The sequence below is a fragment of the Lineus longissimus genome, chromosome 12 (assembly GCF_910592395.1).
Source record: "Lineus longissimus chromosome 12, tnLinLong1.2, whole genome shotgun sequence".
Taxonomy (NCBI): domain Eukaryota; kingdom Metazoa; phylum Nemertea; class Pilidiophora; order Heteronemertea; family Lineidae; genus Lineus; species Lineus longissimus.
This window is the reverse complement of record NC_088319.1, coordinates 1,984,958-2,047,536: the sequence shown is the minus strand read 5'-3', so window position 1 is coordinate 2,047,536 and position 62,579 is coordinate 1,984,958. Positions and strand designations below refer to the sequence as shown.

The following is a 62,579-nucleotide window of genomic DNA, read 5'->3' as shown; positions in this document are numbered from 1 at the left end:
GAACATTCTCATTCCTGTAATGAAGGTTTGCGATCTCAATTGACATGCAAGAAGGGTTTGCACATGCTTTTTTTTGGCTTTCCACATGCTTTTTGGGAATTAGGCTTCCTTGAAGTTTAGGCCTAGATTAGGTCCACAACCATTGCAAGGAAATTCAAGGTATGTTTTTGCCCTCCTCTTCAAGGACAGGCAGTGTCTGTTTGGCGACACTTCCGGTCGGGGATTGTAAATTTTCTTCCCAATTCATAATGGGGAGTAGATTTGGCTGTATTTATTATGTTCCAAAAACTGTTCCGCAACGTCTTTCCCCCTTGTCCGTCATTAAAGGCATTCAGGTGTGTTGGTCAACCATGACTACCTCCTTTGTCCCTCCACCATAAGGTCTAGTTTCCCCTTATGACATCACTATTTCGGACACTCAACGCCCCATTTCTGGAAAGGTGTATAGGATTTTTCCAGAAACGATAATTTCTTTTAGTTTTTAGTACGGTATCATCAAAATTACAGACAGTTTCATAGCTGAGAAGCATCATACTTTAGTTCAGAATATTTACAATCAATGATATTACATAGAAAATTCTATATACCCCGGTATAATTGATTTAATTGGGCACTACGTTCGTGTTCGCTCATGAATACTAAAAAATTGATCGCGCAAAGATCCTGGTCACGTGAACGATGGCTCTTCCATTCATTGCCGCTACTTAACTTTGCAACAATTAACTTTGCAAAACAAAAAACAATTTAGCAACACTTTGATATTTTATCATGTAGAACATGTGACATTTCATGCGTTTACCTAAAGGAACATGAGGAAGTGATGACAAAAGCTACAACAGCGCTGAATGCCACGTGGATTTGTTTACAATCAGTACGGGCAAGTTTTGAGATCTAAAATGCAGCAAAAGCATCGAAGAGGTTTAGAAATTTTTAATGAATTTACAACTCAGACCTAGATATACCTATGATAGACATGTGAGCGAAGCGAGGAGTCATGGTATTTAGTAGTTAGGCCAATACCGTCAATACAAAAGTCAAAATAGGTCAAACACAACAGCGTCGTCTGACGGTGGCCAGTGGTACCAGGCTATTAGGCCAATCTCGCGTCCCAATTGAAAAATTTGTGAGAATAATGATAATAATCTTTCCTATAGTGAAATCAGTACGTCCAGCACCCAAGGGTGCTGGACGTAATAAATACTAGAACAGAATGTAACATAACATTGACGGGTCGTGTTCAAAACATGCAAAAGTTATTATTAGAGATAAGCCGGAGGATGTTACAGGTGGTGGCACATAGTGGCGAGTGAGCGCACCATCCTCCTGGCCACCTATATCCAGTGCCCAAGTTGTCCCTTTAAAATGGACTCGTCCCGTCTTCTGGTTGTGACTTTGTCCTCATAAGACTGATTTGAGATGAATCGATAGTCGAACACCATGGGTTTCTCCCAGCTACTCTGCCCGATGTGGAGGAGAAAATGATCGAAGCAAACTATGCTGATCTTGGTTTGGATGGTTTTACAGTGCTTTCCAAGATCAAATATCAAATTCATGTTAACTGGGACATTTAGCTCCATAAATAATATTGGACGATTTGTAATGATGTGGGAGGAATCCAGATACCTTGGAGGAAATCCACGCTGTCCCCGAGTGTCGCACTCTGTTGTTTAAAGATGTGAACCAGCGGGGAGTCTGACCCACGACCTCCGAGGTGACGGGCATTGATGTAACTCTCAATCATTGGCCTTCAGACAACTCTGCCAGCCTGGACGGCGTGTTGAGAACAGGGAAATCATTGATATGCTTCATGGCGCATTGAATCGGGCTGTGAAATCAGGGAAATGAAGCAATGTCTCGGCTCTCCCACGCCCACAGGGACTGCCCTGGTTGTTGGCAGACATCCAGATCCTTAACCAGTATGTACATGTAGATTGAAATTAAACTGCTTTTCACGAGGATTCCGAGGGTGACGTCACATCATCGCTATGGCCAATTAGGTTCTGCACATACCCAAAGTGTCTCCAGGCTTGTGTATGATCTTCACATTTAAGTGTTGGGGTGTGAAAATGTAATGGCGCGAAGATACATACACGGCTCTAAAGCAATCCGGATACTAGGGCGGGGAGGGAGGGGAAAGCCAATCCACTGCAGTGGCTCCAGAGCCTGCCATCGTACACAGGGTTTACATTAACCTGTACACGCCAAACAGTCTTCCTTCTGGGTGTCCATGCGAGACGAAATACAGTTCGCTCAATCACCGCCAGGATACACTTTGGATCTGCACATACCCAAAGTGTCTCCAGGCTTGTGTATGATCTTCACATTTAAGTGTTGGGGTGTGAAAATGTACAGGCGCGCACGCCCGGGCTCTCAACCATCCCGGAGAAACATGCCCTACTTCATAACTCCTTTCCCAATACTTAAACAAAATTAACTAATTAATCCGCCATAATTAATTATTAATTAGGGACTAATTAGTCCGGAATTCGAAAATAAGGTAACGAGAAATTGTAACTTAAATTCTAACATTGCTTTATTATAAGAACTCAACACTGTATTTTAAATTCCACAGAAGATTACACGGTATGGTTTTAGTATGATGATGCATGTAGCGAAAAGGCGAGGCCACACTCTAACCAACACAATCATGCAATAATTACAATACGAAAATGCATAAAAATGTACATCGAAATCTGCTCAAGGGAACGCTGCTGGGAAATTATCAACATCGCCAAACTTACTGTAAAGTGTTTTAACCGCTTCTGGCCGACGAGAACTGTCAGCCAGGGCTTCGGACACATTAGCCGCTTTTACCAAAATATCTGACCGACTGTAGTACTCTGCTGATGCCTCTGTGAACCAACCAACATGAGACATTACTTCCGCCGGGCTTGAAGCTGCCCCCGACAGAAGCAAAGTAATGGAGCAGCCGGCTCTTAAGCCGTGAGGGGTCTCACCCTGGTTGATCCCCAATGTATTTAGATAAATCTTTAATCTATCGTAAATTGCACTGTACGAAATAGGCGCATCCAACACTACACCGGCTTCTGAGACTGGACGGAATAAATATCCGACCGTAAGATCCACCCCCCAGGTTTGTGCCTTGGAGATATACTGCTGAACTCCCTTTACCGGGCAAATAAGATGATTTGGACATTCTTTAACAATGAAGGTATTCACTTTGTTTACCGAAAACGATTTCCCATGGGAATGAGAGATTACAAGACCTGATCCATCGGGTAAGCGTTTAACTTCCTGTGTTTTTAAAATTCCCAAATCACTCGCCCTATCCCCGGCAAAGAGCTGCATCTTGAGAAAAGCTTGGTCTCTGGACAAAACGAATTGCTCCCTAAGGGATAGATCTGGTCTTTTAATCTGGTTATCGATATATTTTGAAATAGCTTGAAGCTTATCCATGAACAAGGGTTTTGCTTGCTTGGCAACTACGTGCGAGAAACCTTGCTCTCGTTTGACACACTTCAAATACGATTTCACAGGAGTAAATCAGCCGGATTCCCAACCCCGGAGAAAATATCCCACGTGCTGCCCCTGTCGGTTTCTTCAGAAATAATAGATTTCAGGGACCGGACTAATCCTTCTAACGTACCGAAGGCAAGACGGGTAGGACACCCACAGTGGAATTTACCATGATGCCCGAGGAATATACAGGAAGCATTATGGATCTGTGTCCTACCGGCTTTGTCTTTCCATACTAAAAATCGTGTTAGATCATTTGGAGAAACCCGTTCCAGGGTTGGCCTCTTAGGCAGTTGTGCCAAAAATTGCAACAGCTCGTTTTTTAGGGATTGCCTTTTCTTCATAAGGGGGGTTGCGGAAGCCGCCTTATCCAACTCCTGGAGCCGCTTGTCAATTGCCCCCATGTCAACGCTGATTTTCTGAAATAATCAAGATTAAAGCGTCATCCACAGAGTATATTCGAAGGATATCGCACATTATGATGTGCAGCTAATTCGAAAAGCCATTAATGTTCATCTCAAACCGACGTTATCTCTGATGAACCCCTGCTTGGAGGGATAATATACTACGCCCTTTTCTCCTTTAACCCCAAGGCAAACCTGTGAAATTATCCTGGGCTTTAATAGTGGCCACCATATTGGCGCGGGTGACGTCATGGGTAGCACAAGCGTGCAAACTGGGATTTCCTGCTGGATCAAAAACTGAATAAGGGGTAGAATGACAGCGATAGGTGGGAAAACGTAAGGATTTAGCTCCTTAGCTATTTCCTGGGCGAAAACATTTTGACCCGCTGACAGAGGTGAAGGGTGCAGGGTAAAATGTCTCAAAACATCGCCCTGTATTGAACGCATTGCATTTGAGTCACATGCCATGAGGTCTACTCCGTGCGGGCCATAGAGTAACTCCAATTGGAACCATTTTTCACTTGCCAACATAGTGTCCTGAGCTGAAATCGCCCTAGAAGGAGCATCTGCTGGGTTTTCTGCCGAAGAAATGTACTGCAAACGTAAATCAATATTTAATTGCTGAGTAAGATGAAACAATTTTATGAGCATTTCATTTAAGGCGTTGTCCTTGCAACCCTTGTTATTCCACGACGAAACTAGGCTTGTGTTATCGACTTTAACGTCTACCCGGTGGTCTTTTATATTTGTACTCAATGCTAAGAGGGAAGAATAGAGGGCGTCGGCCTCTTTGACATGAATCGGCCTTATATCATCTGCAGCCCAATAATCACCAAAAGTATGACCAACCTGTGGCCCTGATAGAGTGACCGCGCCATAGCGATATCCCGAAGCATCAGTAGCCAGAGCGTAATGTAAATGTTTTTCTGGTCTCCAAGAAAAATGCCCATGCCAATCATCCAAAAATGCCCAGAATTGTATCTCGTCCCGTAGGGGGCCAGAGATTGGGATGGTTTTACTGTTTTTCGAAGCTTTGGCTATTGCGCTAAACAACTCTCTCGTAAATATTTTTGCGGCCGGAAAAACCAACATCATAGATATGCATTTACCAGCGAATCTTTGTAGCGTTTTAAGGCTGACGAAGGGCTGACGAAGAATTTCCTCGCGCAAAACCTTAAACTTCTGTTTCTTATCAGATGGCAGAAGAAACGCCTGCCTGCTAGAATCTACTAGAAACCCTAAGGACTTGAGCGCCATCATAGGTTGTAAAACACATTTTGGCAAGGAGAACGTGTAACTTAGTTCTGTAAGGATATATAATACCAAAAAGACCCAAAGCAAAGGAATGCTTGACGCGTCAATATTCTTAGGGACCACGTAGAATCTGTCGTCAATATACTGGATGGTTGGGATCCCCAAATGTCTTAAGAAGGTTGTAGCTGCATAGCCTACAGTTTGATAAACATAAGCCGATGATTTCCATCCGAACGGAAGCGTCGTACAAACTAGGTACCAACCTGCCCATTCCATGCCAAAATACGTTTGCGAAGTTAGCGATAATTTAATATGGTCATACCACGATTTCTCATCAGTGGCAAACATGAGAGCATCTTTGTGTACCAATCGCGGTACTTCTTTCAATGTATCTAATGTGAAGGGAGAATCCTTAATCCACAGGTTAAGGAATCTCTGGTCATTGCATAATCTTGGCTTTGAAGGTTCAACTACCAAGGGCATGACTACTTTAGGGGGCGGACACTCCCCAACTTTACCCCAAACTCTGACTGAACCTGCTTTGATTCTATCATTCAAGGTTTCGGAAATAAAAGCAGCTTGTTTCTGACAATGGACAGAGTTAGGAAAAAAACTAACTGGGGGTTCGTTTAAATTGTATTTCTGACCCTTGAATTCACCCTTAAATGGCCTAAAGAAAGAATGCACATCAACCCCTTTTTCCAACCAAGTGTGAACCATCTCGCTCTCTGGGAAATCGTTCATTATGGAACTCCAAAGTTCAATATTTTGATGCAATTGTCCAGCGACAAAGTGTTCAGGGTCCCTTAAAGGCAAAGTGTCCAAAGGCACCGTAGTTTTTTGTAGAAGTAATACATCATTTACAACCTGATTGAGTTTGAATTGTTGAGCTGTGAAGTCAGGAGAAGTTTCCCCAATGGTAGTCCAAGACGCCTGTAACCTCTTGACCTTTTCGGCAGCAATTGGATTAAATTTCACCGCATATTCCCATTCTGGAATCTCTGGCTTAAAGTGCCCCAGTGAGATAGTAGGGGGGGATTCCTGCAAGAACCAAAATAAAATGTAGAAACATCTCATTACAGGCGTATCAGACTATCAAAGGGAGAACTTCTCCTAACTCACAGCTCGCGCGAACTAGGTCCGCAAGGGGTAAGATCCCTTGAGCTGAGAGAGAGGAAGATGTTCAAAATCAAAATTGCTTTACTTATTAACGGTTTTCTAAACAATACACTTATACCACTTAGCGTACCGGACTATTTTACCTTAGACCTATTTCTTGTTGTCAAATTGGGCCTTTGCCAACTTCATCTTTTCACATTCTTTGTACCAATGCCCAACCTCACCGCAAAAAATTACATGGGCCCGGGTTATTTCTAGCATAACCATAACCGCCATAACCCCTGCCGCGACCTCTACCTCTGCCGTACCCATAACCCCCGCCATATCCCTGACCGTAAGCGGCACCATAGCCACCAAAGCCAAACTGATGCTGGGGAGGTGGGGGAGGCTGCGCGTAAACATGCTGAAGGGGGAAAGAGGATACGGCAGAAGAGGTAACCGGTGGAGACTGTGACCTGGAACGAAGCGGCTTTTTTACCAACTTTTTGGCCTTTTTGCACTTGGCTAAAGCTTTCATTATTACGTCAGACTGGCCTCCACCCAATGCGGAAAGACAAAAAGTGGGGATATCAACAGTATCTTTGAAACGTTCAGCTTGTTTGCCGAGCTCGTAAAAGAGGTGCAAATCTTTGTGATCTTGGTCCTTGGCGCACGCCACTAGTTCGTCTAAAGTGGCTAGGATGAGGGTAACGTTGGGCTTTACTTGTAAGGATAAATTCCTCACCTTCCTCAGGACTGCCTCCACCGGTTCTGCCTTTCGGTTCTTTTCTCTCTTTTCTAGTTCTAGAATTCGTTCCCGTAAACGCGGCGCGGTTTCCTCATCCTGTTCTTGACGGTCGAGGCGAGGGGCTTTGGCTACTGGTGCTTCGTCTTCATGCAATTGTTGTCCAACGGGCTGTCCATACTCGTTCGCAACCACAATGGCCGAATGTAGCATCAGGCGGAAGTTGCCTACCGAATCTTCTCGACCTGACATTCTGAAAAAATCTACCGCATCTTCACCCGTGAGTTCCTGAAAGGCTACTGCTATGTCGGGGACGTCCAATTGTTCGGTAGGGCGGTTGAGGCGTATACGAGCAAGTGGGTCCGGGAGGTCGTCGTCCTTGAAACGGGCGAGAAGCTTCAAAATGGGCAGCAAATCTCTGCCCACTAATGAGTGCCTTTTCCGCAATAATATGTTATTGGAAGCCATGACAGAAAACTTCTAGGAGCGAAGCAATCTAGCCACGGCCTAGAAGGGAGTGAAACAAGATTGCCACCAGCCCTGAATTTAAACTCACGCCCAGAGATTATGAATGGGATTATAAAACCAGTTGAAAGGTGTAAAAGCCAGTTAACAAAGGATCTCCGGCGTGCACAAAAGGGCGTGTCACGTAACACGAATCACGCGGCGAGCTTGACGGGAAAGCGACTGTGCGCACCCAACCCTCGATATGTTACATAATGTAAAACCTAATGTTTTGCTGCCCTAGCAGACCTATTTCCATAATGCATTTACCTATGCATTTCCTATACCTCTGTATACATGACCAAACCGAAATGGCCGCCATACCAAATAACCAAACTGCCAAGTAACCTAAAACTTGGAACCTTCACTATAGCTTTATAATAGCCCTTACCGAACTCTAAATTTGGCAAAAGGACGAGCACAAACTTAGAAACGGGATAGCTGTATAGAAAATCTAAAATAGCGAGAAATAGGCAAAAAACGGAGATAATTACCTGAGAGCGCACAAAAAAGCCGACCGTAAGGTGAACATGCGAGACGAAATACAGTTCGCTCAATCACCGCCAGGATACACTTTGGATCAGTCTACTGACAGCACCAGCACTGAACACATCTCCACGTCCCACTGTCTGGTGCGCTCCTGTACACAAAAACACCAATAGACATGAAATATTGCAATACCTAGTATGAATTCTTCCTGTGTAAAATAAAATTTACATAGCAGATTATTAAAATTCCACGAATAAAAAAGATGTTTGGCGTGGCCAAGTGCGGAAATAATGTCTCCGCTAAAATACACTACGAAATACACTAGGCAATGGCAAGGGTAGAGATGCAGTTGAGTTTGTTATTGTTTTGACTTAGAAGACCGCCCATATCATAAAATATTCATGTATTCATGAAGTATGAACTCATTTCTGTCCCATACAACACTAAGAACAGTCAATTTCTCCTTAAATCATCACCGAAACCGCGATATCCGCAGGAATATATTTCGTTCTAGAGTCCGAAAATGCATGATCTTACAGGGGCGCTAACTCGACAAAGGAGATCTATGGGGATCTATGGGGATCTATGCGAGTTTTAGGTTCCACAGGTCTCGAACTTGTAAAATCTGTAACCACGCCTCCAAATGCCATTATGGTAATGAAGAGATTGCCCCATATTTGGGAGACTGTTTTGAAACCATCGCTAATTTTGGAAGATCGGTGCCCGGCTATTTGGTTTAAAAAACCCTATTTTTCCCCATCAAAACAGCACTTTCCATTATTCAAATGATAACTTATTGTCTGAAGACTTATTTCATAGCAGAAAAGTACTAATAACTTTGATTTGATGCGAAATATCTAACTTTATTTGATGACTTGATTTTCCCTTGGCCGTGGATCGGGTTTGTTTACAATCTGCAGCGCCATCTTGGAAAAACCGTGACGTCACCGCGGAATCCTTGGTGTGCATTGAAGTTACACGGCAAGATTGTTACAGTAAGTTGCCAATAGGGGTCTCTAGCATCTCGCACCGTTACGCTTCACAAAGATATTTAGGGCTGGATCTAGCATGACCCAGTCATTACTGTGTATATTAGTCACATGAAGATGGCCAATTTAACCCCCTGCTCCATGATGATGAACAAATTGCTCTGATGACGACTGACGCAAGGGAAAGGCATTGTATTGCTCGGACGGAATTCACTTTAAAGGGGGACTATAGGCAGGAGCAGAGAAGCTAATTTGGCCATCTTCAGGTGACTAATATACACAATAAGGGCCTTGGGTTATGTCAGATTCAGCACTTAATATATTCCCCGTACAAGAATGAATCATTTCAACGTACTGTGAGATGTGAGAGACCCCAATTGGCGACTTTGTGTAACTTTATCCTCTCTGCCTAGCTGCTGCCTATATTGTCCCTTTAAGGTCCTGCGGTAAGAAAAGAAAAAAGTCGACAAATATCTTTATATTGTTTTTATTACATATATATGTTTCATATAAACACAAGAGCTGGTATAAACTTATCAACCATAAATGCGGTTTGTCATACAAAACATACAAATTGATATGAAATCATGGATCATCTCAGATGATTTTGATAAAAGGGTTTTGAAAATGAACCAAAATAAAGAAAATGCCAATTCTCGAGTGGTTTTACCTTTAATCACAACAGAAATGCTGAAAATAGTTCAGAAATTTTTGAGAGAAATTTTAGTTTTTCAATTTAATTTTTTTCAGGTTATTTGATATAACCCTCTCACCTGCAAGAACTGGTATTCCCCTTTAATCTTTTTGAAGACAAAACCCCAAAAAGTTCCGACCAGCTGCTGCAGCGTCGATGCCGGCAGCTTTTCCTTCAAACACCTATGATTTAGTAGTGACATCTGATGTGAAAGTGCTGAACCAAAACATCATTCTACTTGAGCCAATGTTCGGAGCCAAACATCTGCTCAGTCATTGAGTTATCCATCACTACAAATTTCATGTTGAAATTGCTCATTTTTTGCTTAGAGTAACCGGACTTAAGTCTTGTTACTCAAAGTTTTTAGGCAATTTTCTGGAGGAACGGAGGAAAAAAAATCAAAACACTAGAGTGCTAACGGGTTAAGGAGAGTTAATATGTCCACACCTTAGTTCGTGTTTCACAATGCAAATCTCATGCCAAAGTTGTCCCTTTAACACCAGTCGCATAATGAAAAAGCATGTTAGTTGTCAGAAGACATCGTTATCAAAATAAGCCCAGCAGAGTGTCACAGGGTTCACTTTGGTACCTGCACCATACTCCGTCTTTCCCGCACTGATTACTGATGAGAAAACACCTTTTAGAAACCGTTTTCAAGGCAACCATCACCCGGCGAGCCAAACCCGCAAACACACTATATGTCGCCACCTATGGGGACACATGCGCAACCCAGTTTTCCCACCAAATCTGACGCCAAATTGCGTCATCGAAGGGAACGTCTCTCCACGAAGGGCGACGCCACGGGTCAACCCACGGATGACGCAGCGACTTTAGGATAATGCAACGGTATTGACACTGATTGACGCAAGTTCAATCACAACGGTCTAATCCGCGTACGGGACAAGTCAGCCCTCTTTACGTTTCACACAATGGAGATGTCACACTTGGGACATATAAAATAGGCCAAACATCACAATAAAGGCTTGGTGTGACAACCGATAGCAACAGTGCAGAGGTTCCTGGGTATCAATTTCTATTACAAAATATCTCAGAAATAACCATGTGATTTTTACTGCTTTTTGACCACTTCAATATTTTTTCGCTAACCGGAGCACTTATCATGGTTATGGTTACCATAACCGCTGCCACAAAAAGGAGGCACATTGCTTTATACTATTAATTATACTCTGTAAACAATGTTATGCAGCAACCAAGATAATTTTGTGTATAAAACTGAAGCTCTAATCAAGGGGGTAGGTTATAAAACGAAAGTATGAAATATTGGCTTTTCATTATTCTTGGTCACAATCATGTATGTACGGACAATCATTTTAGAACTGTGAACGGGTTTTGCGTGCTCTTCGGTCAGTGGATAATACTGTTATGACTGACGTCTCCGCCTTGTAGGAGAGACGCCGAAAGTCCCTTGTGATGTTACCCGCGGTTGTGGAGACGGGCCCTTTGTTGACATTGTTTGGTTGTCAAGTAGGAATATGGGCAGGGGTGGTTTTGGCGCTAAAATGACACTGGCGCGTCAATAAGGGTCAGGATATTGTTTTGCCGGGTTTTACGCTACCAAATGAAACGGTTTCGGTGTAGCGGTGACCTCATCAGTGATGCTATTTGACTAGAACTGAGTGTAGTAGGACGGTGTGCCTGCTGGGCCCTTTAAGACTCACTTCTGGGTGAGTCCAGTTTCCTCTTTGTGGTGAGAGGGAGCTGTAGTGCGTCTGTGAGACCGGACTAAGAGGGGGTTGTAGCTGTTTGGCTTAATTACAGAAGCGCTGATCAGAGCCTTCATGAACTAAGAACACACCAATTTCCTGTAATCCATCACTCTGTAAATAATAATTATGACCATTTATTAAACTCCAGGGGGACACCCACCCCGAAAGTGAACACTGAGTATGTTATCAATTTGTCCAACATAACTCTTACCGCAGCTCAGACCTCTCTTCTGAGCAAGGTCTGAATTTTTGCACCACACCAGGCGAACCCGATTTCGAAGAACTTTTCAAGGACTTGGATAAATTCCATGTCAGTCTCAGACGCATGCAGGACATTTTTTATGAAAGTGACGCTGACTCAGACCCGGGGCAAACCCCCACCAGGCCCAACGATCTTGAACGCAAATTAAAATTGCCCTCAAAATGGAACCCCCTGGTCCCCCAGATCTTGAGGCTTTTATCAGGACGAATGAATACCACTTCGATCGCATCCCTCTATACTCACCTGCCTCGCACAACCTCACCGGGGCAGAAAGAGAAGCATTGATCCAACTCAAGGACATGCCTCAGGTCGTTATAAAACCCGCAGACAAAGGATCTGCCGTAGTAATCATGAACAGAAGTGATTACATCAAGGAAGCGGAACGTCAACTGTCAAATCGGACACACTACCGTCCGACCCTCGATAGCATGACCCAAATCCACGCGGACAATATCACATCCTTTCTTAAGGACATGCTGCAAACGGGTGAAATCACTCAAAAAAATGTATGATGATCTCGCCCAAACGGAACCCAAAACTCCGGAGTTCTATTTACAGCCAAAAATAAATAAAGGGACACTGCCACCACCAGGTAGGCCCATTATGTCTGCTGATGATTGCCCCACAGAACGCATCTCCCAATTAGCGGACCATTTTCTACAACCATTGGTTCAGAACACACGTTCATACATCAAGGACACAACCCATTTTCAACAGTCCATGACAGCCCTGGGACAAATCCCACCTGGCATCCTGCTGGTCACTTTAGATGTCACATCCCTCTATACCAACATACCCATATGGGAGGGTAAAAGAGCTGTGGCACGCCATCTAAGAAACAGGGGCGCCCAAATAGGCCCTACTAACCAGTCCATCATCAAACTTTTGGACTTAGTTTTATCACAAAATAACTTCCAGTTCAACAACCAGAACTACATGCAAGTTTCAGACACAGCCATGGGGACCAAAGTGGCACCCTCATTCGCAAATCTCTTCATGGCCGATTTTGAAGAGCGGCATGTATAAACTAACCCCACGAATCCACTCTTTTGGGGCAGATTCATTGACGACATCTTCGCGATCGCTCTCTTCCCACAAACCAGAGAGGAGGTTGAACAATTTGTGACGTCACTAAACTCGGTACATCCAACCATCAAATTCACCGCCGAAATATCAGAGACCAGCGTCACGTTCCTTGACACTCAGATTCACGTCACTACTGACGGTTAGATACACACAGATCTGAACACCAAACCCACCGATGCTCACAACTACCTGTTGTACTCATCAGCCCATATAATGTCATGCAAAAATTGCATACCCTATGGACAATTCCTACGGACCTTGGTTCCCAAGGAATGGGGGCCCTACGGGCTCCCATTCCTTTGGAACGGTTGTCCTAACCGGACTTCCCTTCCTGGGCTACGATTCCTATACATTTGTATATATAAAAGGAAGGTAGGAGTTTGATTACTGGGGGCTTAGATTTCTTTTTATGTCCTAGGACTCCAGCTCCTAGCCGTCCAGTAGTAGTACTTAGATTCCCAGGAGTTAGAGTCCGGCGGACTCCAGCTAGGTAGGTCGTGGGTTACTTTTACACCGGCACTGACAAAACCAGCCGTAAACCTTAAAGAAAACAGGGACATCCTAGCTAGACACAAAACTAATGTTCACCTGTATGAGACACCAATCATACATGGCTTCAGAAGATCAAAAAACCTCAGAGACGACCTAGTCCGAGCCAGATTAGGCCAACTTCGCGCAGTTACCAACACCACTACTGCCTCCAAACCTCGGTGGAATTGTCTTTCCCCTAGGACATGCAGATACTGCCCCCTTCTGGACACGTCTGGTCAAATCAGCAGCCATACCACAGGCAAATCATACAACACAAAGACAAAAATATGTTGTAAAAGCAATAATGTGATTTATTGCATCGAATGCCGTCAATGTCACATACAATACGTCGGCGAAACCAAACGATCTTTACTAGAACGTTTTCAAAATCACTTCTACAGTTTTACCAAAAACATTGCAACGGATGTCATAGGACATCATTTCAACCTCCCAGATCATCATGGCCTCCAGGACTTCTCAATCTATGTCCTAGAATTTATGCACATCGCCCCAGATGGTACAGTCGCCAAGGCCTAAAGACTATCCAGAGAGTCTTCCTGGATCCATCGTCTGCGCACCATGTCGCCGCTGGGACTTAACATTATGGACAACACGTCCTGGTAACCTCCCTCATACTCCTCTGACGTTTCCATCATTGGTACAGAGAGACAACAGTACGGTGTCCAATTCAATTCTGTCACACTTACCAACAATTAAGCAGCTTGTCCGTACAAAACTCTTCGAGCTTGGCTCCATTCCATCGAATCCAATGCAATTTGATCGAAAAATCACCGAACGCCAAGAACAACCGAAGTGATGTGGTTCGTACTTTTGACCAACCACGATAAAAAGAGTCGCATGTCGCTCCGAGCTTGACAGGTTGAGATGGACTGGTTGTTCATTTCACTGTTGTCCGCCTTTTGTAAAATCTAACGACATCAATTTCTTCTGTTATTTCCTGGTGTCATTTTAGGCTCATCTTCTGTGCGACATGCGACTCATTTTGTCGTGGTGTGTCACCTTTTCTCTGCTGTGGTCGAGGTGATTAGAATGGCTCCTGAAACGCCCATGAAGCCTCAGTGCGTATGGCTGCGTCATCACTGTTAGCACCAGCTAAAACCCTGAGGGAAGTTCTGTTAGTCATGCCCTGCTTTTCACGTTTAGTTTAAGTGCAGATGGTAGGTTTGCTCCGGTAGCTGTGACTATTTCATGATTTGATAGCAGGTGCTGATTCGTGTCTATTTTTTCGTAAATCGTACCAACCTTCTTCGCTTCAGATAAATGGTCAACAGACGGTTGGTGAAAATATAGCCGACAACGGAGGGTTAAAGGCTGCTTATAGTGTAAGTATCAGGTAGGAGGGGCTGCGGTATTGGCACAGGTCTCTGACCACAGCGGTCATTAGGACCCTGGTTTGATGTGAGGGGCTGCAGTATTGGCACAGGTCTCTGACCACAGCGGTCATTAGGACCCTGGTTTGATGTGAGGGGCTGCAGTATTGGCACAGGTCTCTGACCACAGCGGTCATTAGGACCCTGGTTTGATGTGAGGGGCTGCAGTATTGGCACAGGTCTCTGACCACAGCGGTCATTAGGACCCTGGTTTGATGTGAGGGGCTGCAGTATTGGCACAGGTCTCTGACCACAGCGGTCATTGGGACCCTGGTTTGATGCGAGGGGCTGCGGTATTGGCACAGGTCTCTGACCACAGCGGTCATTAGGACCCTGGTTTGATGTGAGGGGCTGCGGTATTGGCACAGGTCTCTGACCACAGCGGTCATTGGGACCCTGGTTTGATGCGAGGGGCTGCGGTATTGGCACAGGTCTCTGACCACAGCGGTCATTAGGACCCTGGTTTGATGTGAGGGGCTGTAGTATTGGCACAGGTCTCTGACCACAGCGGTCATTAGGACCCTGGTTTGATGTGAGGGGCCGCGGTATTGGTACAGGTCTCTGACCACAGCGGTCATTAGGACCCTGGTTTGATGTGAGGGGCCGCGGTATTGGCACAGGTCTCTGACCACAGTGGTCATTAGGACCCTGGTTTGATGTGAGGGGCTGCGGTATTGGCACAGGTCTCTGACCACAGCGGTCATTAGGACCCTGGTTTGATGCGAGGGGCCGCGGTATTGGCACAGGTCTCTGACCACAGCGGTCATTAGGACCCTGGTCCGATGGGTATAAATGGTTACTGGCGGTAGCCTGTCTGGCAAAGATCCCTGTGTTGCCAGTTGTAGCCAATTTGGGGAGTTGTTGCTGCTCCACCGAGGGGTACAAATGGTCAATGATTGGAAGTGCTCGGGTTGTAGCCTGTCTGGCAAAGATCCCTGTTTTGCCAGTTGTAGCCAATTTGGGGAGTTGTTGCTGCTCCACCGAGGGGTAGAAATAGTCATTGATTGGAAGTGCTCGGGTTGTAGCCTGTCTGGCAAAGATCCCACGCCAAACATGAGGCCATAAAGGCCTTCCTCCGTGGCTGGCTTGTCAAGCCGTGCCACAGTACACTCCTGAGGAGAAGATGAAAAGGGGCTGAAAATTCACGTAAAAATCTCTAATGAAGGGGGACCAGGAAGATCTGTAAAATATGTAAATAAGGTTCAGGTAGAGAATTCAATTTATTATTGATCTACAACATCCAAGTTAAAGTCAAAGTCTTACAACAAGTAGAAGATGATGAAATACAAATATTTAGATAACATACACAAGTTTTATCATGGTTTACTATACTATTCAGAAGTAAATGTTCGCGTCCTTTTGATCCGCTGTGCAAAAGATACTGGACCGATTTCTTCAGAATTCAGTTTTTCTTAAATCAAATTTTATTGCCCAACATTACCGTAAACCCAGAAGTATTTGTCAACCTTTTATTTCGCAATTTCGTGAAATTGCAATTTTGCATATTTATGAAATAGCATAATAACACCCAATACCAGTAGTGGACCTCCCTAAGCAGACACCACTCTATTTAATACAACTTCTCTCTTAAGGACACTAGTTTTAGACCCAAATTGATTGTTTCCATTCAATTTGAGCTCTCTTATCAGGACACCTCTCTATTAAGGACAACACTTGTCACACCGAATGGTGTCCTTAATAGAGAGGTTCTACTAAACAACGAAGACAACAGATTTATGAATGGACTATACACAATCCCACCCACCAAGACCAGAACGTGGTAATACCAAATTACCGGTCTTACAACGACTCTGAGTTACCATGGTAATTTAGACTCAGTAATTAGATTTTCGTTTTTGCAGCCAAAACTCTTTCTACATAAAAGGCATTCAAATATTTCTGCCTTGATAGTGTCTTCAACTTATCAAGGAGCCTTATACATATACGAAGAATACTCGGTAGAAAGAGGACGAATTTTCTGTACGTTTTTATCCATACTCGATCCGTGATAAGTCCCAGATCTCAACCTCCCTAATATGAACTGTGTACAACTTGTCCAACATATCGCCCTATCTCAGGTTTGTAGCTACGAGGGGGGAGGTGCAAAAAGCCTCATGAAGTCACCAAAATGTGTTTTTGACCATGATTTTGGCCCATAAATTTCAAGCAGTGTCATATTTCACACCCAAAAACACTTCTGCTCCCCCCCCGCCAAACCAAAATGCTAGCTCCGCCCCTGAATACTCAAACAATAGAACTGAAGTTGAAACATACTCAACATGAAATAGAAAATATACTAAGTTTGGCGGACAAGTACATGAGAATATGGTCCCAGTTTGAGAAGTTCTTTTTTACAAGTTAAATGGTTTAGGAATTTATACCAATGGTGTCTCACCTAAATTATTGGCCAAAACCAATTTGGCAGATGAGATTTTGGGCAAAATCGCTTCTCCACGAGCAGTGTTTGGTGAGAGACAACCATTTCTATCAGTGAGGTATCCATTTCTATTATAAAACACACCAATTTACGCAAAAAAATGAGATTTTGACTGCTTTTCACCGCTTCCATATTTTGCACCAACGCAGGCCGTGGTTGCCTGATCATAACTGCTGCCGTCAAAATGAGGCACTGAGTGCGTTATACACTGTAAACTGTGGTTCATTGTAACCAAGGTGTTTTAGAATTATCATTGATCAACATCCCAGTGCTTCAAACCTAAAGCATTTAACGAATATATAAAGAGAATCCTGAATTCATTTTGACCAATAAGAAATAGTATTATACAACCTAGGTCAAGCCCATACAACCTAGGTCAAGCCGAAAACCTAGGTCAAGCCTATACAACCTAGGTCAAGCCCATACAACCTAGGTCAAGCCGAAAACCTAGGTCAAGCCTATACAACCTAGGTCAAGCCGAAAACCTAGATTAACCTATATGTAGATGTGTAATAATCAAAAATCCGAAAAAATACTTATTGGTTTGAAAAACTGGAAGCTATTTCATAATCCACTAAACTAAAAACCATGAAAGTTTTTATCTCTTTCATGAATTTTCGCCAATCATGAAAAAAGAGACGTGAATAGTAGGGGTAATTGACCCCTGAAGCCTTTTCTATGCCTCAACATGCTTAATTCTGTTCCTTAATGACATAAATTAATGCTTGATACTATACACCCAAATGTGTCATTTTCATGTGGCGACAAAAAATAAGAGACATACTTCAAATGCCCACTGAATTTTTGACTAATTTCGATGGCTTGCCACAACAAAATGTCCCCAAAGGCTTAATAGTGAAAAAAACATGTCCCCAAAAAAGGTTAAAAAATTACAAGGTGTAAGGGTGTCAATGTAATTGAAAGGCCTGGGAGAGAGATCAAGCGTGTTCATTTTCTCAGCCTCGTGATATTTGACATGCGCCCTAACTCTGAAATGTCTTGTTTTTCAGGCTTATCAGGACTGGCGTAAAGTTCACGGGTCAGAGCACCCCCTGCCTGGGATAAATATGACCGACTATCAGTTATTTTATCTTGGGTTTGCTCAGGTATGTTCCATTTTGTTCTTCTACAGTACAATTGATGTGCGATACCGAGATAAGATATGTTTGATATTAAGATAACCTCCTATGAAATTCAAATTTTGTACACATAATCCCCTCGGTCAGATGACCTTTGACACTTAATTTCAGTTCAATCTGACCCTTAATTTAGCCACCAGAGGGCCAAAACTTAAAACATAAAAAGTGCAGCAAATCTTCAATTTATGACAGTATTATCATCATATCCACCTCTCATACATGAATTGTTACACAAGTTTTTCCATTTGACCTACTGTTCGAGGTCACAGAGATTAAATGGCATAAGTTTGCCATTTGGCTTCAAAAACTTCATAAATTCAATATGCATTCATCATCACAGAGAGGAAAACTAATTATGATTGTTCCCAGTCTGGAGTCCAAAATCTGAATTTAGATAATAACATTAGATTCACAAAGAAATCTAGTACATGTAACTACTACATTTGTATTACAACACAAATTCACCTGGGGACAGAAATTCAAAAATAGCCCAACACAAACATGTTTTTGAGTGGCTGATCCAAAATCTCAATAACACATGAAACAAGCTCATTAAAACAAATTATAAAAAATTGTTTAAATGTTATTCTTAACTAAGCTGTGCTAAATGATTGTTGGAAGCTAATTAAGTAACATTGTGAAACGAGAATGATCAAGATACATCAAAATACATAAAAAAATAGATAGTTGCGCGAACTATCAAAAATGTCTGATTTCCATAACTGCTCTTATAGTCCCAGTGTTTGAGCTATGGTCATCCGATTTTCTCTGTAATATGTACAAAGGATATAGTAAATATAGTATAAATGTGTCTGCAATATTTAATAGGTACCAGCTCTGATACTATTTGCACAATTCCATATTTACATGTAGCTGTGGGCTCATTTTCATTGGCCCACCCCCAATCTGTCAGCTGAGCACCTTAGATTTGACCAAATATTCAAGGTCACAACAGTCAAATGATATTTGGCAAATCAGCCAGTATAAACTATGATAAAATAATCACGTTGAGTTCTTATATCGCGCTTTTCAATGTTTCCCTGTTCAAAGCACTTTTGGGGTACCATATGATTACCTGGTCTCCACAGAAATCAATCACGGATTTCAAGGAGCAACCAGAAGACTCTCACTTGAACTCGACCAGTAGGGGAACCAAACAGTGACTTAGCTGGGAGTCAAACCCACAACCTCTCGATCCAGAGACCGACTCTCTTCCACTGTGCTGCTTCTGCCCCATACCCATATATAGTATGTTTCTTTAGCAGAATGGTTATAACTTGTCTGCGAAAGATTGATCCGATGCTCACACACGGCCGTAGCCATTTCATTTGAGTTACTTACACATGAGCTAAATAAACTCAATCAGTCAATGAGAACCGAATTCATAACAGTTATCATTGATGACGAAGCCTGTGGTTGTTAACCATTGGTTACATTAGGAACCTCAGCTTTGATTCCGTCCCCAAGGCGCTACCAGAGACCTACAATGCTTGAATAGACACAATATATTGCAGAACCACGCATTTGAGGAGACATAAGAACTTTTTGCTGTAAGCATATAGACTTAAGTGCATTTATCATTTATTCAGCTTTGAAAGGTTCATGGTTATGTCTCCAGAAGAAAGGGTTGAACTACACCGAGAAAGAAACTGGTGTGATGTAACTGAATGTCACTACCTGGGAAGCTTTGGAAACAGGACTGGATTCAGTGTTGGTTTCCTGCACAGATCAATCCAAGATCCATCCCTCTTAGTCTTAGTCCATTCATCCAGTTCCTGCTCGTACTCTGCTCTTAGTCTCATTAGTCCCTGAGCCTCTTCTCTTGGGTCTCTCTCCCGTTGTTCAGCTGAGACATCCCTCTCGTACAGACGCCTGACAAACCTTGCCATGATCCTGGTCACCTGGAGGCTGTCTTCTGTACTCAGCTTGGACCCAGCCAACACATTGACATTATTATTCATGGGCATTGGTAGATTATCTCTCTCGAGACACTTTTCTAAATGTTCATACACCATCAGGACCATTTTCCCGAGGGACATGTCTGACTTCAGAAACAGTTCAACCAGATGCAAGAATACAGATTTCAATCTGTAGCTGGTTACTAACTCACTGACCGACTTAATATTGACATTGTTGTTTTTAATTTTGTAGCCACATACCATATCACCCTTGTTGATTTTAATTTTGAAGCCACACACCTCTGCCTTTCTCACACATTTTGCTGTGATGAAGACAGCCTTCACCCGTTTATCCAAAGCTTTGAGGTAATCCACCTCAATTGTTGGGTAGGAGTCCCGCCCAAGCTGATTAAGTTTGTCAGGTTTAATGTTTTGTGCTACCGTGCTGGTCCTGTATGGAATTTTAGGAACTATGTACTTTTTTGATTGTTTGCAGTCTATTCTCTTAAAAATCATCAATGCTGAACTCATTTTAGAATTATTCATGTCAACCTCAATGGCAGGCACCAAGTCTATTGATATTGGCAAGTCGGTAAACATTTCATCACTGTACAGCCAGATCCATGTCGTGCAGGTTTTACGATCAGGATGTCTCTGTGGTGGCGATAACACACAGAAGCTGCGATCACCATCACTTCGTGTGGCCTTTTTGTTTGATACGCAATCACTCCAATATTCCATGAGTCTGCTCCACACCCACATCCCATATGACCCAATGACCTTAGGTTCCTGAGAATTATCTATGAAAAAAAAATTCTTCATATTTTGATATCCTTCATGTTTATCATAATTTTCATAATCATGATAAATATGTCCCAACTTCACCAAAAAATCAAATTCATCAGGCATGCCATGCTTTGATGCCTCAAATGAACTTCCAACCCCAATAACCTTCACTTCCGTGATCTGTGGTAGTACCTCTTTTATAACTTGTTGCACCTTTTCTTTAACATATTTGACAAATTTTACATTATCGTGTCCTGTGATTGCCATTACAGACCCAATGTATGGTTGTTCTGAAATTTTGCACAAGTCAGGAATATTTGTAATATCAGAGCATTCTCCGGCAGTATGATCATCACTTTCGGTGTTACCAAGCTCAATTGCAGTAACTCCTGATGTCCAGCCTCGAAGGTATTTTGATGTCAAACTGCCTTCTTCACACTGATGCAAGTAGTCAGTCGGTGTCTTGTTTCGATAGTCCCTTGCATCCTTCCTAGGATCACTGTATTTCTCCATCAACAGGGCCACTACGTCCTCATTTCGATAGATCACAGCATAATGGAGACAGTTCCTGTCATCAACATCAGCCTGATATGGATCTAACCTATATTTTTCAATGAAAAATCCTATAAGATTGCAGTGTCCATTTATTGCAGCATGGTGCAAAACTGACTTCTGCGCTAAGTCTAATTCATGAACATCACAACCAGCTTCTAGAAGTTCATGTATTGTCTCTTCATTCCCAATCTCTACGGCGTAGTGGAGTGAACTCTTTCCAAAGTGATCTTTGTGATTAACCTCGACTCCATCACATGTTGTTAAATGTTGAATGTGTTCATGGCAGCCGAGTTGTCCGGCAACATGGAGTAAGGTCCTCCCGTATTTGCCACAAGCACGGTGGACTGATGAATTGCGGCACATAATCTTCAGCATACCAATATCGGTTTCCAGTAATAAAGAGTGTAATATCGAGAGTGCACCAGGGTCAGCTAAATCAGTTTTGTTCATTAGTTCATTTATGATTTGTATGTATCTACCTTCTACTGCCAGATGAATAGGTATCGCACCAAGGTTGTTCTTAAGATTCACATTAGCCCCCTTTAGTATGAGTCCCACAACTACTTGTAAATCCCCTCTTCTAGTTGCTTGATGCAAGGGTGTGACATTGTTAGTGTCTTTGGCATCAACATCAGCCCCAGCATCTATCAATATCTTGACAGTATCAGAATGACCTCCCCGTGCTGATGCAAGCAAGGGTGTGACATTGTAAGTGTTCTTGGCATCAACATCAGCCCCAGCATCTATCAATATCTTTACAGTATCAGAATCACCTCCCCGTGCTGATGCAAGCAAGGGTGTGACATTGTTAGTGTCCTTGGCATCAACATCAGCCCCAGCATCTATCAATATCTTTACAGTATCAGAATGACCTCCCCGTGCTGATATAAGCAAGGGTGTGTCATTGTCAGTGTCCTTTGCATTAACATCAGCCCCAGCATCTATCAATATCTTGACAGTATCAGAATGACCTCCCAGTGCTGATGCAAGCAAGGGTGTGACATTCTTAGTGTTCTTGGCATCAACATCAGCCCCAGCATCTATCAATATCTTGACAGTATCAGAATGACCTCCAGATGCTGATGCAAACAAGGGTGTGACATTCTTAGTGTTCTTGGCATTAACATCAGCCCCAGCATCTATCAATATCTTGACAGTATCAGAATGACCTCCAGATGCTGATGCAAGCAAGGGTGTGACATTCTTAGTGTTCTTGGCATTAACATCAGCCCCAGCATCTATCAATATCTTGACAGTATCAGAATGACCTCCAGATGCTGATGCAAACAAGGGTGTGACATTCTTAGTGTCCTTGGCATCAACATCAGCCCCAGCATCTATCAATATCTTGACAGTATCAGAATGACCTCCCCATGCTGATTTATGCAAGGGTGTGTCATTGTTAGTGGTCTTGGCATTAACATCAGCCCCAGCATCTATCAATATCTTGACAGTATCAGAATGACCTCCCAATGCTGATGCAAACAAGGGTGTCACATTGTTAGTGCCCTTTGCATCAACATCAGCCCCAGCATCTATCAATATCTTGCCAGTATCAGAATGACCTACCGATGCTGAATAATACAAGGGTGTGTCATTCTTAGTGGTCTTGGCATTAACATCTGCCCCAGCATCTATCAATATCTTGACAGTATCAGAATGACCTCCAGATGCTGATGCAAACAAGGGTGTGACATTGTTAATGTCCTTGGCATCAACATCAGCCCCAGCATCTATCAATATCTTGACAGTATCAGAATGACCTCCCCATGCTGATTTATGCAAGGGTGTGTCATTGTTAGTGGTCTTGGCATTAACATCAGCCCCAGCATCTATCAATATCTTGACAGTATCAGAATGACCTCCCAATGCTGATGCAAACAAGGGTGTCACATTGTTAGTGCCCTTTGCATCAACATCAGCCCCAGCATCTATCAATATCTTGCCAGTATCAGAATGACCTCCCCGTGCTGATACCAACAAGGGTGTGTCATTGTCAGTGTTCTTGGCATTAACATCAGCCCCAGCATCTATCAATATCTTGACAGTATCAGAATGACCTCCCCGTGCTGATGCAAACAAGGGTGTGTCATTGTCAGTGTTCTTGGCATTAACATCAGCCCCAGCATCTATCAATATCTTGACAGTATCAGAATGACCTACCGATGCTGAATAATGCAAGGGTGTGTCATTCTTAGTGGTCTTGGCATTAACATCTGCCCCAGCATCTATCAATATCTTGACAGTATCAGAATGACCTCCCAATGCTGATGCAAGCAAGGGTGTGACATTGTTAATGTCCTTGGCATCAACATCAGCCCCAGCATCTATCAATATCTTTACAGTATCAGAATGACCTTGAGATGCTGATGCAAGCAAGAGTATATCATTGTTAATGTCCTTGGCATTAACATCAGCCCCAGCATCTATCAATATCTTGACAGTATCTGGACGACCTTTCTCTGCTAATTCAAGAAAGGCTCTATTAACAGTCTCCAAATCAATTTTAACTCCATCTCCAGTTACCACAGCTTTATGTTTCCTGTGACCCTGTCCTGTTCCAGTTCCATCGACTTTGGCGTCATGACCCTCCTGCTTGTCTGCTCCAAGTCCACTCTGTCCTCGTTGATTTTTTTCCATGTTCGAAGCAAGCTTGTCGTTTCTATTCTCAAGTTTGCGCTTTCTGGAACCAGCTTCACTGTCTCCTGGGCTTTTCTTTTCATCTGCATGCCGTTTTAACCTGCAAGATGATGATATACTGCAAAGTTCCCAGGCGAAGATTGATGAAAGATTTGGCAATAAATGACCACTGGGGGGGGGGGGTAAAACTATGAAAAGAATAAGAGGGTCATTTATTCAAGGTTTCGGTTCAAAACTCTCAATATATCTGTAGGTTGTATTGGCAGTTTTCTCCTGTGCACAAATTATAACTGACATTATGAACTATATTCATTTGCTGGCGAAATCGATTATCTTAACCGGTTTGATCTTAATTCAAGTGCAGAAAGTTTCTCTGAACAAAATAAATCAATGAAATTGTTGAAATGCGACATAAGAAACAAAGACACTGCACACTCCTCAGTGTTCTTCCCCAGCATTAATAATTTCATAATTTTTAATAATTTCACTTTTGAAGCAAAAGGAATTCCCAAACTTTTACATCAACATGGGAAAATCTACTTAAGGATAGCAGTTTCAAGAGAAAATCATTTGGCTAAATTCACTCGTACCCATATTAGATTTGGTTTTAAAGGGACAATATAGGCAGCAGCTAGGTAGGCAAGATAGAGGTCTCTCACATCTCACAGAAATGATTCGCGCTTGTACGAGGAATATATTTAGTGCTGAATCTGACATGACCCAGGACCATTACTGTGTATATTTAATAGTCACCTGAAGATGACCAAATTAGCCCCTCTGCTCCTGCCTATAGTCCCCCTTTAACATTATCACTAAACGTTGTCTGTACAGAACCAATGCTTACAGTAATCCCTGGGCTACTTACAGCTTTGCCTAAACACTCCCCTTTAAGATATTTTGACCCAAAACAACTTGAAACTTGATCAAGTTGGTACCAGGTGAAACGAAAAAAAATAACCTACTTCTGTATCCATAAACTCCTATAATATCGACAAAACATTGGACAAATTGCGGCCAAATGGAGCTGATATCAGTATTTTTTGTTTTCCGTTTGTTTTATCTTATTAATACCAGCATTTCTGATCGTTCAAAGGCCATTAACATATTTCATCACTAAGGCACCCCAGCAGGTTCAATAAGGTGTCGTTTATACAAAAGCCCAGAAAGCTAACTCCAGAATTGTAATTCAATATTCGAAAATCAAGATTTGAAATACCAAATTATAAATTCCTAGTTTGATCACATCATCATGTCTCACCCTTCAGATCAAAGCGGACCAGTCAGGTCATGTTTTCAAAAACTGATATTAGTGATAAAAAGTTATTGTGACAAAAGGATTTTTATATATTCAAGTCGGGTCACTTAACCAATCTGGATAGACACATATGTGTCATGGTTTTGGCAGAGTGTGTTTATCCCTGTGATCATGTCAGACCATTGAACCTCTGTCACATGGTGTCACAGACATGACAGACTTGAGATTGTGTAAAAATTGCCACGAGTTCTAACTGTGATATTAGACAGTCTGGTCTGCTGCATTAAAGGAACCCTGTAGCGCAACGCTTATAAAAATGAGGAGTTTTGAACGGCCCAGTTAAAACCTAAGGCTGGAATAAGCTTCCGTTCATAAATATCAGCAGTTTCAAGTTCCCCTCTGCTAGTTGTTTATGTGAGCTGGACATCAGGGTAACGTTGTATAACGTTGCATAACATTACTGACTCCAGTCAATGAAGTGCATAAGAGGTAATCACTAATTTAGTTATTTTTACTATGTTCAGCTAGTTTTAATACAGACTTAAGTCACGACTGGATCTCTTTAAGGGCTCTCTTGCAAGGCAATGCTGTCAACTGACCAACCTCAACCCAATATGGTCACCAGACTGCGATTGCAAATTTAGGGAATATTAAGCCTCACGAAGGATACAGACAAAAACATGTAATAACCTTTGACTATCCATTTGAGCTCCATCATATATGGGGGAGTTTCGGTCCACATTGGCACATATCTTGATGGGTGTGATACATAATTGGGTTGTCTGTCTTTTATTTGCTTTGTGAAGTGGTTTTTGCTGTGATCTTACCACAATACTTCAAGGGTAAAATAAGTGCTCACTGTCAACAAGGTTATGAATCAACCTGTGAAAACGTGACAGTGACAAATACGAACGCTGAGAAAAATAACAAAGTCATCATAGTTGCACTTTGTGCCTTCACTGTCAAAGATATGACCTTTAAGGACAAAGGCACTGTCTGTGGTTATTGCCAAATCAGTTGTCTCTGCAGATTGTGTTAATGAGATACTTGACATCTGTGGCCAGGTTTGGGCATGATCCGGAGATAATAAATAATTGACTATCAGGTGGTGGGGAAGGGGGGGGGGGCCCTCTTGAACTTTTACATTCTTAGTGGAAACAGCACCTTTCAAATTTGATTTCACTTACTTACTCAGTACTTACTTACTTATAGATGTTAATATTCTACCATCTAATAAAAGTGGTGACTAAATAATGATGAAAATTCTGATATTTGACCATTTGGCAACGTTCTTGTCCTAATTTATGCGCGGAAATATGGACAACTGCTCAGTTGTATGACGAATGCAGACACGTTGCTGTTGGATGGGTATTTGCAACCGTCGTGTTTGATTCCCTTAACGCACCACATGAGATAAACATGATTAAGTCGTTTGCTATGATTTGTTTATAGCTTCATGAAATCTATACAATAAAAGGAGAAAGTGGTGAGGTTTGTCCGGAGTGTTCTCGAAATTGGGAGGGAAGAGGTTGTTTTTCGTAGTAGGAAGTCATCTATGGTTATATGTGGAATGTTGTTTTAATTATATGTAAACTTGGAATTGCTTGGAAGACGAATTTGACCAGGAAATCCGAGCCAAGATGTATACATCAATACATTGAATTTCGTCAGTGGTATTGGGGACTTCCAAAATTGGCATGCATTACAGGAAACAAATCCCCTCAATAACCCGTCCACAGAACGGGTACTATGCTAGTACTCAATATGAACAAATACGAATTATTCAAAATACTGCCGTCATATGTATTGTGATATTTCAAATACGTACACTTGTGATAAGATGATTTAATCTGTAAAATACTGTCATTATTTGCCTTTACTGAAATAGTTCTTATGATTGCTCAAATCAAATTGGGTCATGGGGTTGTATACATTAATGCAAATTATAAATGATAGCAAGTTGTAAAACACAGTTAAGCTGAGAATGGCATGAACAAGGTGAAGAAAGTAATGACTTCCTCCTCAAACTGACCTCGAGGAATAAAATTAGTAGCTGAATGAATAAGTAACTACACCTTTTTCAACAACATTACGAACATTAGAATTGTTTATTGTTGTCAAAGACTATATACTTCTTATAGAGACTCTGTTTTTGTTAAGCGCCTTTGAACGGCCCAATATAGGACTGATAAGGGCGCTATATAAATGTGATACATAGATAGATAGATAGATAGAACTACTGCTTGTCAAAATGAAATTCTAAATTCCCAGAAAAAAATCAATTGTTCTACTAAAAGCGCTAAATAAAAGAGCAGAGGTGTTTAGAACAAATTGAAATTGTTTCTTTTTCTGCTGAAGAGGGTCAAGAATATAAAGGGAACAATTGAACAAAGAAGTATAGAAACACTTGAAGTGGGACAAAATTACTCGGGAATGGGGGGTTAACTGCCAAATATTGCCAAAGGTTCAGTGGGATAATTTCTTGACCTAATGCTTGAGGCATTTAACTCGGAAAAACCCAGACTTAAAAAATCAGACTTGGGCAACGATTAAGCGTGTGTTTGATAGGAAAAGGAGCCCGAAATTAATGCGTGCGTTATTTGAATCCCTTGTCAGGTCAAAATTGGAATATAATTCCGTTTCTTGGGATCATATCACGAGGGAAAACTTGGTCAAGCTAGAAAGGGTTCAACGCAGAGCCACAAGGCATATGTTAGGTGGAGAACTAAGTTACAAAGAGAGGCTCTCTGTTATGTCTATGTTACCTTTGTCTTACAGGCGGGAGATGGCTGACCTCAATTTTGTGCACAATTGCTTTATCGGTAAAATCGATTTGGACACTTCAAAATATATATCTTTTAGAGAAAGGAGGGGTGACCCACTTCTTATACGTGGTGCTAGATGTAGAACGGAGACATATTGCCGGTCGTTTTTTAATCGTGTGGAGGGCACGTGGAATGCCCTGCCTATGAGTGTGCCTTTTATGAAAGCCAGCTGATGGAGCGTTTTGACCCGGACAACGCGTGCTCATGGGTTGGGCGTTGCAGGTGTCCTTTTTGCCGCTATTAAAAGAATGCTTTTACATGTTTTATTAAAATTATTATACTCTTTTAGGGGTCCCGTGAATGGGTCTTAATTGACCCTTTGGCGCTCCCTTTTGGGCACCTAGTTTTACTGTTATTTCGACCATATGTTTTATTTGTATTTTCATCACTGTTGTTTTACTATGTATATAATTTTATGTTGGTTCTCAATAAAGTTGTTGAAATTGAAATTGAAATTGAAATTGGAAAAACCCAGACCAGTTATCTATATCCCAAAGACAGGCCATTATCAATTTACAAAATGAAATTGTCCAGGGACCATGTGCTCACCTCAGGTAATGTTAGTGGGTGTATTCTGCAGTGGATATGGGGAAACAGTTTTGGTCATTAAAGTCAATTTTGCAATCATAGAGGAAGTGGTGTGGTAGTGCAGCTTTTATGGAGAATTTAAAGATTTTATTGAATTTTCAAGATTGCCACCTAACGGCCATATCCACATATTGTTCATGAGATTCAGGGTTATTGTAGAGTGTACATGAACATGTCACATGGAAATTAGTTGACATCTGTTCAACAGTTAAAGAGTAATAGGACTTGGTTGAATTTTCAAGATTGCGGCCTGGAGGCCATATTTGTCATCAGATTTAACTGAAAATTGAGGATATTGTAAAGACAAGATACACAATCACCTGAAATTTGGTTGCAATCCGAAAGTGGGTTTCAGAGAAATAGGACTTTGTTTAATTTTCAAGATGGCCTCCTTGCGGCCATATTGGTTATTATATTGACTGAAATTCAAAGATGCTGTAGAGAGTACATACATATAAAATTACATGACATTTAGTTCCAATCCGATCATTTGTTTCAGAGTAAACGACATTGTTAAATTTTCAAGATGGCTGCCTGGTGGCCATATTTGATGTCCGAGCATGACAAATTTTTGGGTCACTAGATACATATCCACACATGTTTAAAACCTACTAGCTCAAATAGAAATGAAACATGCAACCAAACGGTGATTAAGCGAACTTTGATCTCTGCGACCTTGAAAAGTAGGTCAAATCGAAAACCTGTACAATATGTGACGTATCCTTGCTAGCAGTACCTACAAAATATTTCAATTCTTAGAACCTTTGGAGTATGGGATTAAGATCAGTGTTTTGGGGAGGGGGGGGGGCTTAAAAGTGTGAAAAGAAAAAGAGGGTCATTTATTCAAGGTTACTGTTCAAAACTCTCAATATATCTGTGGGTTGTATTGGCAGTTTTTTACTGTGCACAGGTTATAACTGACATTATGAACCATATTCATTTGCTGGCGAAATCAATTATCTTAACCGGGTTTGATCTTCACAAATTAATCAATGAAATTGTTGAAATGCGACATAAGAAACAAAGACACTGCACACTCCTCAGTGTTCTTCCCCACCATTAATAATTTCATAATATGATTTCACTTTTGAAGCAAAAGGAATTCCCAAACTTTTACATCAACATGGGAAATCTACTTAAGGATAGCAGTTTCAAGAGAAAATCATTTGGCTAAATTCACTCGTACCCATATTAGATTTGGTTTTAAAGGGACAATATAGGCAGCAGCTAGGTAGGCAAGATAGGGGTCTCTCATATCTCACAGAAATGATTCGCGCTTGTACGAGGAATACATTTAGTGCTGAATCTGACATGACCCAGGACCAATACTGTGTATATTTAATAGTCACCTGAAGATGACCAAATTATCCCCTCTGCTCCTGCCTATAGTCCCCCTTTAACGTTATCACTAAACGTTGTCTGTACAGTACCTGGGCTACTTACAGCTTTGCCTAAACACGCCCTTTAAGATATTTTGACCCAAAACAACAACTTGAAACTTGATCAAGTTGGTACCAGGTGACACGAAAAAAACAACCTACTTCTGGTATCGCATGAATTCCTATAATATCGATAAAAAATTGGACCAATTTTTTGTTTTCAATTTGTTTTATCTTATATCTGCATTTCTGATCGTGCAAAGGCCAGTGACATATTTCCAGACTTAGGTACCCCAGCAGGTTCAATAAGGTGTCGTTTATACTAAAGCCCAGAAAGCATACTCCAGATTTGTAGTTCGAGATTCAAAATCAAGATTTGAAATAACAAACTTCAAAATTCCTGGTTTGATCACATCACCATGTCTTACCCTTCAGATCAATGCAGACCAGTCAGATCATGTTTCGAAAAACTGATAAAAAATTATTGTGACAAAAGGTTATTTTCATATATTCAAGTCTAGTCTGAAACACTTGAAGTGGGGAAAAATTACTCAAAGAAGTATAGAAACACTTGAAGTGGGACAGAATTACTCGGTAATGGGGGGTTAACTGCCAAATATTGCCAAAGGTTCAGTGGGATAATTTCTTGACCTAATGCTTGAGGCATTTAACTCGGAAAAACCCAGACCACTTATCTATATCCCAAAGACAGGCCATAATCAATTTACAAAATGAAATTGTCCAGGGACCATGTGCTCACCTCAGGTAATGTTAGTGGGTGTATTCTGCAGTGGATATGGGGAAACAGTTTTGGTCATTAAAGTCAATTTTGCAATCATAGAGGAAGTGGTGTGGTAGTGCAGCTTTTATGGAGAATTTAAAAATTTTATCGAATTTTCAAGATTGCCACCTAACGGCCATATGCACATATTGTTCATGAGATTCAGGGTTATTGTAGAGTGTACATGAACATGTCACATGGAAATTAGTTGCATCTGTTCAACAGTTAAAGAGTAATAGGACTTGGTTGAATTTTCAAGATGGCAGCCTGGAGGCCATATTTGTCTTCAGATTTAACTGAAAATTGAGGATATTGTAAAGCGAACTAAGATACACATTCACCTGAAATTTGGTTGCAATCCGAATATGAGTTTTAGAGAAATAGGACTTTGTTTAATTTTGAAGATGGCCTCCTGGCGGCCATATTGGTTATCATATTGACTGAAATTCAGGGATGCTGTAGAGAGTACATACATATAAAATTACATGACATTTAGTTCCAATCCGATCATTAGTTTCAGAGTAAAAGGACATTGTTAAATTTTCAAGATGGCTGCCTGGTGGCCATATTTGATGTCCGAGCGGGACAAATTTTTGGGGTAGAATAGAGGGTTACTAGATACATATCCACACATGTTTAAAACCTTCTAGCTCAAATAGAAATGAAACATGCCACCAAACGGTGATTAAGCGAATTTTTATCTCTACGACCTTGAAAAGTAGGTCAAATCGAAAACCTGTACAATATGTGACGTATCCTTGCTAGCAGTACCTACAAAAATATTTCAATTCTTAGAACCCTTGCAGTATGGGATTAAGATGAACTGACATTTTGATCAGTGTTTTGGGGAGGGGGGGGGGGGGCTTAAAACTGTGAAAAGAAAAAGAGGGTCATTTATTCAAGGTTACTGTTCAAAACTCTCAATATATCTGTGGGTTGTATTGGCAGTTTTTTACTGTGCACAGGTTATAACTGACATTATGAACCATATTCATTTGCTGGCGAAATCAATTATCTTAACCGGGTTTGATCTTCACAAATTAATCAATGAAATTGTTGAAATGCGACATAAGAAACAAAGACACTGCACACTCCTCAGTGTTCTTCCCCACATTAATAATTTCATAATATGATTGCACTTTTGAAGCAAAAGGAATTCCCAAACTTTTACATCAACATGGGAAAATCAACTTAAGGACAGCAGTTTCAAGAGGAAATCATTTGGCTAAATTCACTTGTACCCATATTAGATTTGGCTTTAAAGGGACAATATAGGCAGCAGCTAGGTAGGCAAGATAAAGTTACATTAAGTCGCCAATAGAGGTCTCTCATATCTCACAGAAATCATTCGCGCTTGTACGAGGAATACATTTAGTGCTGAATCTGACATGACCCAGGACCAATACTGTGTATATTTAATAGTCACCTGAAAATTACCAAATTATCCCCTCGGCTCCTGCCTATCGTCCCCCTTTAACGTTATCACTAAACGTTGTCTGTACAGTACCTGGGCTACTTACAGCTTTGCCTAAACACTCCCTTTAAGATATTTTGACCCAAAACAACAACTTGAAACTTGATCAAGTTGGTACCAGGTGACACGAAAAAAACAACCTACTTCTGGTATCGCATGAATTCCTATAATATCGATAAAAAATTGGACTAATTTTTTGTTTTCAATTTGTTTTATCTTATATCTGCATTTCTGATCGTGCAAAGGCCAGTGACATATTTCCAGACTTAGGTACCCCAGCAGGTTCAATAAGGTGTCGTTTATACTAAAGCCCAGAAAGCATACTCCAGATTTGTAGTTCGAGATTCAAAATCAAGATTTGAAATAACAAACTTCAAAATTCCTGGTTTGATCACATCATCATGTCTTACCCTTCAGATCAATGCGGACCAGTCAGATCATGTTTCGAAAAACTGATAAAAAATTATTGTGATAAAAGGTTATTTTCATATATTCAAGTCTAGTCTAAAACACTTGAAGTGGGGAAAAATTACTCAAAGAAGTATAGAAACACTTGAAGTGGGACAGAATTACTCGGTAATGGGGGGGTTAACTGCCAAATATTGCCAAAGGTTCAGTGGGATAATTTCTTGACCTAATGCTTGAGGCATTTAACTCGGAAAAACCCAGACCACTTATCAATATCCCAAAGACAGGCCATAATCAATTTAAAAAATGAAATTGTCCAGGGACCATGTGCTCACCTCAGGTAATGTTAGTGGGTGTATTCTGCAGTGGATATGGGGAGAACAGTTTTGGTCATTAAAGTCAATTTTGCAATCTTAGAGGAAGTGGTGTGGTAGTGCAGCTTTTATGGAGAATTAAAAAATTTTATTGAATTTTCAAGATTGCCACCTAACGGCCATATTCACATAATGTTCATGAGATTCAGGGTTATTGTAGAGTGTACATGAACATGTCACATGGAAATTTGTTGACATCTGTTCAACAGTTAAAGAGTAAAAGGACTTGGTTGAATTTTCAAGATGGCAGCCTGGAGGCCATATACTTATTATTGTTCATGAGATTCAGGGTTATTGTAGAGTGTACATGAACATGTCACATGGAAATTAGTTAACACCTGTTCAACAGTTAAAGAGTAATAGGACTTGGTTGAATTTTCAAGATGGCAGCCTGGAGGCTATATTTGTCATCAGATTTAACTGAAAATTAAGGATATTGTAAAGAGAACTAAGATACACAATCACCTGAAATTTGGTTGCATTCCGAATATGAGTTTCAAAGAAATAGGACTTTGTTTAATTTTGAAGATGGCCTCCTGGCGGCCATATTGGTTATCATATTGACTGAAATTCAGGGATGCTGTAGAGAGTACATACATATAAAATTACATGAAATTTGGTTCCAATCAGATCATTAGTTTCAGAGTAGAAGGACATTGTTTACTTTTCAAGATGGCTGCCTGGTGGCCATATTTGATGTCGAGACAAGACCACTAATGAATACTCATAGGTTGGAGGATCCAGACCTATCAATTAGACGAGTGCATGTTTTTAACTCTCAAGTACATATTTGGAGAGGCATTGAAAAAATATTTGTTGTGGTAAGTCTACAGATATAAAGAAATTATTTGATGAAAAAATTAATTTCGAATTTTGCTAATTTGGTAATAGGGGGCGTGCTTTGAGATTTTTCTGCCAGTTGGCTGAAAAGAGTGGAAATATCAATGTCGGTCTAATTTGTCGATTATCAAAAAATTTCTGTGGTCAACTACCAGTTTATTTTTCACCATTTACTTGCCCCACTGTCCTGAATATCATATCAAAATTTCAAATTCACAACCATATACGCAGTATTTGATGCGTCGCGGTCAAACATTGACAATTTAACTGCTGAAAGGCTTAAAAAATCAATTGTGGTCTTGTCTCTGTCCGAGCATGACAAATTTTAGATGGTAGATTTACAAATATACATATTGCGATTTGTGATCTGGTATATTTTATTATACAAAATGAAAAATATACCTGGTAAAGTATTTACTCAACTGGTCCTTTAAAAATGGAAAGTAATCTGTGAGATATCAGTGAATTTTGATTTTGACAAAGCACTTTATAACTTGATTTTAAGAACTATTGGGCTCATTGGTTGATGGGTAATTTTTAAACTGGTTCTTTCGAAATGGAAAAATATCCCTAGTATATAAGTACATTATTTATTTTGAGAAAGCATTCAACTCGATTGGTGGGGAATTTTTCCAATTAGTCGTTTAGAAATGGAAAACAAATCTGTGAGATGTCTGTAATCATTTATTTTGAGAAACTATTTGGCTTGGTTGATTGGTAATTTTTGCAACTGGTCCTTTAGAAATGGCAAAATATCCCCAGTATGTAGTACAATTTTTATTTTGAGAAGGCATTTAACTTGATCGGTGGGGAATTTTTGCAACTCAGCCCATAGAAATTAAGAAATATCCAAGAGATATTAGTTGATATTGATTTTGGAAGAGTATCTAACTGAATTGGTTGGGAATTTTTGCAACTGATCCTTTAGAAATGGCAAAAAATCTGTGAGATATTTGTAAACTTTGACTATGACAAAGCAGTTAACTTGATTTTGAGACCTATTTGGCTTGGTTGATTGGTAATTTCTGCAACTTGTCCTTTAGAAGTGGAAAAATATCCCTAGTTTATCAGTACAATTTTTATTTTGAGGAAGCATTTAACTCGATTGGTTGGGAATTTTTCCAATCGATCCTTTAGAAATGGTAAGAAATCAGTGATATTGATTTTGAGAAACTATTTGGCTCGTTAGGTTGGTTATTTGTGCAACTTGTCCTTGAAAAAAGGGATATTTGTTTTTCCTTGAGAAAAGTGATTAAAACGTTTTATTAGGCGTGAGTGGTGGTGTGTAGCGAGAGTTGCACGACACCCTGGCTGATGGAATTTTGGGGGGGGGGGCTACAAACCCTAGTGCAAGGGCCGGGGTCATGTGCTTAGCATCGTGGTCACAACAGTTGAGCATCAACCTTGTGATCAGGCGGCGGTCCCGTCTTCGATACCTGGCCGGAGCCATTTTGTAACTCTCAACTGACCTGAAAAGTCCTTGTGTGCGCTAGATTGTGGCTGCCCTTGGTTCTCCAGAAAGGTCTCTGGACAGGCTAGATGATAATGTGTGCGATTTTAGAGCAGTTTCATACAGTAAACAGTACAGTGACAAGCAATATATAAAACTCTCTATCAAAAACTCACTATTCTCATGTCTTGGTGTTGAGCAGTTTTTTCAGTCCAATGCCTGTTGAAGTACAATCCATGAGGTCATTACGAGTGAGTACGTGCGAGGGTCCTCATGGGAACTGCATAGATGACCTGGCAGGGTTGAGCTCGACTCAGCTCAAACTTACTGAAAAATGAAGAAAAAAATTATTTATTGAGTAGCATGGAACCTCAGAAAACTGTAGAACTTAAATATTTCACAGCATTAATTTTTGGCGAATGAAGCATGATAGAAATAACTAGGCTGCAGAGTTGCAAGTAGGGGATACAGCTCAAACTGCTGACTGGTCCTTGTGACTGCTGGAATCCCTAGTGATGGTACACTAGAGAAAGGCCCCGGTCCTGTGCTTACCTCCTCTCTTCTTGTGGTGTTGAGCAGATTTTCAGTCCTGCAGTGCCTGTTGATTCAGAGCCACGATGTCTTAATGAGTAAATGTGCGTTAGGGTCCTCTCAAGGAGTGTTAGTCTAAGTGTCGATGATCTGGCAGATTGAGAAAAAATTGTGTATTGAGTTGCGTGATGAATAATAATGGAACCTCAGACAACTGTAGAACTTAAATATTTTCACAGCGTTAATTTTTGGCGAATGGAGCATGATAGAATACCTAGGCTCAGCAACACAAGAGTGGCAAGTTTTGGATGCAGCTTAAAGTGCTGACTGGTCCCTGTGACTGCTGGATTCCCTAGTGATGGTACACTAGTGCAAGGCCCCGGGTCATGTGCTTACCTCCTCTCTTCTTATGGTGTTGACCAGATTTTCAGTCCTGCAGTGCCTGGTGATTCAGAGCCACGAGGTCTTAATGAGTAAGTGTGCGTGAGGGTCCTCTCAAGGAGTGTTAGCCTGAGTGTGGATGATCTGGCGGGTTGAGAAAAAAATTGTGTATTGAGTTGCGTGATGAATAATAATGGAACCTCACACAACTGTAGAACTTAAATATTTCCACAGCATTGCTTTTTGGCGAATGGAGCATGATAGAATACCTAGGCTCAGCAACACAAGAGTGGCAAATTTTGGATGCAGCTTAAAGTGATGACTGGTCCCTGTGACTGCTGGAATCCCTAGTGGTGGTACACTAGTGCAAGGCCCCGGGTCATGTGCTTACCTCCTCTCTTCTTATGGTGTTGAGCAGATTTTCAGTCCTGCAGTGCCTGTTGATTCAGAGCCACGATGTCTTCATGAGTAAGTGTGCGTGAGGGTCCTCTCAAGGAGTGTTAGCCTAAGTGTGGATGATCTGGCGGGTTGAGAAAAAAATTGTGTATTGAGTTGCGTGATAAATAACAATGGAACCTCACACAACTGTAGAACTTAAATATTTCCATAGCATTGCTTTTTGGCGAATGGAGAATGATAGAATACCTTGGCTCAGCAACACAAGAGCAGCAAATTTTGGATGCAGCTTAAAGTGATGACTGGTCCCTGTGACTGCTGGAACCCCTAGCGGTGGTACATAGTACAAGGCCCCGGGTCATGTGCTTACCTCCTCCTTTCTTATGGTGTTGAGCAGATTTTCAGTCCTGCAGTGCCTGTTGATTCAGAGCCATGAGGTCTTTATGAGTGAGTGTGCGTGAGGGTCCTCTCAAGGAGTGTTAGCCTAAATGTCGATGATCTGGCGGGTTGAGCTCGACTGAACTCAAACTTGCTGAAAAATAAAGAAAAATTTCGTAAACATACACAATGTAAACCATGATGAAAACCTCTTTAGTTTAAGATTATAGCCGTCAAGGACATGACCCATTCCTGACAACCTAAAAGTCTTTGAATTTCAAGATGGCCACTATAAATAGTTCCAAAATTTCCAAATTATCTACTTACTTTAGACTAGGTGACTCCAAAAAGTAGCTGTTGGCAAGGAAAGTTCCGAATATTCTTTAATTTTCAAGTTGTTCGCTGTAATAGACATACTGATTGTAATTGGGAATATCGTCGAGATCTTCCAGTAGCTGCCTCTCCCAAAGTGCCCCGGACAACATGACACATGCCCTATATAGCCAAGCCATTAAAAAGATCGATATTTTATCAGATTCAACCAAGTTCATGTTTGGATATGCTTGATATGTCATCAGCCCTAATTAGGCATAACTGTGAAGATTTATCTATCCAGGTGTATGAAAGTTTTTGACTTGTTAGCTCTGGTTTATAAGGAAACTTACTCTCACAAGCGTTCTGCTTTCACTGAACCTCTGGTCACACGATCTTCTCGGGAAGTTGTTTTCCTCTCTAGAAGGCATTGAATTTTCTTGAAAAGTCCTGGCCTGTATCCCCCTTAAAGTGGAGAAAAGATTGTCCAAAGAAATCAAGGAAGAAGTCATTTGAAGGAGAAGCTTATTTGCTGTTCTACATGGTTTAAGTGGTCTCTTAACACCTATAGAAATAGTGACATTGCTCAGGAAAGTCATCTAGTCATTTTTCAAAAAAAACCTTTTCCACTTTTCCCTTTTTCTCCCTTTCCCCAAATCAACAAGGTATCAGAGAACAATCTGTTTAAACTTTACACAAGTTTAATCTGGTGAACACAATGGCCCATGGTCATTTCATCTGTTCATGGTTTGTTTTGTGTTGCAGGTTTGGTGCAGCATTGCGACCAAGGAGACCTACCATTTACAGTTAGTCAGTGATGCACACACACCAGCTCAGTATAGGTAAGTCAGGCCCAGTTATTCTCTCAGGCACAGTTAGTCAGTCCAGCACTGTTAGTAAGTTATGCACAGTTGGCAAGCAGCAACAGTTAGTCAGTCAGGCTTTATAGTGAGTCAGCCAGGTTTAGGTAGTCAGTCAGGCACAGTTAGTCAGTCTGGCATCATTAGTCAGTCATGCTCAGTTAGTCAATCAGGCTCAGTTTATAGCATGATTAGTCAGTCAGGCTTAGTGAGTCAGTCAGGTTTAGATAGTCAGTCAGCCAGTCCGGAAAAGTAATAGTCAGTCATGCTCAGTTAGTCAGTCAGGCACAGTTAGTCAGTCTGCCACAGTTAAGCAGTCTAGCACAGTTAGCATGGTTGGTCAGTCAGGCACACCAAGCCAGTTAGGCTCATTTATCAGTCAGGCAAAGTCAGTTGGTCAGGCACTCCAAGCCAGTCAGGCGCAGTAAGTCAGTCAGGCACTCCAAGCCAGTCAGGCGCAGTAAGTCAGTCTGGCACTCCAAGCCAGTCAGGCGCAGTAAGTCAGTCTGGCACACCAAACCAGTCAGGCACTCCAAGCCAGTCAGGCGCAGTAAGTCAGTCAGGCACTCCAAGCCAGTCAAGTGCAGTAAGTCAGTCTGGCACACCAAACCAATCAGGCACTCCAAGCCAGTCAGGCGCAGTAAGTCAGTCTGGCACAACAAGTCAGTCAGGCACACCAAGCCAGTTAGGCCCATTTATCAGTCAGGCAAAGTCAGTCGGCCAGGCACACCAAGCCAGTCAGGTGTAGTAAGTCAGTCAGGCACTCCAAGCCAGTCAGGTGCAGTAAGTCAGTCAGGCACACCAAGCCAGTCAGGCACACCAAGCCAGTCAGGCACAATAAATCAGTAAATCTTATCAATATCCCTAATTTTCAGTCAAATCCCATGACAAATATGGCCGCCAGGCCGCCATCTTGGATATCCTATTACTCCTTAACTGTTGAACAGATGTCAACCAATTTCCATGTAACATGTACATTCTTCAATAGCCCTGAAATTCAGTCAACTTTATAACAAAAATGCTATACTTAGATGGTACCGGTAGTTTTCTTTTGTGCCATTGAGCCGAGAAGAATAATATTATTCAATAGATTCAAAACTGGTGAAACTAGCCTGAAACTGTTCACCCCAAATCCACTGCAAATGACATGCATAACATTACTCGAGGTGAGCACATGGTCCCTGGACCATTTCATTTGTTTTTGGCAATGTGTCTGCTGGCATATGATAAGTAATGGTTGAAAACCTAATCCGACAACACCTTTTCCTTGGAAAAAATCTAACATACTTTCGTTTTTTTTCAGGGTGATTGGTTCGCTCTCAAATTCTAAAGAATTCGCACAACACTATAGCTGTCCGTCAGGAACCCCCATGAATCCTGTGAAAAAATGTGAGGTGTGGTGAGGTGGCGAGATACACTTGTATTCTACTTATGGTAAAGATGTAAAAAGGGGAAAGTGGAAAGAGGGAAGAGGGAAGTTGAAAATGGAAAAATATTGATATCTGAGGAAAGGCCAGGTGGTGATTTTCAGCAACGGGTAGCAGATGATCAATGATCGATTTTAAAACAAGCCTGACAAGTCAGCCTCTTGTAGCTACGTTTACTGCCAGTACCTTGGGTACAAAGCTTGAAACTGCATTGTAGGCATTAGGGTTTTAAGAGTGGAGGGGGATCAATGAAGGTTTATCTACCTGGGGGGGGGGGGGGGGGGGGGGCAAGGACTCTTGTGGTTTGGCTCCCGCTGTTCAACCACTTCTTAGATGTTTCTTGGTTGTAATTGGGACGACGTAATGCCATGTATTCCGCCATACATCATGACGTCATTAGAAATTTGGGTCCGTAGTACATGTAGCATGCCTCATGACACTTAGGATTGAAATATTGGTTCATTGTTGTGAAGTTAAAACTTCATCTCCTTTGCGGAGCAGGAGGAGGTGCTTTGCAGCAGACGTCATCAGCCCTTGGTGGTCAAATAGAAAAGTCAGAATTTGAGGACAGGTAGCCTGACAACTCGGCAAGAAAAATCTCAAGCTGAGTACTGCACGTAGGGTGTAAGGTGTTAGAAATGAGTATACCAAGGGATGGGGTCAGTGAAGGCCTATAAATCTTCACTACATATGGGGGAGGGGATAGCTAGTGGCAGCATGGTCATGTCAGCTGCTCATTACATTGGATGACTTAACTCGAATATGCTATGGGCGTGCAAGGTATAAGTGGTTTTAACAGCTCATGTTTGATTTGAACCCAGCTAGTAATTTTGTGCTAGGTTTCAGGGGTTTGGTCTTCGAAAACGAACAAATTCAAACTCACTATTGCAATGAAACTGTATGTCAATACCTGCAGCCTTTATCAAACCAAGGGATTATGAGTTTTCCCCGCAGATGAGCTATTCTTTTATTGCTCATCACAGCGATAATTGTCAGGTCAGAGTGACATAATTCGCACAGTGCTTTATAGAGCCTGTGTGTATTCTAATTTGTCGGTATGATTCTGCATGATGTCTGTTTGATGATTGTTAATGCCATTGGTGTACAATGTATTTACTAGTGGCACAGGAAATAAGAAATAAACAGTGCCGCTGAACAGTAACCAGACGTACAGAAAGATAAAAAATTTACCTGTCAAAGATATTTATTACAGTGTACACAGCATCACAGTCGAAATTTTGTCTTCAATTCAATGTGTACTTTCATAACTGAAAAAGCCCAATTTTTGCCTGCATATTATTTCAGGGGATTTTGAGATTAAACTCGATTTGTGAGAAAAAAATGGCAAATATTTATTTTTTATTCGAAAAATAGAAAACCAAAATAGGAACAGTCCGAATTTTTTTTAACATTTTGAAGTTTACAGTATTGATGTACACTCACATGAATGACTAAAAAAGAGAAAGTACATGTACTTGGTATCAGGAAAAAGATATTCAGGTTACTGTTTTGATTCAGAAGGTCTGTGCAGGTCGATGGGGGTAGATCGCTGTGGTTTTGCCATAAAGTAGTCCATGTTAATTTTGAAGAGTTAATATGAGTTGAAATAAATCTGCCAGGAAGGAACTTTGCCCTATTGGTCAAACCAATTTTGTTAATTGGATAGCGGATGAGGATGAAGTTTTATCTTTGTCAGTGGAAGGAAAAAATGAAAGTAAACCTCACATGACTATATTACAAGAGGTCCATGTATTGTGAATTAACCGTGTCAGCACACTTGATTCCATCCGGATTTCTTCGTTTCTCTGTTTCTCTGTTTATTAATACCCCTTGTCTCGGACAATATTAGGCCATTTCCCTGGATGCATACTTACTTCCTCAATTGGGAAACATGCCTTAGGAGAAGTCGTGTTGTAGAGGATGACATGATTCTTGTCGACAGTGAAAAATTTCCAATTATGGTATCTAGGTCATTCTACAGACGATATATTGATACTTATTCTTATAACTCGAAAAAGACTAGTGTTTTTATGCAAATTTCATTTTTATTTGTGTCGACATGTGACTTTTGGTGCTAGTCAGTGGGTGTATCAAAAAAAAGTATTTTCAACTTTGGGGAAAAAGGTTTGTAGGTGAGCCCGCTATCCAAGTTACTAAATTTGTGTTGCCTTATATTAGATATATGAAATGTACATACAATTGTAGAAGTGGTTTGTACATATAGTGGAGTTATGAGAGTCACTGCTTGAACAGCACTAATGATGAATGCAAAGTTCTTGTGAAGAGGGAACTACAAATATGTACAGTAGCACCTCTCTATTAAGGACACCCTCGGGACTGACAAGTGCAGTCCTTAATAGAGAGGTGTCCTGATTAAAGTCAAACAGAATGGAAACACAAAATTTGGGACCAAAACTAGTGTCCTTAATAGAGAGGGTGTCCTTAATAGAGAGGTTCCACTGTACATCCAAATATGTGTTCAAAATGTTGGTAGAATGATTGTGCTCATTTTGTGATGCACACAACAACTGCCCTCTCACAGGAACTCTGTAAGCTACATAAGTGGCGATCGACATTATTGCACGCTTCTCCTCCTGTCAGAGTTATGAAGTATGGTTTCAAGAGTAAATATATAGATATATATAAATCTCATTTGAAATCAACTGCAGTCAAGAATGCTTTAGTGACAACCTGGTTTGTATCTCGTCAACATTAATGTCTGAGGTGGGGTATAGAGGTCAGTAGTGACACCAGTAGGGCAGCCACTTTGGATGTTGGCCCCTTCTGACATCGCCCAAGAAGTGCGCCACCTATAAAGAATGTCTCCGCTGATGCTGCCACTTTTCGATACCTCCATTTTGGCTCCAATGACGAGGCATGCCGGGCGCATGACATCAATTTGACGTCCTGAATGGCATATATTCCTGTGGTGACGTCATCAGCATGCCATCACTAGAACTGTAGCTGTATATTCATTCAATGTGTGGTCACAATATATTTCATGTACATCATTGATAGCGTTGATTATACTCAAGATTTTAGAAAGTTATTGTTTCTTGAATGTTCTATATTTTGATATGTGTATATTACTCAAGTTTCATATTCTTAAAAATCTCTCAACTTTTGTTCCTGACCGTAGTTAATGTTCAAGTTTTTAGCGATTAAGATTCGAGGGATAGTTCCTTCGAGTTAGGGTGGTATTAGAATTCTAATGATTGATTGATTGATTGATTTTAATCATCAAAGTTGCAGTATATCTCATGTTCATTATTGGCCCAATTTGTTCACCTAAAACTTGACAGTAAGAAGTGGAGTGCAAACTAGATTTGACCATTGTTATATTTGCATTCAAGATAGTTCAAAAGCTCGTGGTGAAAAGCCAGAAATTTAGAAATATGTATCAACAAAGAAAACGATTTTTGAGACCAAGACGCTATAGGACATCATCTATAGAGGGCAGGTCTGTGTTGCATCAGAAACTGTACACAAACATTACACCAACTGTCAGTATACACTTTTGGAAGTATCACCTGTAGCACTGCCTATACAGGAACTAGGTGACAAATACCTTTAGTAGTGATGGCCAAGAATGATTTGTGGGTAATCATCCAAGAAATTTATGACTCAAACCATACATGTAGCGTGAAATTACTCTAGTTTCGCACGCCCAACGTCCACTGTGGTAAGCCAGTGTATGTGTACATTTTGGGGGCCCACGACGGGAGTGAGTTTCATTAGGCCTATATACTTGATTGACTAGCAGCAATATGAGCTTGAAAAGAAGGCCTATAAATTACCCCATTACGGGCCTAGAAATGTGCACTATGTAAAGAGCTGGCCGGACGTTAGAAGTGAACAATTAGAGTAATTTGAAGGAAAAAAAATTCTTTTTAGAATTTCTGTGAAATATCTAGCTTTTACCCTTAACTTTGTTAACTAGTTAATTAGTTTGTGATGATAAACTGGACGTTACTCAGCTGTTGCCATGGAAACGGCCTGTATCTCAGAATATGTATTTTTCATACAGAATCTTAGTGAAATGTGATAAGACTTGTAAATATAAATGATTGTTGTAATAAAATGGATGTATTTACATATAAAAGGCACCTTTTTATTATTTCTACCAGTGCAGATTGTCTCATGTTAAATGCTATTGTCCATCTGTCCGTTCCTGCCTTGGGTATTACAGCTACAAGGTGTTACGAAAAACTTTGTCTACTTTTACATTTTGATACATTTGCTGTAAAATAATTTTCAAAATTTTCTCAATCACTTTTCAAAAATGTTTGTTCTGGATGAATATGAAAGAAGCAAAACAATTGTCACCCTCTCATAAACTATGTTCTTAAACACCTGGGTTACAATGTGGTAGTGTTGATATGCACTAGGCCTCTTTGCTGCCGCCTAAAGTGGTGTTACCACTTGGGTTAGTGCAAAATACGGAAACCATCAAAAAGCAGTTAAAAATCTGATTTCATCGTTTAGTTATAGGTGTTTTAGAAGAGATATTGATACCTCGCTGTCAGTCTAGGTTGTCTCGCCAAGTACCCTGAGGGTGGATCAGCCACTCCAGCCAAAACCTCTAAGAGACACCTTGATTTTGGCCAACATTTTATCCCTACCATAATTGGTCAGCAAACCAAACCTCCCAGTTGGTATCAATTCTTTAAACTCATAGTGACTTAAGCATATCCTCTCACATCCCCCTCTAGCACATTCTTGGGCACGAATACATGACAGAGATGATGCATCCTCGAGGCAATTTAACTTCATAGTGTGGGTGCCGCTTGTGAAATACTGATCTGTCTACTGCCTTCTCCTAGCACCATTGATTTATCCTGTCCATCCCAGTCAGTATCTTTCTGTCGGTAGCCATCAAGATTAAATTCTAGAGGCCATACTTGGTATCCCGACAGACTACGACTCCGCCCACGTTTATACATCTTGACCCTCGATGCATTGACATTGCTAAGCTTTACAGACAATGCGCGTATTTCTTCAATGGTATGGGCAGAGGTAACAATGGTGACACCACTGGAATTTCAGTATGGATGTAGGTAACGGAGGCAGTACCTCTGGAAGTTCAGTATGGGCGGAGGCAATACCTCTGGAAGTTCAGTATGGGCGAAGGCAATACCTCTGGAAGTTCAGTATGGGTGCAGTCAATACCTCTGGAAGGTCAGTATGGGCGGAGTCAATACCTCTGGAAGTTCAGTATGGGCGGAGTCAATACCTCTGGAAGTTCAGTATGGGCGGAGTCAATACCTCTGGAAGTTCAGTATGGGCGGAGTCAATACCTCTGGAAGTTCAGTATGGGCGGAGGCAATACCTCTGGAAGTTCAGTATGGGCGGAGGCAATACCTCTGGAAGTTCAGTATGGGCGGAGGCAATACCTCTGGAAGTTCAGTATGGGTGGAGTCAATACCTCTGGAAGTTCAGTATGGGCGGAGTCAATACCTCTGGAAGTTCAGTATGGGCGGAGGCAATACCTCTCGAAGTTCAGTATGGGTGGAGGTAACGGAGACAATACCACTGGAAGTTCAGTATGGGCGGAGGCAAAACCACTGGAAGTTCAGTATGGGCGGAGTCAATACCTCTGGAAGTTCAGTATGGGCGGAGGCAATACCTCTGGAAGTTCAGTATGGGCGGAGGCAATACCTCTGGAAGTTCAGTATGGGCGGAGGCAATACCTCTGGAAGTTCAGTATGGGTGGAGTCAATACCTCTGGAAGTTCAGTATGGGCGGAGTCAATACCTCTGGAAGTTCAGTATGGGCGGAGGCAATACCTCTCGAAGTTCAGTATGGGTGGAGGTAACGGAGACAATACCACTGGAAGTTCAGTATGGGCGGAGGCAAAACCACTGGAAGTTCAGTATATCATTTAAAGGGACAACTTAGGCATGAGATATGTTTCGTAGAAAAATGGCTTCCTGCAGGACCGTGACTCTTTGAAAAGCATAATTGCAACTAGAGTTTTGATATTTGCTTTTAGCAAATTTGAGTCCAGCACCAGGGTGCAGATATTGGGGTTTAGATACTGAGAGGAGAAATAGAGGGTTTTGCAGAAATGCGGCAAATGTTTTGCCACGTAACTGTAGTGAGTTAACCTGGAATCGGGGAAAAAACCTGAACATTCTCATTCCTGTAATGAAGGTTTGCGATCTCAATTGACATGCAAGAAGGGTTTGCACATGCTTTTTTTTGGCTTTCCACATGCTTTTTGGAAATTAGCCTTCCTTGAAGTTAAGGCCTAGATCAGGTCCACAACCATTGCAAGGAAATTCAAGGTATATTTTTGCCCTCCTCTTCTAGGACAGACAATGTCTGTTTGGCGACACTTCCGGTCGGGGATTGTAAATTTTCTTCCCAATTCATAATGGGGAGTAGATTTGGCTGTATTTATTATGTTCCAAAAACTGTTCCGCAACGTCTTTCCCCCTTGTCCGTCATTAAAGGCATTCGAGTGTGTTGGTCAACCATGACTATCTCCTTTGTCCCTCCACCATAAGGTCTAGTTTCCCCTTATGACATCACTATTTCGGACACTCAACGCCCCATTTCTGGAAAGGTGTATAAGATTTTTCCAGAAACGATAATTTCTTTTAGTTTTTATTACGGTATCATCAAAATTACAGACAGTTTCATAGCTGAGAAGCATCATACTTTAGTTCAGAATATTTACAATCAATGATATTACAAAGAAAATTCTATATACCCCGGTATAATTGATTTAATTGGGCACTACGTTCGTGTTCGCTCATGAATACTAAAAAAATTATCGCGCAAAGATCCTGGTCACGTGAACGATGGCTCTTCCATTCATTGCCGCTACTTAACTTTGCAACAATTAACTTTGCAAAACAACCAATTCAAACACAAAAAAACAATTTAGCAACACTTTGATATTTTATCATGTAGAGTATGTGACATTTCATGCGTTTATTTGGAAGAAAATACAAAAAGGTAATGTAATTAATACGGTACCTAAAGGGACATGAGGGAGTGATGACAAAAGCTACAACAGCGTTGAATGCCACGTGGCTTTGTTTACAATCAGTACGGGCAAGTTTTGAGATCTAAAATGTAGCAAAAGCATCGAAGAGGCTCAGAAATGTTTAATGAATTTACAACCCAGACCTAGATATACCTATGATAGACATGTGAGCGAAGCGAGGAGTCATGGTATTTTGTAGTTAGGCCAATCTCGCGTCCCAATTGAAAAATTGGTGAGAAGAAGAAGAAAAAGAATCTTTCCTACCTAGTGAAATCAGTACGTCCAGCACCATAGAAGGGTGCTTGACGTAATAAATACTAGAACAGAATGTAACTTAACATTGACGGGTCGTGTCCAAAACATGCAAAAGTTATTATCAGAGATAAGCCTGAGGATGTTACAGGTGGTGGCACATAGTGGCAAGTGAGCGCACTATCCTCCTGGCCACCCAAATCCGGTGCCCAAGTTGTCCCTTTAAAATGGTCTCGTCTCGTCTTCTGGTTGTGACTTTGTCCTCATAAGACTGATTTGAGATGAATCGATAGTCGAACACCATGGGTTTCTCCCAGCTACTCTGCCCGATGTGGAGGAGAAAATGATCGAAGCAAACTATGATGATCTTGGTTTGGATGGTTTTACAGTGCTTTCCAAGATCAAATATCAGATTCATATGTTAACTGGGACATTTAGCTCCATAAATAATATTGGACGATTTGTAATGATGTGGGAGGTATCCAGATACCTTGGAGGAAATCCACGCTGTCCCCGAGTGTCGCAATCTCTGTTGCTTAAAGATGTGAACCAGCGGGGAGTCTGACCCACGACCTCCGAGGTGACGGGCACTGATGTAACTCACAATCATATTGGCCTTCAGACAACTCTGCCAGTCTGGTAGGCGTGTTGAGAACAGGGAAATCATTGATATGCTTCATGGCGCATTGAATCGGGCTGTGAAATCAGGGAAATGAAGCAATGTCTCGGCTCTCCCACGCCCACAGGGACTGCCCTGGTTAGACATCCAGATCCTTTTAAAACCAGTAAGTACATGTAGATTGAAATTAAACTGCTTTTCACGAGGATTCCGAGGGTGACGTCACATCATCGCTATGGCCAATTAGGTTCAGTCTACTGACAGCACCAGCACTGAACACATCTCCACGTCCCACTGTCGGGTGCGCTCCTGTACACAAAAACACCAATAGACATGAAATATTGCAATACCCAGTATGAATTCTTCCTGTGTAAAATAAAATTTACATAGCAGATTAACTTCCACGAATAAAAAAGACTTGGAAGCCCGCCCATTATCATGAAATATTCATGTATTCATGAAGTATGAACTCATTTCTGTCCCATACAACACTAAGTACAGTCAATTTCTCCTTAAATCATCACCGAAACCGCGATATCCGCAGGAATATTTCGTTCTAGTGTCCGAAAATGCATGATCTTACAGCACAGGGGCGCTAACTCGACAAATAGAGGGGATCTATGGGGATCTATGCGAGTTTTAGGCTCTACAGGTCTCGAACCTGTAAAATCTGTAACCACGCCTCCAAATCCCATTATGGCATTTATGGTAATGAAGAGATTGCCCCATATTTGGGAGACTGTTTTTGAAACCATCGCTAATTTTGGAAGATCGGTGCCCGGCTATTTGGTTTAAAAAACCCTATTTTTCCCCATCAAAACAGCACTTTCCATTATTCAAATGATAACTTATTGTCTGAAGACTTATTTCATAGCAGAAAAGTACTAATAAATCTGATTTGATGCGAAATATCTAACTTTATTTGATGACTTGATTTTCCCTTGGCCGTGGATCGGGTTTGTTTACAATCTGCAGCGCCATCTTGGAAAAACCGTGACGTCACCGCGGAATCCTTGGTGTGCATTGAAGTGCACGGCAAGATAGTTACATTAAATGCCAATAGGGGTCTCTAGCATCTCGCACCACGTCGAAACCAGTTACGCTTCACAAAGAATATATTTAGGGCTGAATCTAGCATGACCTACTGTCATTACCGTGTATATTAGTCACATGAAGATGGCCAATTTAACCCCCTGCTCCATGATGATAAACAAATTGCTCTGATGACGACTGACGCAAGGGAAAGGCATTGTATTGCTCGGACGGAATTCACTTTAAAGGGGGACTATACAGGAGCAGAGAAGCTAATTTGGCCATCTTCAGGTGACTAATATACACAATAAGGGCATTGGGTTATGTCAGATTCAGCACTTCATATATTCCCCGTACAAGAATGAATCATTTCAACGTACTGTGAGATGTGAGAGACCCCAATTGGCGACTTTGTGTAACTTTATCCTCTCTGCCTAGCTGCTGCCTATATTGTCCCTTTAAGGTCCTGCGGTAAGAAAAGAAAAAAGTCGACAAATATCTTTATATTGTTTTTATTACATATATATGTTTCATATAAACACAAGAGCTGGTATAAACTTATCAACCATAAATGCGGTTTGTCATACAAAACATACAAATTGATATGAAATCATGGATCATCTCAGATGATTTTGATAAAGGGTTTTTAAAATGAACCAAAATAAAGAAAATGCCAATTCTCGAGTGGTTTTACCTTAAGTTCAGAAATTTTTGAGAGAAATTTTAGTTTTTCAATTTATTTTTTTGTCGGGTTATTTGATCTAACCCTCTCACCTGCAAGAACTGGTATTCCCCTTTAATCTTATTGAAGACAAAACCCCAAAAAGTTCCGACCAGCTGCTGAAAAGTGCCAGATTTTCATGCCTCTTAAAACCTTTAGCACTCCAAACATGCATCGATGCCGGCAGCTTCTCTTTCAAACACCTATGATTTAGTAGTGACATCTGATGTGAAAGTGCTGAACCAAAACATCATTCTACTTGAGCCAATGTTCGGAGCCAAACATCTGTTCAGTCATTGAGTTATCCAACACTACAAATTTCATGTTGAAATTGCTCATTCTTTGCTTAGAGTAACCGGACTTAAGTCTTGTTACTCAAAGTTTTTAGGCAATTTTCTGGAGGAACAGATGGAAAAAAAATCAAAACACTAGAGTGCTAACGGATTAAGGAGAGTTAATATGTCCACACCTTAGTTCGTGTTTCACAATGCAAATCTCATGCCAAAGTTGTCCCTTTAACACCAGTCGCATAATGAAAAAGCATGTTAGTTGTCGGAAGACATCGTTGTCAAAATAAGCCAAGCAGAGTGTCACAGGTTTCACTTTGGTACCTGCACCATACTCCGTCTTTCCCGCACTGATTACTGATGAGAAAATACCTTTTCGAAACCGTTTTCAAGGCAACCATCACCCGGCGAGCCAAACGCGCAAACACACTATATGTCGCCACCTATGGGGACACATGCGCAACCCAGTTTTCCCACCAAATCTGACGCCAAATTGCGTCATCGAAGGGAACGTCTCTCCACGAAGGGCGACGCCACGGGTCAACCCACGGATGACGCAGCGACTTTAGGATAATGCAACGGTATTGACACTGATTGACGCAAGTTCAATCACAACGGTCTAATCCGCGTACGGGACAAGTCAGCCCTCTTTACGTTTCACACAATGGAGATGTCACACTTGGAACATATGAAATAGGCCAAACATCACAATAAAGGCTTGGTGTGACAACCGATAGCAACAGTGCAGAGGTTCCTGGGTATCAATTTCTATTACAAAATATCTCAGAAATAACCATGTGATTTTTACTGCTTTTTGACCACTTCCATATTTTTTCGCTAACCCAAGCACTTATCATGGTTATGGTTACCATAACCGCTGCCACAAAATGAGGCACAGTGCTTTATACTATTAATTATACTCTGTAAACAATGTTATGCAGCAACCAAGGTAATTTTGTGTATAAAACTGAAGCTCTAAGTAGGTTATAAAACGAAAGTATGAAATATTGGCTTTTCATTATTCTTGGTCACAATCATGTATGTACGGACAATCATTTTAGAACTGTGAACGGGTTTTGCGTGCTCTTCGGTCAGTGGATAATACTGTTATGACTGACGTCTCCGCCTTGTTGGAGAGACGCCGAAAGTCCCTTGTGATGTTACCCGCGGTTGTGGAGACGGGCCCTTGACATTGTTTGGTTGTCAAGTAGGAATATGGGCAGGGGTGGTTTTGGCGCTAAAATGACACTGGAGCGTCATTTAGGGTCAGGATATTGTTTGGCCGGGTTTTACGCTATCAAATGAAACGGTTTCGGTGTAGCGGTGACCTCATCAGTGATGCTATTTGACTAGAACTGAGTGTAGTAGGACGGTGTGCCTGCTGAGCCCTTTAAGACTCACTTCTGGGTGAGTCCAGTTTCCTCTTTGTGGTGAGAGGGAGCTGTAGTGCGTCTGTGAGACCGGACTAAGAGGGGGTTGTAGCTGTTTGGCTTAATTACAGAAGCGCTGATCAGAGCCTTCATGAACTAAGGACACACCAATTTCCTGCAATCCATCACTCTGTAAATAATAATAATGACCATTTATTAAACTCCAGGGGGACACCCACCCCGAAAGTGAACACTGAGTATGTTATCAATTTGTCCGACATAACTCTTACCGCAGCTCAGACCTCTCTTCTGAGCAAAGGTCTGAATTTTTGCCCCACACCAGGCGAACCCGATTTCGGAGAACTTTTCAAGGACTTGGATAAATTCCATGTCAGTCTCAGACGCATGCAGGGCATTTTTTATGAAAGTGACGCTGACTCAGACCCAACCCCCACCAGGCCCAACGATCTTGAACGCAAATTAAAATTGCCCTCAAAATGGAACCCCCTGGTCCCCCAGATCTTGAGGCTTTTATCAGGACGAATGAATACCACTTCGATCGCATCCCTCTATACTCACCTGCCTCGCACAACCTCACCGGGGCAGAAAGAGAAGCATTGATCCAACTCAAGGACATGCCTCAGGTCGTTATAAAACCCGCAGACAAAGGATCTGCCGTAGTAATCATGAACAGAAGTGATTACATCAAGGAAGCGGAACGTCAACTGTCAAATCGGACACACTACTGTCCGACCCTCGATAGCATGACCCAAACCCACGCGGACAATGTCACATCCTTTCTTAAGGACATGCTGCAAACGGGTGAAATCACTCAAAAAAAATGTATGATGATGTCGCCCAAACGGAACCCAAAACTCCCGAGTTCTATTTACAGCCAAAAATAAATAAAGGGACACTGCCACCACCAGGTAGGCCCATTATGTCTGCTGATGATTGCCCCACAGAACGCATCTCCCAATTAGCGGACCATTTTCTACAACCATTGGTTCAGAACACACGTTCATACATCAAGGACACAACCCATTTTCAACAGTCCATGACAGCCCAGGGACAAATCCCACCTGGCATCCTGCTGGTCACTTTAGATGTCACATCCCTCTATACCAACATACCCACATGGGAGGGTAAAAGAGCTGTGGCACGCCATCTAAGAAACAGGGGCGCCCAAATAGGCCCTACTAACCAGTTCATCATCAAACTTTTGGACTTAGTTTTATCACAAAATAACTTCCAGTTCAACAACCAGAACTATACATGCAAGTTTCAGACACAGCCATGGGGACCAAAGTGGCACCCTCATTCGCAAATCTCTTCATGGCCGATTTTGAAGAGCGGCATGTATAAACTAACCCCACGAAACCACTCTTTTGGGGCAGATTCATTGACGACATCTTCGCGATCGCTCTCTTCCCACAAACCAGAGAGGAGGTTGAACAATTTGTGACGTCACTAAACTCGGCACATCCAACCATCAAATTCACCGCCGAAATCTCAGAGACCAGCGTCACGTTCCTTGACACTCAGATTCACGTCACTACTGACGGTCAGATATACACAGATCTGTACACCAAACCCACCGATGCTCACAACTACCTGTTGTACTCATCAGCCCATATAATGTCATGCAAAAATTGCATACCCCATGGACAATTCCTAAGAATTCGGAGAATATGTTCGAACCGGGAGGACTTCGAGAAACATGCACCCGAGATAGCACAGCATTTCGTCCGCAAAGGCTTCCCCAAGCTACTGATAGAGAAAGCCATGGTAAAAGCACACATGCAAGATCGCAACGCATTACTTAACCCAATCGCCACCCAAGGGGCCCCTGATGATGAAGAAAAACCCCCATTTTTCTTTGTCACAACCTACAACCCGGTGTAAAAGAAATGCAAGTCCGCCCGGAACCAAGGTCCTACGGACCTTGGTTCCCAAGGAATGGGGGCCCTACGGGCTCCCATTCCTTTGGAACAGTTGTCCTAACCGGACTTCCCTTCCTGGGCTACGATTCCTATATATATAAAAGGAAGGTAGGAGTTTGATTACTGGGGGCTTAGATTTCTTTTTATGTCCTAGGACTCCAGCTCCTAGCCGTCCAGGACCGTAGTACTTAGATTCCCAGGAGTTAGAGTCCGGCGGACTCCAGCTAGGTAGGTCGTGGGTTACTTTTACACCGGCACTGACAAAACCAGCCGTAAACCTTAAAGAAAACAGGGACATCCTAGCTAGACACAAAACTACTGTTCACCTGTATGAGACACCAATCATACATGGCTTCAGAAGATCAAAAAACCTCAGAGACGACCTAGTCCGAGCCAGATTAGGCCAACTTCGCGCAGTTACCAACACCACTACTGCCTCCCAACCTCGGTGGAATTGTCTTTCCCCGAGGACATGCAGATACTGCCCCCGTCTGGACACGTCTGGTCAAATCACCAGCCATACCACAGGCAAATCATACAACACAAAGACAAAAATATGTTGTAAAAGCAATAATGTGATTTATTGCATCGAATGCCGTCAATGTCACATACAATACGTCGGCGAAACCAAACGATCTTTACCAGAACGTTTTCAAAATCACTTCTACAGTTTTACCAAAAACATTGCAACGGATGTCATAGGACATCATTTCAACCTCCCAGATCATCATGGCCTCCAGGACTTCTCAATCTATGTCCTAGAATTTATGCACATCGCCCCAGATGGTACAGTCGCCAAGGCCTAAAGACTCTCCAGAGAGTCTTCCTGGATCCATCGTCTGCGCACCATGTCGCCGCTGGGACTTAACATTATGGACAACACGTCCTGGTAACCTCCCTCATACTCCTCTGGCGTTTCCATCATTGGTACAGGGAGACAACAGTACGGTGTCCAATTCAATTCTGTCACACTTACCAACAATTAAGCAGCTTGTCCGCACAAAACTCTTCGAGCTTGGCTCCATTCCATCGAATCCAATGCAACTCGATCGAAAAATCACCGAACGCCAAGAACAACCAAAGTGATGTGCTTTGTAGTTTTGACCAACCACGATAAAAAGAGTCGCATGTCGCTCCGAGCTTGACAGGTTGAGATGGACTGGTTGTTCATTTCACTGTTGTCCGCCTTTTGTAAAATCTAACGACATCAATTTCTTCTGTTATTTCCTGGTGTCATTTTAGGCTCATCTTCTGTGCGACATGCGACTCATTTTTTCGTGGTGTGTCACCTTTTCTCTGCCGACTAATGCTAAGTGTGGTCGAGGTGATTAGAATGGCTCCTGAAACCCCCATGTATAGCCTCAGTGCGTATGGCTGCGTCATCACTGTTAGTACCAGCTAAAACCCTGATGGAAGTTCTGTTAGTCGTGCCCTGCTTTTCACGTTTAGTTTAAATGCAGACGGTAGGTTTGCTCCGGTAGCTGTGACTATTTCATGATTTGATAGCAGGTGCTGATTCGTGTCTCTTCTTTCGTAAATCAAACCAACCTTCTTCGCTTCAGATAAATGGTCAGCAGACGGTTGGTGAAAATATAGCCGAAAACGGAGGGTTAAAGGCTGCTTTAGTGTAAGTATCAGGTAGGAGGGGCTGCGGTATTGGCACAGGTCTCTAACCACAGCGGTCATTAGGACCCTGGTTTGATGTGAGGGGCTGCAGTATTGGCACAGGTCTCTGACCACAGCGGTCATGAGGACCCTGGTTTGATGTGAGGGGCCGGGGTATTGGCACAGGTCTCTGACCACAGCGGTCATTAGGACCCTGGTTTGATGCGAGGGGCTGCAGTATTGGCACAGGTCTCTGACCACAGCGGTCATTAGGACCCTGGTTTGATGTGAGGGGCTGCAGTATTGGCACAGGTCTCTGACCACAGCGGTCATTGGGACCCTGGTTTGATGTGAGGGGCTGCAGTATTGGCACAGGTCTGACCATAGCGGTCATTAGGACCCTGGTTCCCTGCGAGGGGCCACGGTATTGGCACAGGTCTCTGACCACAGTGGTCATTAGGACCCTGGTTCGATGGGTATAAATGGTTACTGGCGGTAGCCTGTCTGGCAAAGATCCCTGTGTTGCCAGTTGTAGCCAATTTGGGGAGTTGTTGCTGCTCCACCGAGGGGTAGAAATGGTCATTGATTGGAAGTGCTCGGGTTGTAGCCTGTCTGGCAAAGATCCCTGTTTTGCCAGTTGTAGCCAATTTGGGGAGTTGTTGCTGCTCCACCGAGGGGTAGAAATAGTCATTGATTGGAAGTGCTCGGGTTGTAGCCTGTCTGGCAAAGATTCCACGCCAAACATGAGGCCATAAAGGCATTCCTCCGTGGCTGGCTTGTCAAGCCGTGCCATAGTACACTCCTGAGGAAGAGATGAAAAGGGGCTGAAAATTCACGTAAAAATCTCTAATGAAGGGGGACCAGGAAGATCTGTAAAATATGTAAATAAGGTTCAGGTAGAGAATTCAATTTATTATTGATCTACAACATCCAAGTTAAAGTCAAAGTCTTACAACAAGTAGAAGATGATGAAATACAAATATTTAGATAACATACACAAGTTTTATCATGGTTTACTATACTATTCAGAAGTGAATGTCCGCGTCCTTTTGATCCGCTGTGCAAAAGATACTGGACCGATTTCTTCAGAGTTCAGTTTTTCTTAAATCTAATTTTATTGCCCAACATTACCGTAAACCCAGAAGTATTTGTCAACCTTTTATTTCGCAAGTTCGTGAAATTGCAATTTTGCATATTTATGAAATAGCATAATAACACCCAATACCAGTAGTTGACCTCCCTAAGCAGACACCACTCTATTAAATACAACTTCTCTATTAAGGACACTAGTTTTAGTCCCAAATTGATCGTTTCCATTCAATTTGAGCTCTCTTATCAAGACACCTCTCTATTAAGTACAACACTTGTCACACCGAATGGTGTCCTTAATAGAGAGGTTCTACTAAACAACACAGACAACAGGTTTATGAATGGACTATACACAATCCCACCCACCAAGACCAGAACGTGGTAATACCAAATTACCGGTCTTACAACGACTCTGAGTTACCATGGTAATTTAGACTCAGTAATCAGATTTTCGTTTTTGCAGCCAAAACTCTTTCGACATAAAAGGCATTCAAATATTTCTGCCTTGATAGTGTCTTCAACTTATCAAGGAGCCTTATACATAAACGAAGAATACTCGGTAGAAAGAGGACGAATTTTCTGTACGTTTTTATCCATACTCGATCTGTGATAAGTCCCAGATCTCAACCTCCCTAATATGAACTGTTTACAACCTGTCCAACATATCGCCCTATCTCAGGTTTGTAGCTACGAGGGGGGAGGTGCAAAAAGCCTCATGAAGTCACCAAAATGTGTTTTTGACCATGATTTTGGCCCATTAATTTCAAGCAGTGTCATATTTCACACCCAAAAACACTTCTGCTCCCCCCCGCCAAACCAAAATGCTAGCTCCGCCCCTGAATACTCAAAACAATAGAACTCAGTGAAGTTGAAACATACTCAACATGAAATAGAAAATATACCAAGTTTGGCGGACAAGTACATGAGAATATGGTCCCAGTTTGAGAAGTTCTTTTAACAAGTTGGAGCCCGAGTCTCCACGGAAATGCCACCCCATAAAGCCCGAGTTTCTGGAGCAAAATGTTGTTTACATCATATTGACGCCAAAATACTCGAAGAACAAAAGTTTTCACTCTGGAAAATCTTGTATGAAAATCATGCTCAGCTACCGCAGTAAATTACCAAAGCTGCCATTCAGAATACCTCAGTCTCGCAAAGTTGCAATAAATATTTTCTGTGAAGTGGTGAAGATCAGGCTTTAAATGGTTTAGAAATTTATACCAATGATGTCTCATCTAAAATATTGGTCAAAACCAATTTGGCAGATAAGATTTTGGGCAAAATCGCTTCTCCCCGAGCAGTGTTTGGTGAGAGACAACCATTACTATCAGTGAGGTATCCATTTCTATTATAAAACACACCAATCTACACAAAAAAATGAGATTTTGACTGCTTTTCACCGCTTCCATATTTTGCACCAACGCAGGCCGTGGTTGCCTGATCATAACTGCTGCCGTCAAAATGAGGCACTGAGTGCGTTATACACTGTAAACTGTGGTTCATTGTAACCAAGGTGTTTTAGAATTATCATTGATCAACATCCCAGTTAAAGTGCTTCAAACCTAAAGCATTTAACGAATATATAAAGAGAATCCTGAATTCATTTTGACCAATAAGAAATAGTATTATACAACCTAGGTCAAGCCTATACAACCTAGGTCAAGCCTATACAACCTAGGTCAAGCCAAAAACCTAGATTAACCTATATGTAGATGTGTAATAATCAAAATTCCGAAAAAATACTTATTGGTTTGAAAAACTGGAAGCTATTTCATAATCCACTAAACTAAAAACCATGAAAGTTTTTATCTCTTTCATGAATTTTCGCCAATCATGAAAAAAGAGACGTGAATATTAGGGGTAATTGACCCCTGAAGCCTTTTCTATGCCTCAACATGCTTAATTCTGTTCCTTAATGTCATAAATTAATGCTTGATACACCCAAATGTGTCATTTTCATGTGGCGACAAAAAATAAGAGACGTACTTCAAATGCCCACTGAATTTTTAACTTATTTCGATGGCTTGCCACAACAAAATGTCCCCAAAGGCTTAATAGTGAAAAAAAACATGTCCCCAAAAAAGGTTAAAAAATTACAAGGTGTATTAAGGGTGTCAATGTAATTGAAAGGCCTGGGAGAGAGATCCAGCGTGTTCATTTTCTCAGCCTCGTGATATTTGACATGCGCCCTAACTCTGAAATGTCTTGTTTTTCAGGCTTATCAGGACTGGCGTAAAGTTCACGGGTCAGAGCACCCCCTGCCTGGGATAAATATGACCGACTATCAGTTATTTTATCTTGGGTTTGCTCAGGTATGTTTCATTTTGTTCTTCTACAGTACAATTGATGTGTGATACCGAGATAAGGTATGTTTGATATCAAGATAACCTCCTATGAAATTCAAATTTTGTACACATAATCCCCTCGGTCAGATGACCTTTGACACTTAATTTCAGTTCAATCTGATCCTTAATTAGCCACCAGAGGGCCAAAACTTAAAAAATAAAAAGTGCAGCAAATCTTCAATTAATGACAGTATTATCATCATAGGCACCTCTCATACAAGTTTTTCATTTGACCTAATGTTCGAGGTCAAAGAGATTAAATGGCATGAGTTTGCTATTTGGCTTCAAAAACTTCATAAATTCAATATGCATTCATCATCACAGAGAGGAAAACTAATTATGTTTGTTCCCAGTCTGGAGTCCAAAATCTGAATTTAGATAATAACATTAGATTCACAAAGAAATCTAGTACATGTAACTACTACATTTGTATTACAACACAAATTCACCTGGGGACAGAAATTCAAAAATAGCCCAACACAAACATGTTTTTGAGTGGCTGATCCAACATCTCAATAACACATGAAACAAGCTCATTAAAACAAATTATAAAAAATTGTTTAAATGTTATTCTTAACTAAGCTGTGCTAAATGATTGTTGGAAGCTAATTAAGTAACATTGTGAAACGAGAATGATCAAGATACATTAAAATACATAAAAAAATAGATAGTTGCGCGAACTATCAAAAATGTCTGATTTCCATAACTGCTCTTATAGTCCCAGTGTTTGAGCTATGGTCATCCGATTTTCTCTGTAATATGTACAAAGGATAGTAAATATAGTATAAATGTGTCTGCAATATTTAATAGGTACCAGCTCTGATACTATTTGCACAATTCCATATTTACATGTCGCTGTGGGCTCATTTTCATTGGCCCACTCCAATCTGTCAGCTGAGCACCTTAGATTTGACCAAATATTCAAGGTCACAAGAGTCAAATGATATTTGGCAAATCAGCCAGTCTAAACTATGATAAAATAATCACGTTGAGTTCTTATATCGCGCTTTTCAATGTTTCCCTGTTCAAAGCACTTTTGGGGTACCATATGATTACCTGGTCTCCACAGAAATCAATCACGGATTTCAAGGAGCAACCAGAAGACGCTCACTTGAACTCGACCAGTAGGGGAATCGAGCAGTGACTCAGCTGGGAGTCGAACCCACGAGCTCTCGATCCAGAGGCCGACTCTCTTCCACTGTGCTGCTTCTGCCCCTAACCCATATATAGCATGTTTCTTTAGCAGAATGGTTATAACTTGTCTGCGAAAGATTGATCCGATGCTCACACACGGCCGTAGCCATTTCATTTGAGTTACTTACACATGAGCTAAATAAACTCAATCAGTCAATGAGCACCGAATTCATAACAGTTATCATTGATGACGAAGCCTGTGGTTGTTAACCATTGGTTACATTAGGAACCTCAGTTTTGATTCCGTCTGCAGCGCGCTACCAGAGACCCACAATGCTTGAATAGACACAATATATTGCAGAACCACGCATTTGAGGAGACATAAGGACTTTTTGCTGCAAGCATATAGACTTAAGTGCATTTATCATTTATTCAGCTTTGAAAGGTTCATGGTTATGTCTCCAGAAGAAAGGGTTGAACTACACCGAGGAAGAAACTGGTGTGATGTAACTGAATGTCACTACCTGGGAAGCTTTGGAAACAGGACTGGATTCAGTGTTGGTTTCCTGCTCAGATCAATCCAAGATCCACCCCTCTTAGTCTTAGTCCATTCATCCAGTTCCTGCTCGTACTCTGCTCTTAGTCTCATTAGTCCCTGAGCCTCTTCTCTTGGGTCTCTCTCCCGTTGTTCAGCTGAGACATCCCTCTCGTACAGACGCCTGACAAACCTTGCCATGATCCTGGTCACCTGGAGGCTGTCTTCTGTACTCAGCTTGGACCCAGCCAACACATTGACATTATTATTCAGGGGCATTGGTAGATTATCTCTCTCGAGACACTTTTCTAAATGTTCATACACCATCAGGACCATTTTCCCGAGGGACATGTCTGACTTCAGAAACAGTTCAACCAGATGCAAGAATACAGATTTCAATCTGTAGCTGGTTACTAACTCACTGACCGACTTAATATTGACATTGTTGTTTTTAATTTTGTAGCCACATACCATATCACCCTTGTTGATCTTAATTTTGAAGCCACATACCTCTGCCTTTCTCACACATTTTGCTGTGATGAAGACAGCCTTCACCCGTTTATCCAAAGCTTTGAGGTAATCCACCTCTATTGTTGGGTAGGATACCCGCCCAATCTGATTAAGTTCGTCAGGTTTAATGTCTTGTGCTACCGTGCTGGTCCTGTATGGAATTTTAGGAACTATGTACTTTTTTGGTTGTTTCCACTCTTCTCTCTTAAAAATCATCAATGCTGATTCCCAGTTTCTCTTTAGAGGCATGTCAACCTCAATGGCAGGCACCAAGTCTATTGATATTGGCAAGTCGGTAAACATTTCATCACTGTACAGCCAGATCCATGTCGTGCAGGTTTTACGATCAGGATGTCTCTGTGGTGGCGATAACATACAGAAGCTGCGATCACCATCACTTCGTGTGGCCTTTTTGTTTGATACGCAATCACTCCAATATTCCATGAGTCTGCTCCACATCCACATCCCATATGACCCAATGACAGGTCCCACAGATTCATCTCTAAGATTAGAATTCTTCATATTTTGATATCCTTCATGTTTGTCAGATTTTTCAAAACGAATATGTTCCAACTTCAGCAAAAAATCAAATTCATCAGGCATGCCATGCTTTGATGCCTCAAATGAACTTCCAACCCCAATAACCTCCACTTTTGTGATCTGTGGTAGTACCTCTTTTATAACTTGTCGCACCTTTTCTTTAACATATTTGACAAATTTTACATTATCGTGTCCTGTGATTGTCATTACAGACCCAATGTATGGTTGTTCTGAAATTTTGCACAAGTCAGGAATATTTGTAATATCAGAGCATTCTCCGGCAGTATGATCATCACTTTTGGTGTTACCAAGCTCAATTGCAGTAACTCCTGATGTCCAGCCTCGAAGGTATTTTGATGTCAAACTGCCTTCTTCACACTGATGCAAGTAGTCAGTCGGTGTCTTGTTTCGATAGTCCCTTGCATCCTTCCTAGGATCACTGTATTTCTCCATCAACAGGGCCACTACGTCCTCATTTCGATAGATCACAGCATAATGGAGACAGTTCCTGTCATCAACATCAGCCTGATATGGATCTAACCTATATTTTTCAATGAAAAATCCTATAAGATTGCAGTGTCCATTTATTGCAGCATGGTGCAAAACTGACTTCCGTGCTAAGTCTAATTCATGAACATCACAACCAGCTTCTAGAAGTTCATGTATTGTCTCTTCATTCCCAATCTCTACGGCGTAGTGGAGTGAACTCTTTCCAAAGTGATCTTTGTGATTAACCTTGAATCCATCACATGTTGTTAAATGTTGAATGTATTCATGGCAGCCGAGTTGTCCGGCAACATTAAGTAAGGTCCTCCCGTAATTGCCACAAGCACGGTAGACTGATGAATTGCGGCACATAATCTTCAGCATACCAATATCGGTTTCCAGTAATAAAGAGTGTAATATCGAGAGTGCACCAGGGTCAGCTAAATCAGTTTTGTTCATTAGTTCATTTATGATTTGTATGTATCTATCTTCTACTGCCAGATGAATAGGTATCACACCACGGTTGTTCTTAAGATTCACATTAGCCCCCTTTAGTATGAGTCCCACAACTACTTGTAAATCCCCTCTTCTAGTTGCTTGATGCAAGGGTGTGACATTGTTAGTGTCCTTGGCATTAACATCAGCCCCAGCATCTATCAATATCTTGACAGTATCAGAATGACCTTCCCGTGCTGATGCAAGCAAGGGTGTGTCATTCATAGTGCCCTTTGCATTAACATCAGCCCCAGCATCTATCAATATCTTGACAGTATCAGAATGACCTCCCCATGCTGATGCAAGCAAGGGTGTGACATTGTCAGTGTTCTTGGCATTAACATCAGCCCCAGCATCTATCAATATCTTGACAGTATCAGAATGACCTCCCCATGCTAATACAAGCAAGGGTGTGACATTGTCAGTGTCCTTGGCATTAACATCAGCCCCAGCATCTATCAATATCTTGACAGTATCTGGACGACCTTTCTCTGCTAATTCAAGAAAGTCTCTATTAACAGTCTCCAAATCAATTTTAACTCCATCTCCAGTTACCACAGCTTTATGTTTCCTGTGACCCTGTCCTGTTCCAGTTCCATCGACTTTGGCGTCATGACCCTCCTGCTTGTCTGCTCCAAGTCCACTCTGTCCTCGTTGATTTTCTTCCATGTTCGAAGCAAGCTTGTCGTTTCTATTCTCGAGTTTGCGCTTTCTGGAACCAGCTTCACTGTCTCCTGGGCTTTTCTTTTCATCTGCATGCCGTTTTAACCTGCAAGATGATGATATACACATGTACTGCAAAGTTCCCAGGCGAAGATTGATGAAAGATTTGGCAATAAATGACCACGGGGGGGGGG

General features: G+C 41.5%; 1 protein-coding gene and 2 long non-coding RNA genes across 3 annotated transcripts in view; all 3 read right to left on the bottom strand.

The window, feature by feature from the left end:
* Positions 1-15,865: 15,865 nt before the first annotated feature.
* LOC135497183 (serine/threonine-protein phosphatase 6 regulatory ankyrin repeat subunit A-like) lies at positions 15,866-36,462 on the bottom strand. The gene is made up of 5 exons (XM_064786930.1): positions 36,408-36,462; positions 36,033-36,161; positions 35,657-35,807; positions 22,933-24,206; positions 15,866-22,842 (listed from the first exon to the last, which is right to left on the bottom strand). Exons 4-5 carry the CDS (start codon positions 24,104-24,106, stop codon positions 19,901-19,903), a joined length of 4,116 nt encoding a protein of 1,371 aa, XP_064643000.1. The 5' UTR covers positions 24,107-24,206; positions 35,657-35,807; positions 36,033-36,161; positions 36,408-36,462; the 3' UTR covers positions 15,866-19,900.
* Positions 36,463-37,620, bottom strand: LOC135496618 (uncharacterized). Its single transcript, XR_010448700.1, has 4 exons — positions 37,494-37,620; positions 37,159-37,320; positions 36,784-36,912; positions 36,463-36,536 (listed from the first exon to the last, which is right to left on the bottom strand). It is a non-coding gene; the product is annotated as an uncharacterized LOC135496618 (long non-coding RNA).
* A 24,601-nt stretch (positions 37,621-62,221) lies between these two features.
* The window catches only part of LOC135496617 (uncharacterized), a 14,728-nt gene continuing 14,370 nt past the window's right edge, over positions 62,222-62,579 (bottom strand). Inside the window, exon 3 of the long non-coding RNA XR_010448699.1 lies at positions 62,222-62,491. This is a non-coding gene — a long non-coding RNA (uncharacterized LOC135496617). The remainder of the gene's footprint in view (positions 62,492-62,579) is intronic.

Coding starts and splice junctions, on each gene's coding strand:
- LOC135497183 (XM_064786930.1), bottom strand. CDS start 24,106: ATGGAAAAAAATCAACGAGGACAGAGTGGACTTGGAGCAGACAAGCAG. Junction 22,843..22,932: donor GTTTGCATCAGCATTGGGAG/GTCATTCTGATA, acceptor TGCATAAATCAG/CATGGGGAGGTCATTCTGAT.